General features: G+C 33.9%; 8 protein-coding genes and 1 long non-coding RNA gene across 13 annotated transcripts; 4 read left to right on the forward strand and 5 right to left on the reverse strand.

Annotated features, from left to right (window-relative positions):
- The first annotated feature begins 5,638 nt into the window (after nt 1-5,638).
- LOC103865561 (aquaporin TIP1-1) lies at nt 5,639-7,025 on the forward strand. The gene is made up of 2 exons (XM_009143362.3): nt 5,639-6,100; nt 6,464-7,025. The coding sequence occupies exons 1-2, from the start codon at nt 5,717-5,719 to the stop codon at nt 6,833-6,835; spliced, it is 756 nt and encodes a 251-aa protein (XP_009141610.1). The 5' UTR covers nt 5,639-5,716; the 3' UTR covers nt 6,836-7,025.
- Nucleotides 6,884-15,730, reverse strand: LOC103865562 (ACT domain-containing protein ACR10). The gene is made up of 6 exons (XM_009143363.3): nt 12,790-15,730; nt 12,488-12,706; nt 12,294-12,399; nt 11,668-11,986; nt 11,302-11,586; nt 6,884-11,225 (listed from the first exon to the last, which is right to left on the reverse strand). The coding sequence occupies exons 1-6, from the start codon at nt 12,941-12,943 to the stop codon at nt 11,088-11,090; spliced, it is 1,221 nt and encodes a 406-aa protein (XP_009141611.1). The 5' UTR covers nt 12,944-15,730; the 3' UTR covers nt 6,884-11,087.
- Nucleotides 15,731-16,500: 770 nt separating this feature from the next.
- LOC103865563 (probable xyloglucan endotransglucosylase/hydrolase protein 32) lies at nt 16,501-18,444 on the reverse strand. The gene is made up of 4 exons (XM_009143364.3): nt 18,135-18,444; nt 17,923-18,023; nt 17,631-17,848; nt 16,501-17,053 (listed from the first exon to the last, which is right to left on the reverse strand). Exons 1-4 carry the CDS (start codon nt 18,346-18,348, stop codon nt 16,687-16,689), a joined length of 900 nt encoding a protein of 299 aa, XP_009141612.1. The 5' UTR covers nt 18,349-18,444; the 3' UTR covers nt 16,501-16,686.
- Nucleotides 18,445-20,627: 2,183 nt separating this feature from the next.
- Nucleotides 20,628-23,195, reverse strand: LOC103865564 (S-adenosylmethionine synthase 3). Its single transcript, XM_009143366.3, has 2 exons — nt 22,977-23,195; nt 20,628-22,068 (listed from the first exon to the last, which is right to left on the reverse strand). Exon 2 carries the CDS (start codon nt 22,064-22,066, stop codon nt 20,894-20,896), a length of 1,173 nt encoding a protein of 390 aa, XP_009141614.1. The 5' UTR covers nt 22,067-22,068; nt 22,977-23,195; the 3' UTR covers nt 20,628-20,893.
- Nucleotides 23,196-25,808: 2,613 nt separating this feature from the next.
- On the forward strand, nt 25,809-28,506 carry LOC103865565 (transcription factor RAX2). The gene is made up of 3 exons (XM_009143367.2): nt 25,809-27,058; nt 27,194-27,323; nt 27,730-28,506. The coding sequence occupies exons 1-3, from the start codon at nt 26,923-26,925 to the stop codon at nt 28,334-28,336; spliced, it is 873 nt and encodes a 290-aa protein (XP_009141615.1). The 5' UTR covers nt 25,809-26,922; the 3' UTR covers nt 28,337-28,506.
- A 1,352-nt stretch (nt 28,507-29,858) lies between these two features.
- Nucleotides 29,859-31,214, reverse strand: LOC103865566. Of its 4 annotated transcripts, none has more exons than XM_009143369.3 (5): nt 30,934-31,204; nt 30,734-30,834; nt 30,457-30,561; nt 30,276-30,377; nt 29,859-30,190 (listed from the first exon to the last, which is right to left on the reverse strand). In XM_009143369.3, exons 1-5 carry the CDS (start codon nt 31,127-31,129, stop codon nt 30,020-30,022), a joined length of 675 nt encoding a protein of 224 aa, XP_009141617.1. In that variant the 5' UTR covers nt 31,130-31,204; the 3' UTR covers nt 29,859-30,019. The 4 variants fall into 4 exon arrangements, with proteins under 4 accessions (XP_009141617.1, XP_009141616.1, XP_033146367.1 ...); XM_009143368.3 differs by having other exon boundaries at nt 30,457-30,564; nt 30,934-31,201; XM_033290476.1 differs by having other exon boundaries at nt 29,902-30,190; nt 30,943-31,214.
- A 13,793-nt stretch (nt 31,215-45,007) lies between these two features.
- LOC103865567 (ABC transporter B family member 1) lies at nt 45,008-51,028 on the forward strand. Its single transcript, XM_009143371.3, has 10 exons — nt 45,008-45,585; nt 45,664-45,718; nt 45,782-45,957; nt 46,100-46,300; nt 46,371-46,630; nt 46,703-47,019; nt 47,103-47,326; nt 47,498-47,871; nt 48,375-49,092; nt 49,555-51,028. The coding sequence occupies exons 1-10, from the start codon at nt 45,169-45,171 to the stop codon at nt 50,827-50,829; spliced, it is 4,017 nt and encodes a 1,338-aa protein (XP_009141619.1). The 5' UTR covers nt 45,008-45,168; the 3' UTR covers nt 50,830-51,028.
- A 365-nt stretch (nt 51,029-51,393) lies between these two features.
- Nucleotides 51,394-54,701, reverse strand: LOC117133547. The gene is made up of 2 exons (XR_004457428.1): nt 54,554-54,701; nt 51,394-54,427 (listed from the first exon to the last, which is right to left on the reverse strand). It is a non-coding gene; the product is annotated as an uncharacterized LOC117133547 (long non-coding RNA).
- Nucleotides 54,702-57,026: 2,325 nt separating this feature from the next.
- Nucleotides 57,027-58,997, forward strand: LOC103865568 (heavy metal-associated isoprenylated plant protein 5). 2 transcript variants are annotated; one of them, XM_033290198.1, is made up of 4 exons: nt 57,027-57,673; nt 57,914-57,992; nt 58,109-58,398; nt 58,429-58,997. In XM_033290198.1, the coding sequence occupies exons 1-4, from the start codon at nt 57,209-57,211 to the stop codon at nt 58,729-58,731; spliced, it is 1,137 nt and encodes a 378-aa protein (XP_033146089.1). In that variant the 5' UTR covers nt 57,027-57,208; the 3' UTR covers nt 58,732-58,997. The 2 variants fall into 2 exon arrangements, with proteins under 2 accessions (XP_033146089.1, XP_009141620.1); XM_009143372.3 differs by having other exon boundaries at nt 57,032-57,673; nt 58,109-58,997.
- Nucleotides 58,998-60,228: the final 1,231 nt, after the last annotated feature.

A 60,228-nucleotide genomic window follows, 5' to 3' on the forward strand; every position in this document is an offset into this window, starting at 1 on the left:
ATTTAAATAATACACGCTTCTTATGGGACATATATTTGTATCTTTTATACTTAAACCAAACTGATGTACCATATTAAACCTTTTTACATAAATTAAATTAACCTTCCAAAATATTTAAATTAATCATGAAAAGAGAGTGAGCATGAGGAGGGCCGCTAAGGCTACAAAATATGTAATCGTTTTTTTTTTAAAGGGCTTCAAATTTTGAAGTACAAATTTTTTTTTATCACACCTGATCTGTGCACTCTGATATCTATTCTATCTTTGCGTATATATATTTTTTGTACAACATATTTATATATATGTCATAATTTTTGGTAAAGCTAAATTGTCAAATAATTAGAGAAACTAGACCAAATCAGTTAATTATGAATTTCATATATTGTAATCAATAATATTATAGTCTATCATGCATGTAATTAATAAATTTTTCATCATATGTTATTTCTAATCCAATATAATCAATATATTGTAACTAAAAATAATAATCTCAGCAAAATATGGATAATATTTATATGGTGTGGTTCTCTTTGTTTTTTTCATATTAATGACTAATACAAATAAAACTAATCAAATAAAAATGCTAATAAATCAATCTAGCAGTAGCATATAAAGCTAGAAACCATTTCAAATTCAAGATTTCGAGTAAGAATGTTTAAATTTTGATTTTGACACAAATTTACTAAAACAAATTCATCCTAATACTTATCTAAGAAACAAAAAGATTTACCAATAAGAAGAAACAAATAAATAACCAAACTACAAGCAACGCATTCTAAATCGGGCTCAAATTTAATAAAGTGGTAAACACTTGTAACACTATTTTATAACATAATCCCGCGTTTTAACGCGGATCATAATCTAGTATATAATTAAAAAAAAATCCTCACTTATTGCATCAATTACACTTGCGCGGTAACTACATATATAATTTGTGAATATATGCTTAACTGGTCCTTACAAAAGAAAATATATGCAACAAAAAGAAGAAAAGAAAAAAACTATCATAGCCAATAGTAAGTAGCTTTATATTTTTTACAAGTTAAATATATTTAATACATAAATAAGTGGTATCAACACGTATGTGTTTAACACCAATAGAAATAATTCAACTAAAATCTTATCAATATTTTTAGAGTGTTTTAAGAAAGAAAAAAATGTCTAGAGTGTAAGTTGATAAACATCGTTTCATATGTTGTTATCAACGTATTTTTTCAAAGCTGATGTAGAATAGACATATTGTAAGCTCATCTTGTGAATTGTCTATTTTGGAGATTTCATCTTTTAAACTTTGAACTATCTCATCATAAATCAAACAGCGGTTGATGATAGAGATGTTAAAAATGGGAGCAAGTTGTTATGTTACTATTCAGAAAAAATTGTTCATGTTCGAAGAGTAGGAGATATATGGTATGGTATCCAGTTCTTCTAAATCTTCTTGTTTTATTTCTTCTGTCTTTTTCTATTCTGATTCAATACTATGTCTTCTGCTTTATCTTCAATTTCTATCTATTTATCTGCTTCTTCTTGTTATATTTCCACTTCGTCTACTTCTACTTGTCTTACTTTCATTTCATCTTCAACAAGGTCTGTGGGATCACTAGGATCTTCTTTAAATACTTTAAGATTATGGATACTTTATTTAAAAAGTGAACACTGGACAGTATAAAATTAGGAATTTATGATACATGCAACAAGAATATAAGAGAAAATCAAGAATTAGATTTACCAATATTCAGCTAAGGATATAAAATAGAAACCAAGATTCAAATATTGATAGTATAATGTATTTTACAATGGACGAAAACTATACAAGGAGTGAACCACATATTTATTTCATTAACATCAGGATTGTTCAATGATATGATGAACATTGAAACTCATAATAAATACCTAAAGTTAACAAGAAGCAAAGTATTTTGTGAAACAAAAATATTAAAAATGTAAATAATCTAAATGTAACTGATCATTAGTCTAAGGTATAGTTGTTCCAAATAATGTTGTATAAGTTTTGAATATATTGAAGACACGTTAACTTTTCAGCATGGTGTATTCTTGAGTGATTTCTTCGTGAAACTTGAAAATATTTGTTGATATTTGTTCAACAAATTAATTTTAAGAATGATTTGAATGTTCAGCTAAACAATTTTGTTTTGCAAAAGTTATAATTTATTTCATTTTCCATTGCGATTCATTTTTGGTTCTTTTTTTTGGTGATTTCGATCGCTTATATATGGCTTGAAATTGAATAAAACAGCATGAACCCGATTAAATCTAAAGCAAAAATCAAATTAAACATGTTTTTAACTTAAGACAAACTAAATAATCTAAATTGAAATAAAAGGTTTGGGCTTTGTCATGGCTTACAAAATTGGCTAAAATTTGCCGGTGGGCTTTATACAAAAGCAAATATAGAACAGTGGAAGACATGATATGTTTGTTTACTCTTGGTGGTCATTACATATATAACACCTGAATATATTTTATATAGTTTTATTATAAATATAAGGAAAATATAAGTATCATAAGCAGAATTTGGTAACTAAAAAACCAAAAAATTGTAATTGCGTAGTTAATAAATTATATTTTACGAAAGATTCCACTTTTTATGTTATAATACCTTGATTTTATAACGTCAATTAAATTTTGTCCTCTTTTAAACAATTTAATTAGCATGTCAAAATAATGTCACTGAAACTTATTATTTAGTCAACAATAGTAATGTCGAAGTACTTTTCTTACTATAGTGTTAAAGTGTTTTCTTTGGCCGGCTGGGTGGATAGGTTAGCCGGTGTGGACTGTAGTTCGCCGACGTAGCAATCATATCATTTTTATTTATTTGTTTTTTCCTAATAAACAGTTTTTCTTTATATTTTCTATCTACGAATTTGTGATTTGGTTGTATTTATATATAGGTTGTGTACCAAGTTTAACCTAGAGCAGAAAACACTACAACAAAAATACTATACATCCAATTTTTTCTTCTTTTGTTATTTAGAAGATGACAAGGGTCCCTGACGAAAGGGTTCATATGCGATAAATTGAAGCTTTTGTCTTGATATAAAAATTAGTAATCACCTTGTAACCAGTTAAGAAATGTTGGCTTTTCAATTGAGGAGTCGTTGAAAAGAAAAGGAAAATAAAAATGAATTTAGTGGTTCATATACAATGTATAAATAGTTATGCATATTTTTTTCAACAAATAATTATGCGTATATAATCTGAAATTTTGATGACCTTTCCCACGGAGAAACTGCTTTTCCTTAACGTTTAAAATATTTTTGACATCCTCTTTATGCTTTACTTCAGAGCACTGGAATACAATACTAGTAACTACACCGACCACAACCCTCACAATTCAAAACAGAGAGAGAGTATTATTCTCAAGCTCACCAAACCTAATCATTTTCATAATTAATTAAGTAGAAAATAGTTTAGGTAAAGATGATGAACATATATGATGCTTTTGTTAAGTTCTGATATATTTTTATGAATTTAACAGGACAAAATGGAAAATTACAGATTTATAGACCTATTAAGATAATAATATAAATAATTTTTAAAAATATTAAATTTTGATACATACAAATTGCAAAATCACTTAAATTTATACAAAAAGAAGTAAAATATTAATCAATTTTATTATTAATTTATTTTACGAGGGTCAGTGTTTTGGCTGGCTAGTTAGTAGTATGTCTTGGAAATTTTGTGTGACGTTGATAAAAAGAACTGGAACACTCGTGATAGAACGATCGAGTAAGAATACACAATGCAAGCTGTTTAGTATAATACGTGAGCCATCAATGTTCATTAATTCGATCATCCCAAAAACAATGGATCCACCTAAAAAAGTACCTAACAATCCACCGCGATCTAGGCTATTCTAAATATACAGTAGAACTTCTTTTTTTTTAGTTCTAGATGCAAAACTTTATTCAAAGAAATTTTTAAAAAAAAAAAATTATCAAAGAAAAAGTTTCACATGTTTTATCACATATACACTATAGTTATTCGTTTGAAAGCGACGATATAAATAAATGTTATATGATATGACACGTCCAACTTTTCTATAGCTAGTTTAATTATGGTATTAGAAGTTTCTCCAAACACACCCGACTCAGGTTCCATGTGTGTTAACAATAAGGCAATCGCTTTAAACCCTTTCAGTTTGTATAAACTGGGGCTCTTGTGTATATAAAATATTCGTTAATTGTTTCAACCATTCATAAAACTTAAGAAATGTTCAAAGCAATTTCTTAGTTTCCTTTACAATTTTGTAAGCAAATACATATTACTAAATTTTGAAACACAACAGCATATAGTAATTAAAAATTGTAGTTTTGTAGGCAACATTCAAAACCACAAATTATTATATCTTGCATTTTAGATGTTCTTGTATTAATTTATTTTATTTATCACTTTACCTCAGTAGATTCTTACTTTATTTTCTATTTCTACTGCATTCGAAATTTCATGAATTTCCCTCGTTTTTAGCTTGTTTAGCTCAGCAAAATAGTAACAAAAGCCAAAACCAGTCAAAAGGGACAGATTGCAGTGTAGTGGTAGGACATTCATTCATAAATGACCTTTTCTACTTAGTGGAGGACCGTCATGCAATACATTTTGCCCAGAATATTATTAGTTCACAAACCAAACCGCTATTTAAAACTATATATATGGAGTTTATCTACCTGTATAGTGTAAGTGAAAATCGTGAAATGATCTGAAATGTTAGAAATAGTTCAATAATTATCTGTCTGACTTATCTTATTCAAATAATCAATGAAATTGGCTATTAGCATATACAAAATTCAATCATCTGCATGTCAACAGTTTTTTAAACAGTTTGAATTATGTCCTAACTTATAATACAAAGTTTTCCTTATCACTGTTTATTTTTTAGGACAATGATCGTAGACAAGATAACATCTTATAATTCTCGTGTAGTGGGGGCGAATAACTTTGATTAGAATAAAACGGATGATTTGGCACAGCCATTATTAATGTTATCTAATCATAATTAACAATAACATATAGTTTTTGTCCATAATAGAAGGTTAGCACGTAATATCACTATGGATATTAAATTCATGAAACCAGCCGTGACTTATCGACTCATAATGGCGTAAGGTTTCATTACAAAGAAGGAAATAAAAAAAAAGTTCACTCAAAATGAACTTTTGGAAAATAAAATAAAAACTTTAAGAAACTTTGTATATTTATAAGTTTCTTCTTTTTCATGTAGAAGAAAACAACTATGAATTCAATTATGAAAATCTTGAAAAAGTAATTAGAAAGAAAATTTTTTGCTACCACGAACAAAAAGAAAATTTGTATACTCTTTTCGACCTCTCGATCATTCGAGATAGAGAATATAAAAAGACAAAAGCCTCCATATATGTAGAAACATGACAAGTCATTATCCTCCACGTAGATGGTCGGCTACGCTTCGCTGGATATACAGCGATATCACTTGTTTAGCCTGTTACTAAATTTAGTTAAAACAAATTTTAAATCTCACCAGCTCCAATCAAATAACCTCCAACCAAATTTATTATATATATGTTGTTTTTAAAATAATTTTATCAACCGGTAACCAGTCACAAAAATGGCGCCACCTCAGATATAAGTATGAGCAGAGAGTAGACCAGAAAAACCATCTCACTCTTCTAACATTCACAACATTTAATCTCAGCCGTTCGATCTTTCTCCGACCATGCCGATCAGAAACATCGCCGTTGGAAGTCCCAATGAGGCCACCCGTCCCGACGCCTTAAAGGCGGCGTTGGCTGAGTTTATTTCAACTATGATCTTTGTCTTCGCCGGCTCAGGCTCAGGAATGGCTTTCAACAAGCTCACTGAAAATGGAGCCACCACTCCCGCCGGTCTCGTAGCTGCCTCACTGGCACACGCTTTTGGACTCTTTGTTGCTGTCTCAGTTGGCGCCAACATCTCCGGCGGACACGTTAACCCCGCCGTCACTTTCGGCGCTTTCGTTGGTGGAAACATCACTCTCCTCCGTGGTATACTCTACTGGATTGCTCAGCTACTCGGCTCAGTCGTTGCTTGTCTCCTGCTCAAGTTCGCCACCGGCGGTTTGGTATGAATAATTACCCTTTATCCCTTCTAGTTTCTTTATGTCGCTAGAATGTTTCGCTTTAGACACTAGAGACATTAACTAATGTAATGTTCCCATTGGTTTTGGTTTGAACTCTCTAGGTTTTGTAATTAAAATTGTACTTTTACCTATTTTTGCCCTAACTTATCTGCCAAGTAACTAATGATCTTTCTTTTTTTGAAATTTCACTCGCTAAATGTTTCGCATTAGAAATAAATCATACTATATTAACTAATGTTCCCATTGGTTTTGGTCTGAATTCTCTAGGTTTTGTAATAAATATTGTATTTTCACCTCTTTTTGGCCTAACTTCTCGGCCAAGTAACTATTGAACTTTCTTTCTAGGTTGTGCCGGCTTTTGGCCTCTCCGCCGGAGTTGGAGTGTCGAACGCTTTGGTTTTCGAGATCGTGATGACCTTCGGGCTTGTTTACACAGTCTACGCCACCGCCGTTGATCCCAAGAACGGAAGTCTTGGAACAATAGCTCCCATAGCAATTGGTTTCATTGTTGGTGCCAACATCTTAGCAGGAGGAGCCTTTAGCGGAGCCTCAATGAACCCCGCCGTGGCTTTCGGACCAGCTGTGGTAAGCTGGTCGTGGAACAACCACTGGGTTTACTGGGCCGGACCTCTTGTTGGCGGTGGACTCGCTGGACTCATCTACGAGGTTTTCTTCATCAACACCACTCACGAACAGCTCCCCACCACCGACTACTGAATCAATCTCTCTGTTTCTCTCATGTGTAATTTGATTTGTCGTCTTTGAATTTTAATGCTTTTTTTGTCTTTTGCGTTTGTGTAATTTGGCATCATCATGTGTTTATGACTGTTGGATCTTTCAAATGAATCCTTTTCTGTTGATTTCCAGAGTGATAATTGCAAATATTGTGAATTATGTATCCATATCATCTTAAGCTTGTGTCATTTCCTCTATTTTGAATGTCCTCGTCACTTTATTAGACATTAACTTAAATCCAAGACTTATGCAAATAAGGAGTATAGTATTCTAAAATAGATGTACTAGACATTTATTATTTGATTATGACGGTTTTTTTCAGAAAATAAGAAAACAAACTATGATACAAATTAAATGCCTTAGAAACTTTGATACACGTTTCAGTATATTAATTAACGTCTAATACATACGGTAACAGCTATAGTTGCTACTTGCAACTATTGTTTCTTTCCTTTCATAAACATTTTTTATGTTATAAAGGAAAGACTTCATTCATCATCTTCCCTTAAATGGGCATCATTTTAAGCTATAACTACTAGAGACTTAAATGATAAAACTAGGTGAAAGATTAACGTTGAATGAATCTGAACCATGTATAAACTATGTTTTCACAATCAGTATATTTTCTGGTATAGCCGTATAGTTGATCTTCATCACTTCAAGCTCATTTTATCCCATATTTTCACACTTTATCAAGTCCTTCGTGGCTGTCATATCTATACGGGGTTAGCTGAATTTGCCGTATTTTCTTAGAAACATGTGCATAATATAGAAAATTGTATCATGTATGTAGTAATTTGAAACATGTATAGTTCTTGGCATTTTGCAGTGAGGTAGCAAGAAAATCAAATTGTAGGGTCACTGATTCCCTTTACTGAGTGTAGTAGTCAATACTCAATAGTGACTAAGACTTTGGTGACGCTATATTACTAACCATAATGATATAATCTCAGGACACCTCATTTCAATAATAATCCATACGAGCTTTATATACTTATAAAAAAGTGTAACTAGTTACAAATACATAATATATTTATTAATTGTTAGAGAAATACAACCCAGCGTAATGATATATAGGTTTTACATGAAATTTCTTGTAAGCATGTTGCATGATCGTTTGGTAATATCAGTCGACAACGACCAATATTATGATAATACGTACATCTTGTAAACATTTTCGGTGAAGAGGTTATCGTCCGGATGTACACTGTTTTATCCCTCATTGGCTAATGTTTTCGTTATGTTCCGAAACTGTGGCATATTTGTTCTTTGTGTTTCACATGCTAAGTTCTAAAACCAGAATCTTTTTCGGTTTCGCATTGTATATTCAAAATTTTTGGCTAGATGGACAAGGATGGGCAGAAGCACGTGAACACCAAGCACCGTTTCTAGCCTCTTCCTTAGCATTCGTTCGTTCATGTATTATTAATCATGAAATTTTGAAATTTAGTTCCATAAATGTTTCTGTGTTCGAAATTATAGATTGATGATTCGAAACATCGCAAGTCTTATTGTTTTCATATATATTGTGGACTGTGGTCTGCGGAGACTGTGTCCTTCCAGTGTGATCAATACTTTCTACAATTAGGTTAAAGGATATCCTGAAGATTATATTCGCCATGTAGATTCATTTTCTCATCTACTTTTGTAATAAGCATATAATCATTTTCTCAAAAGAAAGCATGCAATAATTGAAGTTAGAATAGTGGTCGATGACTCTACTGTCTACTACACTATACACGTACATTTTCTTGTCAATTATAATGTAAAAAGTACTCGATTTCCATGTGCAGTCATATGGGATTCTTACCTAACACCATCTCCAACCCACTTCTATTTTTATCTCTATATTTTCCTCTAAAATAGAAAAATTCTATTATAAAAGTGGATTTGCTCCAATGTATGATTCTATAATAGAGTTCCTCTATTTATAGGAGAAAATATAGAAATTTGCTATTTTCATCTCTAAATATAGAGGTAAAAAGTAGGATTCCTCTATATTTTCCTCTAAAATAGAGGAACTCTATTATAGAGTCATACATTGGAGCAAATTCACTTTTATAATAGAGATCTCTATTTTAGAGAAAAATATAGAGATATACATTGGAGATGCTCTAACATTATGTATCTTTCTCTTTCCCTTTTTTCCCTAGAACTCTCATCATCATTTTTTCTGTCTGAATAGAGTATACTCACGAGTCATGGCATATTTTGTCAATCATACGGCTCTTACATGTCAGATTTTATTAGGTAGAAGAGGTCGGCCACATGAACTAAACACAAACTTTGCTTACACGCAAAATCAAAATATAGAATTCTATCTAAACTGAAAGTTCAACCGAATCGAACAAGCTTCTAATTTTTACCATCGTTCTAACAATAGACATTACTAGGTGATATATATAATTGAGTTAACCGGAAATAGATTGATTAAAAGAAGATGATCACACAAGTGATAGTTTTCTGTCTAGTAGTTCATTTTCTTGGAATTTTGAGTATTACGTGTCATAATGTTCTAGCAGTTACTGATACTTCAAATATTTTACAGATACAGAATAAATACGACCATCAAGGCATTGATTAACTAAGGACACACGATGTCACAATCGCTAAATTTTTCATAGCTAAACAATATGGTAAAAAGATTCGCACGAGGGACAATTCCAAAAAAACTATCAAAAGTGATGGAAAAATGGACCGTAGAAAAGGACAGCTCTGGCTATCTGCTAAAATGTAAATTGGCCGAGAAGTGACCTTTCATGAAATTGCTACAACATGATTATTGGGAATTTTTAGAGTGAGGTTATTAGCGGAATATAAAAATTCGTCTCTTAACTTTTAACTAAAAAATTAAGAATCAGTTCTTAAATATTTTATTTAACAGCCGGTTTTTAATTTTTTTAGTTAAAAGTTAAGAGACAGATTCTCATATTCTGCTAAGAACCCCACCGTAAAAACTCCCAATAATCATGCTATTAGTGTTTGGTTCTACTTCTGTTTTTGTTTTTGTTATTTCTTCCAATTATACAGAATATGGATTTTTACATCTATAAATTAATTTTGTTGAACTATGATTATAAGTGAAACTTCGAATAGTTACATCTAATATATAAATTAAGTTGTAGCAAAAAAAACAAACATTTTTAATTATTCCAAACCTGTGGAAAATTTTAATTAATTTCTTATAGAGGTGCAATCCACAGATGAACTTTTTTAGATATTCAAAAGAAATTTAAAATGTGACCTCATATCCGTATGACAACACATGTTGAATATCGTAGGGTTACTTCGGATTCGGATCGATTAATTTCCTAAAATCCGGTGATTATTAAACCACTATCTTCTTTCCTTTTTATACAACGAAAAGAGAACACACTTTGAAAAAAGTGGATTGAACTGCGACTATCATTTACGCCGACTAGTAAACAAGCGTAATATTGCGTATAGACGTCATTGGGTTTGTGGAGAGAAATTGTTTACTAATCGAATTCATATGGGCCGGTGCCTAACATTCTCTCCCTCATTATCTCAAGTCTTCGGAGCCTTTCTCCCACGACGTCACTTCTCAAGAATATTTTTTTGTTACCATACCAATGTTTTTTACATATCATAAACCATGTTTATTAGGTAGATCATCTTTCTTTACATTATAGGCCATCTACATGGTTAAAAACATCAAAACATTCAAATGCTAGTGTCCGCACTCCGCAGTTATAGTGGTCGTTTAACATAATAATATGCACAAGTGGAATCGTACTCTAAATTCTTAGAAGCCTGTCATAACCATTGCCACTCTCACTATTGGGCTTAAACTCTTTCCCTCATCATGCGTTTTAACTACGGAAGAATTGCCACTCTCACTATTGGGCTTAGACACAGCCCATTTAACAGTAACAAAAAGTTTCCTCAAAGACCATTTTCCTTTATATATATGACAAAGATCTCAGCACAATACAAGTGCAAAGACTTAGCTTAGCTTCATTCTACAGAACCACACTCTCATTTACAAAACTTACACAGATCTATCTCTCATTAACATATAAAAGGCACACTTCCAACCATATTTACACATTGCAAACGTTATACAAAATCCGGTTTTATCAGATTAATTACCTCGTAGCAGCTTTAATCTACATAGACTCACTCATTGCCATCATAAAGTCACAATCTTACAGTCATATACTCTTTTGCTATGTGTCTGAGGTCAGCTAATGGTCCTGAGTTTCTTGAAACCTCACTCCCAACCCATCAAAGTACTCCACACTTGTTCCTCTATCTTGCTTCTCGAGACCGGTAAGCTGTCTTCTTCGTTGATCAACACTTTGTACACCTCCCATTCTCTGTCTCCCGTCAAGTGCCTTCCAATCTCAGCCTATTAAAACACATTTATTCATGGAAATTAGATGATTTATTAGGTCTGTTGTTGGTATGAGATAGTGATTATATACCGAGAAGATGCAGGTGTTGATCTTCTTGAGGGCAAGTGCAATGTCATAGAAGACTTGTGGCCGTCCTTTTCCTGATAACTCAACAGGGTTTGTCACCAAAAGTTCGGTATCAGGACCTTTGTTCATCATCACCACTCTCAGAGGTTGCTGCAGCTCTGCTCTCAAACGAGAAACCAATGCGTCTTGCTTGCTTGAGTCAAGAATCTTCCTCCCATCAGATTGCACGATGAACAAGTCAATCTCACAGTTCTTTCCTCGTTTGATTGTAAAACGCCCATATGAGATCTGCTCATAAAACCAAGATTCAAGAAAGTGAGTCTCATATGAATATCATAGACCCCGAGGAGTATTGACTCTGCAACAAACCTGAATGTTAAAGTCCTTGAAGGTCCTCATGATATCATAGAGAAGGCCTTTGTGATCTTGACAAGTGATTTGAATGAGCGTGTGAGCTCGGCTTAACGAGTTGTCAACTGCAATTGACACACTGCTTGAAGTCTGTAGCCCACTTGGATGCTCTTCCAACGAGGAGAACAATGTTTCCGCAAAGGAGGAAGAAGCTGGCGAACGCGCTGTAACTTCTGAGCTAACAAGTTTAATGTCATAGCTCATCATTGCATCTCCAATGGCATCTCTCAGGTACTCATAGACTTCGTCCCTCCTCTTCTCCGTACCTAAAAGCTCTCTGACAAGAACAAGAGCACAACACACCTTAACATAAACAAACCAAAAACTCCATTTCAGAGTTACATTTTAAATAATACTCTCTCTCTGTTTAGTTAAGATTGTTTTAGCAAAAAATTGTTTCAAAAAGATTTTTTTTTGTATTTTCAATGCATTATTTATGAATTAATAGTGATTAATTGTAAAATTCAAAAAAGTTAATTGTATTTATTGAATTCTTATTAGTTAAAAATTATAGAAAATAGATAATCACAAAAAATTATTCATTTATAGCTAAAATTCAATATGTTTTATTAAGTGATTGATACCTAGTGTCTGTGACAAAGAACAAGTCCATCACTTTGCCATCAGGAGTAGTTGATATCTTCACTTTCTCAATGTTAATCTCAAGCTTGTAAAGAACCTCTGTGACATCTACCAACACAAAACAACAAAGAGTCTCATATCAAATCTTGAATCCACAAGAATCAATCAAGACCCTAAAACAGATGGAGAAGCTAACCATATAGAAGCCCTGTGCGGTCAGAACACGCTAGCTTCAACAAGAAAAGATCAGGAGGCTGAGACTCAGAGTCAGAAAGGTAACATCTCGAGATACCAAAGGCCCAAGCAAAAGCAGGACTCGCTTCCACAAGCCTCGTCTTCAACAGATTCCATCTCGTGTTCGGTTTCCCAATCACCCAGAACACCAAGTAACACCATCTTCCGTCGGTGGATACATCTTTGCATTTCATCGAACACATTCAGTTCACAAAAATAAAGAATAATAACCAATAGATTACATAAAGTTGGTTCCTTTTTTACCTCCTCTGACAATGTTGAGACCGAAGAAGAGGAGGATACGACAGAGATCGCAACCCAGACCAGTTTTGTCGGGACAGTTGATTGTAATAACACTCGGGTCGCCTTCTTTCTCAGACTGTCTGATTATCACAACGTCATCAGACAAAATACCCATCTCTCTCTCTCTCTCTGTCTTCTTCTTCTTCTTCAAAGAGTTTTCAATTTTTTTTTTTTCTGAAGGTTTGGGCTTTGGCTTTTATTGAGAGAGAGTCAAAGGAGCTTTAACTTCGTCGTTAGCCATGTTTTGTTGTGAATCTTCTCGTTTTAGAAATTAACCCCACTAAATCCTGATTATATTTATGATATTAATTAAAAATATTGACTATTCAAAGTGTTAGATTTCACGTTGTTATTTTCTGCAATTTATTATTTTATGTGTATTTAGTTGTAATTAAATAAGCAAGTCCTACGGAATTGCATATACGTGGGCACACTGTTTAGTTACCAGAGCGATCTGAGCTGTGTGCTGACCTGTGAGGTGTTTCTTATTTTACAATTTCTTTTTCAGTTCTTTTTGGTAAAATTATTTTATTGTTTCAGTTATTTATTTTTTTTGTCACAGTTTCAGTTATTTTCTAAATCCATGAAATAGTTACAAGAGACTTGAGACATCAGGTCTAGCAGCAAAAGTTTTTGTTGTTGACAGGCTAATAATATGTTGCATGCATCATGTATTATTAATAAAACCTTAGAGGAATGTTTTTTTCTTAAATCTGGTTAAATTATTAGAGAATGATTAAAAGCAAAAGGGAAGGAAATTATGGGAGGATATAGTATTTAGAACTTGATGAGTGGGGGAGGCTGACAATTTTTTGAACCAGGTTTGTGAGGACGGACTTAGGCGCTGGAGATTAACCGGTTGCATGAAAATGCCATGCTCAGCCAAAGAATAATATCCACAAAACTAAAATGGTGCTGAGGAATGAAATGAATTAGATGCTCATAATCTTAATCTCTCAGTTTATGCGTGGTAAGAGGAACTTCATAACACTTTACAGTCACAGTGATCCTTACGAAAGACCAAAACGTTGAACAAGACAACACGCTAAGTATTCATTCTAAGTCTAGAGACTTGATACAATTATTAACAAATTCTTTACAATTCAACAAGAATATTTACAAATTCTGTCTCTTTCCAGTAAAGAGACGAGAACATCATTAGCAACACTCAAACCCAGTGACAGACGACCCACTACATAAGATGGGGTGTCACATGACACCCTTGAAATTTTTATAAGAAAATTCGAATGTGTTTAGAATATATAGAAAGATACTGATGATTTTTGTAAAACTTGATTAATTAACCCTCCATACCAGCATTCAAGCCTTGCCATGACCCTTTTTATTTATTGTTCTTTTATAACTAGTATTTTGATATTTCTTAAAAACATTTTTTATTGTTCTTAGTTCGTAGCCTTTCTATTCTTGCATAAGTAAAAATTCCATATGAATGTAACTTTGTAGTATTAATAGTTGCTAAATAAAGTTTGATATGACAAATCATGTATAAAGTTGGTGTTGTTTTTAGTGAACGGCTTAACACTACATTTGATTTCTTTCTTGATTTCTACAAGTTAATATGAAATAATAGGAAGATATTTATAGAAATGAGCAAGTAGGACTAGGAGGAGTAAAAAGTCTTGCCTGCTTATCCAAATCGTCCAAAATGCAACTTGTAAAGGTAAAACTTGCAATATTAAACTCTAATAGTAGCATCATGCTGTTGCTACTAGCATGTTACTTTTAAAAATAACTCGTTCCTTAGACTTTCTTTTTCAATGTTCTCTTTTGAATTGTCTTTGTTCAACTATTTAATATCAGTGGGATATTTGAGCCAAAAGAGTAAAGAGTACCTATCACTTGATTACAATTATGTTGGTTCAAGTCAGTTTATTTGAAGAAACAAAGTGGCATGAAGATTCAGAAAAGAAGAAAGAAGTATAACGTAAATATGCAAAACAACAATCACTGAACCCGCACGAAACCTCTTATGATACTGAAACCGACATAACTAAAGTTTGGAACTTCTTATAAACTTTAAAAATAAAAATAAATCAATTATGATAAATCCACACCAAAAGCCTAAACCTAAAATTTGACGGAAACAGTTAAGAAAACTATGCACACTTTCAAATCATGTGTATGCATAATTTATAAGTCTAATGCCACTACCAATAGGCGAAAATTACTTTGTCCAATCCACACAGCACTGAATTCTACATGAAATTATAATTTTAATGAGACAATGATGTTTATCTGTCATTTTTGTGTACGTCTTAGAAGCGATTGGATCTTTCCCTGTGAAAATATCAGTGAAGACTGTTACCTAGAAAATTATAATATACCTGGTTTTGGTTAATGGTAGATTACATAATCCTTAGGCCAAGTAAAACAAATCCATTGGCACAAATGAAGAAAGTACATCACAAGCATTATACATCACTGGCAATTATATATATATATATATATATATATATATATATATAATTCCAGTTTGATAGTTAAAAAAACAGGAAATCTGAACTCTAGTTTGATAGTTTTAAGCAATATTTTTAAGCTTGGAAAAAGAGTAGCTAAAATTAAATATTCTAAGCTATATGCATTACCCATGGACTTGAAGATACCAAAAGCCCAAAAAAAAAAGGAAAGACTTGCCTCTACAAGTCTAGTCTTCAGATGGGTGATGCATATACAGCTTACTATATTATTTACTTTTAACTACTATGGGATAGGACTATTCTAGTTCTTATTCATGTTTGCGTGAAAAAAATCCATACTAAACAAAAATACTTGGATTTTATCTATTTATAATCTTTTTTCTAAGCTTAAAAATATTGTTTATAACTATCGAATTGGAGTTCAGAGTTCAGATGCACTTAAAAGCTACTCTTGGTTGAAACTTTTTTTTTTTTTTTTTTTGGTTGAAACTTGAGAGCCTTAGATTTATCTGCAATATATACAGGCATGGCTATACAATGAATTCCCGCGATTTATACGATTAACAAAGGTCCAAGTCTAGTAGGATTCCTTAGATTTATCTCAGGCAGGGATATACATTGAGTTCCCATGATTTATAAGGTTGATAAAGGCCCAAGATATTAACAAAAACTAAAAATAGAAACTAAAAACGTTTAGAAAGTCCTACCTGCCGGATTCGAACGACTTATCTGCAATACAATATATTCAAACATGAAGAGGAGGCAATTCAAAAGATTGACTGAAGAGAACTTAGGGCCTTAGATACCAGAAGAGAACATGATAAGTACTCGTCAAAAACACTAACGAAAGGACTTAAGATCAATATCTAGATCTGAAGATTGAAAACCAAAGCTAACCGAACAAATGACTATACATGCAAAATATAGAATAACTAGAAAGCAAAAAGCAAGAGACCGACCGATGTCGTGACTGAGAAAACCCACGGACGTAGGTGGTTGGAATCACAAAAAGAAGCTTGACGAGGAAATGAACAGAGGGGAGAAAAATATTTTTAATGGAAAGAATCTATTATCCAAAAAATTGAATTGATAAAGTATATTTTTTCATCTTGATCAGTTGCAATCATACTTGTCATTATGGTCCTGACATTTACTTCTTTGAAATGCATTTATAACTATGTCGTTTGTTTCCATTGTTATTGTGTTTATGAGACATAGTTGGCCAACCGTACGGTATTGTAAACATATACGCATATAAGACAAGATGATAAGCAAAAAAGAAAGGAAAATTTATTTTTCGTGAAAAAGAAAACCACATTATCATATATAATTTAAAACTCCCAAAAATTTCCCAAGATTGTTGTGGTGTTTTCTTGATGAAATTAAAATTTTCAAACGTTGGACTTTCAGATTATTTTTCCTAACGCAAACATTCAGGCGTTAGAGAATGGTCACGCTTATAATCTTTACAATAATTGTATATCATATTATGTGTTTGCACCCATCTCATTGCTTGGTATTGGTTTCGGGTTAAGCCGCCAGAACGGTATGGCGAAGCGGACACTGGATGGCATCGTGCTGGTGAGTAAGCGGTGCAACCGATGGCTTTGAAATTAGTGTATTTGGCAGCAAAAGGTTGGTATTTATAGTCAGCTTTGTATTTACCATCTTCAGTTGCCCAAGAAGAAGCATCCCATATGGAACCATAAAGCCACATTGGTCTCAAAGGAAATGTAGCTGCACTCTTTTTTGGGTATCTTCTTATGGGAATATCATCCACCAAAAATCTGAAATTGCAAATGAAGAAAATAACAGCTTTAGTTTGAATATTCAACATTAGTTGGAATCTTCCACTGATGTAAAAAATGTGAGATCTATTTATAAAATATGTAAAATGCTTAAAATGGTTGGTAGATTATGTATGTCCCATTGATGTGGTCGCACCTCATAGGCGAAACCGCGTAAAGGACTCATACTTGGTTAGAGAAACTAAAAAGTTTGTATGGCTGACACTTTGGTTATGCTTATGCCTAGAAATGAATAACATGTGAAATCATTAATTATTTATACACAACAAAAAGAAAATCAAGTTTAATTGTCCACCGTCGAAGTGTCGTTGTCTTTTCTTGTTTGTCTCTAATTATATCTCTCATTGCACGAATAATGCAACCCTACGGAAGATCTTTTTAAAATTCCCTTTTTTGTTTACTATATAGCTATAGATATCCACCTAGATCCGCCGGACAGAAAATAATTATAGACCACGAAGCCTATTCATAACGACGCTAGTTGTTAAGATTTAGATTGAACAAAACAATCTTAAATCTAATTGTGTATAAGACAATAAAGCAGAAGAAAGCTTACATGATTTCTCTAGGGTTCCAAAGAATAGCATAGTGGTGAAACCCCGAAGTTGGATCAAACCACAAGCGAAACTTCATCTCACGACCAATGATTTTGCCATCACCACTTCCTCTAATGTACACATTTGTCTGAAGTGTGTATGGTTTCCCAAATGTTGTCCCCAAAAATTCAATGTCCACTTCATCATGGAATCCTGGATGTGCCTCTTGATTTGACAGCTGCAATATGTAATTTAATTAAGCTCACTAAATGTTACTAAAAGTACTTAGCTAAGAGAGTTTCTAGCTCTCACATAGAGAGATGTGATGACTCCAGCAGTGTAGCCAGGTTGGAGCTTTATGGAAGCTCCAAAATAGCCTGATCTGAATGGCTTCACTGACTTAAATCCACTTCCTATAGTTACAACCCCCAAATCCAGTTTTAATAGATAAAAAACATATAAGGTGCAAATCAATTTTCAGATACGCACTTGAGAAAATGAGAAGCAGAGTGTTGAATAAGTACCTGAGGTTCTATCGAGCCAGATGGTGAGGCCATTTTGGTCCGTTCTCTGATGCTGAGGACCCCAAAGATTCTTAAAACCTTTGTAGAAGCTCAAGGAGCCAACCTTGGAGCTTGGCCAGTAACCAGGTGATGGTGGCCAATAGGCATTTACTGAGGATCCTAATAACACCAAAAATTGGAAGACTGGGAGAAGAGAGATCAGAGAGTTACCCATTTTTTCGGTTTCTCTTCTTTTGTGTGAAGTGGAGAGAAGAAGAGTGGAGTATATAAATGCAGAGTGAACGAGAGAAAGATGCTGTGGGGGGGGGGGGGGGGGGGGGGGGGTAGATGGACATGATTTTTCAAATATTATAAGCGTTTATGAGGGGAAATGGAAATGGAATGGGTCCTCACTATTTGGACCCATTCACAAAAATACATAATGAAAATGGGTGGTCCACTCACCAAAAACTCTTAAACGGTCTAAAATATATAACATCACTAGCAGTCTAGCATCCATTATAACGTTGCTCTCGTGAGATACACTTACATGCTATAAATTTAGGGAAAATCGTAGGTTAAGATAACATTCACAAAAAAATGACCGATGCGAGGACAAGTGGTTTCAACACCGACTGAGATGGCTTACTACAAACATGCGTAGATACCTCTCCGTCTCATAATCTTCGAAATCGACCATTAACTTCATCTCTTTTTGTTTCTTTTTCTATTACTCTTTGGATATGATAGCAATATATATTACAAGATAAAGTGATGTTATTTTGTTAAAGAGGATGAAGTGATGTTGCGGAAAGCTATTAGGACTTAGGGTTAATGCCTAAGGAGAAGAAAAGTTGATTGAATCCCCAATATTCGTAAATAGAAAGGATTTGTGGAACAAGTTGTGGGCATAGTGCGATAGTAATTAAAAAAAACAATTGTTATGATAGAGCCACGGAAAACGTAGATGCGTGCATGTGTATAATTAAGTGCATTCATTGGATATGCTCTATAAGCAAAGTTACATTATTGTACTTGCCAAAAATATAAATAAGGATCCTACTGGTAATAAAAAACGGTACAAATTTGTTAACGGCACAAAATCACTGTAAAAGATGGATATACAAGGAAAAGCAGTGGTAAAATTAGTGGTATGAAAGAGAAAAAAGGGAGTTAAATTTACCCTCTAGAGTGTCAGTATTCTTCATTTCTCTATTCTTTCCACTTACTTTGCCTCAATGGGTTTTTTACTCTATAAAGTTGAATCTATTGTCGACACAAAATGTACGGGGACTGTTGGTAAATAACTATTTTGTTTTTGAATGTCGTGAAACTTTTTAGAGTTTTTTGAATTTGTTATAAATATATTTTTTGTTCAAAGTTATAAATATATTTATATTTATTTATGTCTCTTTTCATTTGTTTACTAATCATAAATATTTGAAAACTAACTGCACAAGGGTGGTCTAGTGGTAGTGGTATAGTGATTAGAGGGTTTTGAAAAATTAAATTATCCGAGTTCAGAGCAAACTCAAAACAATAAATATACGTGTCTATGCGGATATAATATCATCACTTAAATATTCAAAAAATAATTCATGTCGACCGTAATTCTCTTTGGAAATTAGTATGAAAAACATGTAAAATGATTTAACCAAAAAAGGGAAATAAATTTTCACTATTTTGTCGGTAACGGTGATATGAGTCTTTATAATCGACCGTTGCAGGACCCATATAACCGACAAAATTTTCATTAATTAGTTAGCCATTTTAATTTTTGTGAACAAAAATAACTTCATTATAATGCGCATAATTTGATTATACTAATGTCGTTATGATGAAGGAATGAAGGACGGGAAGTAAATCTCAAAAGATCTTCATTTGGCTTTTAGATTAACGGTGACTCATGAAGATGATCAAGAAGGTGACTCATGAGTTGCAGTTTCTTGTTATCCTCAACATCAAGTTCTCAGCATCACTTGAAGTAACTGCATTTTGGGCTACAAAAGCAGTCCACTTGTCTAAATTCTCTGCTATGTCCTTTAAACACATAAATCTAAAGCACCTTAACTTCATTTATCAATGCATACACCCTTATTTCCTACATATTGCAAGCCTTGGAGCAAGAATATATCACAAATAAAGAGAGTTAGCATTGTAAGTTAATGCTCTGCTTATTAGATGATACACGCACTATCTGGAGCAAAGTAGATGACATGTATGAAGCTGGAGAAGAGACGTTCTGATACTATATTCTTTCTTTTTTTTAATGATTAGGAAGGCCCCATACATCTTCATGTGGTGAAGTTCAAACCATGTTAAATTAACTCTCTTTAGAAGAGCAGATCCCTCCCAACTGGAATCGAACATGTGATGCGACCTCTTACACTTTTACTAGGTGGTCCAAGAGTTTTGATCAAAAAAAAAAAAGTCACTAACTATACCAAACTCTTCATTGGGCTTCTCTTCATTTCAGGTTCTCTGTTTTTTTTTTTAAGTTTAAAGATTGTTCAGTTTGAATATAACGATAATATTTAAGACCACAACGATGTGTTTCTTGACAATCAAAATTACAATACAAGAGGTTAAGAAGAAGAAAAAAAGCCAGAAAATAAAAACATGAAACTCCAGTGGCAGCAAAAACAAAATGTGAAAGTATGGGATTATTCAAATCTTTTGCAATAATAATAGTTTAATGATAAGTTCCCAGTAGTAGTAGTGGGAGAGAGAGAGTCTCCCACCACCTCAGTTCTTGCAACTGCCAACTCTTTTGTTTTGTCTTAGGCCTTTGGCTTGAGTGGCTTCACCACCTCCCAAGTGAAGTCAGGATCTTCACGCCCAAAATGACCATACGCCGCCGTTTTTTGGAACCTGAAGTTACCTCCTCTCTTCAAATCAAGGTTAATAGCCATCATCCCAGGCCTAAAGTCAAAGGCCTCCTTAATCAACACAAGGATATCCTTATCCGGGATAGTCCCTGTCTTGTACGTGTCAACAAACACCGAGAGCGGCTCAGGCACACCGATAGCGTACGACACCTGGACAATGCAGCGGCGGGCCAGCCCCGCCGCAACCACGCTCTTCGCAGCCTGCCTAACGATGTAAGCACCGCTTCTATCAACCTTGGTCGGATCTTTCCCCGAGAAAGCACCACCACCGTGAGCACCCCAACCACCGTAAGTGTCGATGATGATCTTCCTCCCGGTGAGTCCAGCGTCACCGTGAGGCCCACCGATGACAAACCGACCAGACGGGTTGAGATGGAAGATGGTCTTGTCGTCAAGGTACTTAGCGGGAATCACCGGCTTGATCACATGCTGCTTCAAGTCCTTAGCGATCTCGTCGTTGGTAACGGTCTCATCATGCTGAGTCGAGATGAGAACCGTGTGGACACGGATAGGAATCATGGCACCACCATCGTTTTTGTACTCGACAGTGACCTGCGTCTTACCATCAGGTCTCAACCAGGGACAAGTCTTGTTCTTCCTCACTTCGGTAAGCTTCGCGCCGAGCTTGGTGGCAAGCACATGAGTCAACGGCATAAGCTCAGGAGTCTCATCCGTAGCGTAACCGAACATGTGTCCCTGATCACCGGCCCCGATGTCCTCAGGCTTCTTGGTCAAATGACCGTGAACTCCCTGAGCGATGTCGGGGCTCTGCTGCTCGATGTTGACCAGGACGTTGCACTTGTCTGCGTCCAGGCCAACGTCGGCCGAGACGAAACCGATCTCCCTGCAGGTGGCTCTGACGATTTTTTCGTAGTCTACTTTAGCGGAGGTCGTGATCTCGCCGAAGACCATGACCATGTTGGTCTTGGTGCACGTCTCGCATGCTACTTTGCTTTCGGGGTCTTGTTCGAGGCATGCGTCGAGGATGGCGTCGGAGACTTGGTCGCAGAGCTTGTCGGGGTGTCCCTCGTTGACTGATTCGGAGGTGAATAGGAACGTTTCCATTTCTGTAGATTGGAAAACAGAAAATATATTTATTGGTTTCAAATGTAAACGAAGAGGACGCATAATTTTTTTTAAACAAATCGAGATTTTAAAGTTTCTGATGTTTTTTAACTAATGTTCAATAATATTTATATATTTCATACTTATATTAGATATTATAATTTTTGGTGTCCCATTATAAAACTATTTTGATGAATTACAAAAATTAAACATACAAAAATAATAAATTAGATAAATTGATAAATTTGCACTAACATTATTGTTTGTTAAACAGATTTGGACCAATTTTACTCGATTTAGAACAATATTAAACCGATTTGAACTGATAAATCAGATTTTTTAAAAATCATTTCTTCTAGAACATTGTTGTTAACTGTTTTAAGTGAAGTTTAACGACTAGATATTTTGGATATCAGATATTATCCTATCTAAATCGAAATTCAAACTAGAATCCAAAAATATCTGAATTAATTAAATAATTTATATATATTAGAGCCTTTTTAGAGATGCTAATAGTTTTTACACCAGATTTTTTCCGGATAACTTGGTTAATTCTTTTATCAACTTTTTAAATAATTTATATAGTTTAATTTTCGACATATAATTTTAGATTTTTGGATGATTTTAGATATTAGATATAACTAGATACGAACAAAACTAGAAAAAGAACTAAACTGAACTCGATCCGAAAACTAATGAAACTATGATCAGTGTATTAAAAATCCGAAACATCCAATCCAAACTCGAACAGAACGCTCCTGCCTAATCAGATTTATCAATACAAAACCCAATGATTCCAAATCGTGAACGAGTGATTATCACAGAACATACAAAGCTACCAACACAGTGAACAGATCTAATAGAACAAAGAGCAACAATAGATTACAGAACTGAGTCGAAGAAAACAAACCTGTTAAACGAAGAAGTAGATGGGTTCGAGATTTAGAGAAGAACAAAGAGAAACGAGAGAGAGTAATGAGAGAAAGATATGAGATTTATTTATTGAGATAATAAAGAGTGAGTGAGAGGAGGAGATAAACTCGCCGCGTGAGGAGGAGTTCGACTCGCTCTGTATGTGTTTTGCCCGCTCTTATCGTGCTACCTTCACCTTCGGTTTATATTGTTGGCGAAGCTGCGATCACGTGTTTATTGGTGTACAGTAGTGAAATGATTTAGGGACGTTGATCTTGTGTTAAGAGAAATGGACGGTAAGATGTAGGTAACTACAGTGTCTCACCGACCCCCGTCGTTGGTGGTATGGGTGTGGTTGGTGAGATGAGCTACTCGATATCGACATCTACATCGCAATTGGATCCAGTGTAACTGCAAACCCGGATCCTTTAGATTTTTTTTTTTTAAATAACATGTTTTTTTTTGTCAACAAATAACATGTTAGTGATGTTTTTTTAAAACGTGTTAGTTGGTGATGGTGCTTATTCAAAAAAAAAAAAAAAAAGCTTACTACACATGCATGTTTCACGTTCTTTCCAAGCTTTGCCTCTCTCTATATATTAAAATATTATGGGTTTTTATACGAATAAAAGTAAAATGAAAACGAAAGAAAAATGATTGTGCTAGCAGCTGAAGAATAGATATGAGAAGAGATCTATAAATTGAGACCAAGCTGAAGTCCAAGAAGATCATGAACGAGGAAAACGGGACATGTTTGAAACAATATGAGTTTCTTGTTCCTGAAACTACATACAAATATTTATTGTTTTAAGATCTGCATAAGTGCTTTTTACCTCGAACAAAATTGGTAAGATTGCTTGAATCGTCAAGAGGGCAAGAGACCGATTGGATCCTGTGACAGCGTGCGGTCTACATTGCACAGACAAAGAAAAAATCATTAAACAGTGAGAGTTTAGAATGTACGGGAAATATACATTTCGAAACAATTGAAACTAAACGCTCTTTGAATAACAAAAAAAACAATGGTTATTATAGCCAGACGGACTAATAAGTTTAAAAAATGTCTAACAATGTCATCTGAATAACGTATCCGGAAGCCTTAGTATGTTCCATAGCAACCCATAGCAAAAAGAACCACTGCCTTGCCTGAGAGAAAACAAGTGGCAAGTCCACGACCATCACATACAAAGTATAGATGAATGTTCATAAGCAAAACAAGAATATAAGACTATCCGCAGCACCAGGAGTACAGGACATATATATATGTCTAAAGGAACACATTGTTTGCACATGAGGCAACCAATTTTTAAAAAGCATGAACATTGGTATGGATGACGAAGGTACCATGTTCCCTAGATTGCCCCAATGAACAGGCTAATCAGGTAATTCAAGGACTTTACAATCTCCACAAAGGGTTCAATAATAGATCTTACAGTTGCAGCTGCCACAAAAGAGATGAATATTAGCATAACCATGTTTCTTGTGGTCCAAGTGTTAACTAGGTAAATATCGGAGACTAACGATTTGGAATGACATAAACATTTATCATAAAGCCACAATCGCAAAAACTTTCACTAATGGTCACTTAAGCTCATACGTTGGACCTGAGAAGTTGTAATTGTGTAGGGAGAGAAGCAATGTGGAGGAGAGGGCAGAGACTGATAACATTCTAGTAATGTATATAAAGTTGCTTTTATAATATACCTTTGTATTGTTCTTTAGTCAATAAAAAGTAATAGGACTAGTATTTTAAGTACATTGTTTATCCTCTATGTATAATATACGGATTGAATGCTAGTATTTACCAGATAGTTACATTACATGTAAATAATTCATAATTGTAAGGGTTAACACTTAACATCTTAAAGAGATTTTCCATTACAAGTCTGCATTCACAAGATTGGTAGGCACTTATTTGAGTGGAACATTATGATAGAGGCCTATTATATGTTACTAAAAGACCTCTTTATCAATTATTGATCCATTTAATAAAATCTTAATATAGATAGATTTCGACCTTTCGATATAACCATGAAGTCACTGAGAAATGTCTTCGGGTAGAGACTCCATCGCAACAATTAGGTTAGTAATTTTAGTGTGTATATTATATATAAAAGAATTCGTTGCAATGCTTTTAATTTAAATTAGTTAATTACAACTGGATCAGTCTACTGTTATAATATATTCATATAAGTTATAACCGTGTTATAGAGCTAAAAAACATACAATTCACAAGTTGAAAACTAATATCACACATCCATTTCGTGGCTAGCAATGAAGGCTAGCTAAGTAGACAGCAAGCAACTGCTATTAGGTATATGAACTGTGTTACTATTAAGTTAGTGGTTGTGATCAGTCCTAAGCGAGTTTACTGGCTTGAGAAGTAAAGTGAGTGTGTAGCTATGTAAAATAAGAAATGAGTGTAGACTGATCCACTTGTAATTAACTAATCTAAAACCCTTAAATATTGTTTTGAAAATTAAAGTGGCACACCAACTTAACAACTTAAACCGCTGGCCCATCAAAATTAAGAAAAAATGTCGCCACTGAATCTGTGTAATTACAGAACACACAAGCATGCCTACTAACAGAAATACACGTGTCTTTATGTGAAATTAATACTCCCTCCGTTTTTTAATATAAGTCGTTTTAAAGCTATGCACGTAGATTAAGAAAACCATTAATTTCTTATATTTTCTAAACAAAAACATCATTAATTATTTACCTAATCACAATTCAACCAATAGAAAAATATAAGATATATTATCATTGGTCATACAACATTAATTATTAATAAATTTTACATAGAAAACCGAAAACGACATATAATTTGGAACAAAAAAGTTTCTCTAAAACGACTTATAATAAAAAACGGAGGGAGTAAATGCTTAATGTATTATACATATATTCCTCCCATAAGAATAATATGTCATTGTGGTGCCTCGCGTTCAATCACTTTGACAAAGTCTTATGGGAAATGACTTAGTCAAACATTTCACTTGTCTTTTGGAAATTAAGTACAGGGTCACAGTCATGCTTTCTCTACTTTTTGGTTTAATGTCAACTTCTCTTTTATTTTATCTTGTTATTTTCTTATCACTAGTCTTTGAACAATTATTTCCTGCTTATTGGTGTACAGTGTGCCAAGAAAATTAATACATGAAAATGGTTGACTATAAAATCTGCATACACGCACCATTTTCATATATAATAGTATATCTTACCAGACTTTCAGATACCATATATATATTTGATTACTGTTTGAATATGTAATACTTTATATCAAACAAAGCCATCCTGTATCTATTAGTTATTTAGTTCATATATCCATTAATTATTACTAATCTTAAATTTGCAAAAGCAAAGCTGAAAATCATGTTGTTTCTGGTTGGTTTGATTCGGTTTAATTCAATGCTGACCAATTTTAAAAGGTTGATTGGTATCTTCCAAAGACAAACACGTACATTCAATCGAAATGGGGACGTCAAAGGAAACTTTAAACCATTGTCCAATTGTTTTCTTCTACGAACCATTTTTCCAACTTCTTAAAATAAATACAGAATTATTAATTTCGTTTTCAAGAATCGTTTTTTATTTCTCCACTTTCACAACTTAGACCAGCTGTTATTGTTTTGCTTTGGTGATCAAAATGCATGCATATAAGTACATTGTTTATTTCTCTGCCTATGTATATATTATAGTAATGAAGGTACTCCACATGGGAAGAGGAGGAAAAGGCATAATGGGAAGAAAATAGAAATTAGGTTTTTCATTGACTTGGGCGTTTCCAATACTTTTAGCAATAAATATATGTCTCACTCTTTGATAATTATAGAACCAGAAAACACTTTTCTTTCTCTTCTTCCCTCTTCAAAATACAAAACAAAGATCCCTCAAGAATAAAACATAGATTAGCTAAGGACCAGTTGAGAGATCAGGGAGAGATGGGGAGGGCTCCATGTTGTGACAAAGCAAATGTGAAGAGAGGTCCATGGTCTCCTGATGAAGATGCAACGCTTAAAGATTACATAGAGAAACAAGGCACTGGTGGCAATTGGATTGCTCTCCCTCAGAAAGCAGGTATTTTTATATCTCATGATTCGAAAGGGTTAATTTCTTGTTTTTTCTATTCTTTTTTTGGTGTGTTTCTTTGGATATTTTATTTACCTTTTTGATGGGTCTTGGTTCATTTTCTTAATTTATTGATGAATAAAGGTTTAAGGAGATGTGGGAAGAGTTGCAGACTGAGATGGTTGAACTATTTGAGACCCAACTTAAGACATGGAGATTTCACTGAGGAAGAAGACAAGATCATCTGCAGCCTCTTTGCCTCCATTGGAAGCAGGTTAAGAGTCTAGCTTCAATTCTAATACTAAAACTGATATTATTCCGATATCTATTTTTTTTTCTTGGTGTATATACCTGATTTTAAAGATGTTAAAAGTTAACTCTTGTTTAAATCATGGAAAAAATGTAGAAAGTGGGTATCAAAAAATAAGAGACTTTGCATGTTTCAAGGACGTTTCGATCTCTCTTCTTTTTTTTAATAAAAAGTTATTGATTTTAGCTTTTGCATATCCACCTTTTGTGCAGTATAATTGCCTTCTTTTGAGGGTATATTCTTTAGCTCATAGTTTAGGAAAATAAATGGAGCAAATTTACTTTGACAACTACTGAAGAATTAAGCTTAAAAGTTTATTTATTTATTTTACTATTGTGGTTAAATAGAGTAAATCATTTTGAAAATGCAGGTGGTCAGTGATAGCAGCTCACTTGCATGGTAGAACTGATAATGACATCAAGAACTATTGGAACACTAAGCTCAAGAAGAAGATCATTGCCACTATGGCTCTTCCACCACCTCATCACCTCCTAGCCATTGCTTCATCATCATCATCACCATCATCTTCGTCACAATACAACATGATCAATAGTTTTCCTTATTATAACCCTTCAGCATGTACAAACGAGCTGATCACACCTAATCAGGGGATGATGACAATGATGGACCAACAACAACACCTATTATATCAAGAAGACATGGGCAATTTGGGGAACTCTCCAAGTAGCAACAAACTCATAATGAGCCATCAAGAAGACAGCCCGAAGCAAAGTGCAAGCAAGGGAATAATGTTGTTGAGTGATGTAAGAAGTGGGTCATCAAGTACAACAAGTACAGTAGCAAGAGTAAAGAGTAAACATCATGATTATCATCATGAAGAGGAGGTCAGATCAATGGAAGATTATGGAATGGATGAGATCAAGCAATTGATAAGTAGTAATTGTACGAGTAGTAGTAGCAATAGCTTGTGGTTTGATGAAAACAAGACAGAGGATAAGTTCATGATGTACTATTGATATCTCTCACCAACTTTGTTTCAGTCTTCTTATCCTCTCTTTTTTCTCCACTACAAAATAGTTATTACCAACTTACTTTTTAAGAGGAGTTTAAACATTTTATTCATTATCTCAATGTAACATATTTTCTGTTGATCACATCAATTTCTAAATGTTTCATGTTAAATATTTTTCTCGTTGTCCTACTTATTCTTCAAAAATATTTAAAGTATAGCAGCTTTAAATTTTCTTATAAAACTGAACTCCTAATGAGCCAAATTAAAAATTGATTTAAAACAGAAGTTTGACAGAAACAAGAATGAACAACAATTGGGAAAATAGGATTCTTTGTCAGTCGTACTTGGTTCATCACCACCAAAGTACTATTATCATCATCGTTAACTCAAGGGATGTCAGTGTCAGACTCAAGGTTGGTTCCAGAAAGATGAATTAACAGTAACTCTACATAAGTCAAATTGTTTGCTTACCAAATAGCTACCTTTACAGAATCAATAAAACAAATTTATTAAAATCACTTTTTCAAACATTGTAGCAAATAAGGCTGCTGCCCTTTACAAATAAATATCCACAACAAATCAAATATTAAGACCCTACAAATATAAACCTGTCTAATAATTTCCAATTTTCTTTAGCATACTAATTGACCAGAGAATGGTTGGAGCTACAATTAAATTACTAAGATCAGTTTTTGAACAAGTGCTATATATGACTATTGCCATGAACGTCTAATATGGCCAAATTTTGGGGAATTTGCTGACAAACAGCTAGCTTAACTCAACTAGTTGCATAAGACTATTTCTGCAAGTTAAAGTAAAAATCCTAGTAAATGCAAGAACTAGCTTTGTTACGGATATTTTTAACCTGTGATTTTTTGCAGTGATCATGTGTATTTTAGAATGTATAATAAGAGAGTTCAGGAAGAATGATCATTTTGACAATTTAAACAGAAATGCAATAACACTTTTTTTCTACAGCTTAATCTTGTTCAATATGTTCAAAGGTTTGGGCAAATTATCTGATATTCATTAGACCATCTCCAATGTATTTTGCTATTTTCACCTCTAAAATAGAGGAACTCTATAATAGAGGTGAGATATGGTCCAATGTATTCTCCTAAAATAGCAATCTCTAAAATATAGAGTAAAAAATAGAGGAATACTATTTCTTCCTCTATAAATAGAGGAAAAAATAGAGATATTTATTATAGAAGAAGAAATAGAGGTGGGTTGGAGCAATTTCACCTCTAAATGCTATTATAGAGGTGAAAATAGCAATATAGAGGAAAAAATAGAGATCTCTATTATAGAAGAAGAAATAGAGGTGGGTTGGAGCAATTTCACCTCTAAATACTATTATAGAGGTGAAAATAGCAATGAGTTGGAGATGTTCTAATGGATATATTTGGCGTTCAAAGTTCAAAATCATATTTGGAAAAACACTAAACCTGTTTTTAAAGCATTATCTAGTCTCTAGTTGGTGTCTAATTTATAATCATTTATAGTATAAGCTACCTTTTATTCAATTGATGAAAATAAAGATCTAAACCAGATTATCCCCATCAAATCTGTAGCTGAATACAATTAGGGAATTTATACCAAATGTAAAGGGTTCTGTACATTGAATGACTTATAAACACTTGAGACTTGTGAAGTTAGAGCACCATTATTCCAGAAATTTCATAATTCACAAGAAATCCCATTGCCAATAAACTTTGTCAACGATGCCTCCACCGGTTTTAACAGCAAGGTGAAGCCTCTCTGCAGTGGGAGGAACTCCCCAGAGATATGGAACCGCCACTGACATTTTTAACTTCTCTTGTAAACCCCCTTTGCTCTCTTTCTCTGCAGCAACAACCTTCAACGCAAAAGTAAAAGAGTTACTTAACACTTGAGTGAGAAAGAAAATGTTCAGAGAAAGAGAGAGGTTTCAACACACAAACCTCTCCACCATATTCTAAGACGGTGTCTTCAACAACATCACTAAGCATCTCAACGGAGCGACAGAATCCATAGATGCAGAGTCTTCTTCCCATATCAAGTCCCTGACATTTAAAAACAGTAGGATAAATAAATGCAAGTGTCTATAGTGTTTAACTAAAGAAGAAAGAATGTATTGCATACGTTTGTAGCTGCGATGTCGAAAAGAGCTCCAAGGCATAGTTCTTGAGCAGGATCCATGTAGGAACTTTCCTGGAACTTTGGATGTTTCTTGGACCTCCCATGTTTCTTCTGTCACAAAGCATATTTCTCAATTTCCACCAGAGAGGATTACATTATGAGAGAAAAAGAACATTTAAGAAAAAGTGCAGCACTGTAACTACTTCATCAATCAGTCATAGTCTCTACCTTTTGATTATCAAAGAAGCCAAAAGTTAACCAGGAAATGAAAAATGCATACATTAGATGATTTGATGCGACGAGGAACCATGTTGCCACCGATCTGAATTAGCCCATCAGAGGTGAAAAGTGTGATCCTTTCTTCATGAACCCATTCAATGGCTGTAAAAATATAAAAAACGCAACCGTTTTGAATCTACAGTGGTTTTGATTACAACAAGATCAAGAATAATCAAATAAGAAACAATGGATCAGCAGTACCGTTATTACCATCGGACCATGGGAAGAAAGCATCGTCATCGGAGAAGCTACCGTAATGCGATGCCTTAGCGGCGACTCTAGCCGAACGAGACGGACGAGCGGGAGAAAAAAGAGGTAATCTAGATGAAGACGCGGTGGTGTCAAAGACGCGAGAGATGGTGAGGTGGGAGAAGAGAAGCGCAGATGTCTCCGCCATAACCAGATAGAAGAATCAATCCACAGAAACAGAGCAGATGCGTGGTGAAACAGTAGAATAGAAAAGGAAGACCGAACATGTCTACGCCACATGTTTTTTTTTTTCTTACGACAATGCTGTCACGTGTCCATGTCTGAATCTTCTTCGGAAAAGTTTCATATAAACCCTCCTACTTTTAGTTATTTGTAAATTTACCCTTGACTTACAAAAAATTCTAGAATTACCCATTCAACTCATGAGATTATTTGTCTTGACAGTTTTTTCTTCTTTTATAAGATTGCAATTTGCAAATAAACGTATTTGTAGTCATTTACGACAAACTCACAACTTGTTAAACTATATCAGATGCTGGAAATGTCTTGTAAGAGTCATTAATCAATTCATACACCTATCTTTCTACATACAATCTTTGTAACTAACTCGTTGCGATTGTCCTTGCAAATGTTTTAACGTGTCCATTTTATGCACAGATACAATATAACAATCGTTGCGATCATACCGACGTATTTAATCCATGTGTCAACGCGATTACGCCTCTCAATAAGCCTGAGTACAGAGTTTGAGAGCCCCACGGTGTTCAGAACATCCAAAGCCTTACGCTGTGCCCTCTATGAATTCCAAAAAGACAATGTTAATGACATTGTTTCAGGTAAACCGCAGATCTTCTCCGCGCCGAAAGTAATCGAAAACATTACTCTCAAAATATGCTTTGTTAGGCCCATCTAGTGTTTATTGGGCCTGTAACTAACTTTTTGTTGCTGAATTCTAAAGATAAGCCCACCAAAATGATGATGAAAGTTTGTGTAGTTTAATTTCAAATCCAAAGCATATTATAAAAGGAAGTCGATATGATATTTAAGTGGTGATGATGGAAGTGGAATCCACACCACAATTTTCTATTTTTCACTTAAAACTTTTCGTTTTGTTGTCAAGATATATGTTTTACTTAGTGGAAGGTGTAGAATCCTATAAAAATGTGTACCGAAGAGGGGACAAAGTGGAAGAACTATTCTATAAGCTGCTCATGAATCATTTTTAGATAGACTAATACTTTTACCAAAAATTATCTCAACTCAAATTATTAGATATTTAACTGTACATCCTTTTAAATATTTCAATGATTAATATACACTTGTTTACATGAAAGAGAAACGATGAACTTTTTGAAGTTTCAATGATTCTGTTTGTGTGATCAAGGAAGCTCAATATTTACAAGTTGGGTACAAAGTTGTTTCACAAGAATAGTGAGATGGAAATTTAGAGGTCCGATTATGTTTCATGTTATTGAGTGGACTTCTCCGTTACTTTGTTCTTATCTGAAAATGAAGTAATGAAATTATCGCCAAAGAAAATATAATGTTTTTTCAAAGGAGTTTCCACACTATTTCATATTTACATTTCCAATAATCAAATGCAATAAACCGCTCTTCCAAATGTTTACAAAACGTTTATTAATAAATAAAATATACTTGAATAAGCATAATTAAGTATATAACTTAAAAAAAAGATTTAACCAAATATATAAAGATTATAAAATGTAAGTATATAGTTGAATAATTTTCAAAAACTAAAATTAACAAATAAATTTTAAAATATTTTACATTTTTAAATATCATATATTATAAAACGAAAAAAATAGTGTAATATGTAACTTTGGTAAAAGGTTGCGATTAGATCATTTTAGGCCATAAACATTTCGAGGTCTGATTAATTGTGTTTTCAACAATCAATCATTTCGATGTCCAACTAATTGTTTTTTTTCAGCAAAGTTACAACAGCTTCAAAATGAATAAAAGTGAAATAATTTCTTTTATAGGCTGTATACTTAAATTGAAACCTAGGCTGTCTTTGATTTTTTGTTCATTGTTACCTTTCCTATGACTTATATCACAAAACTCCCAGCCCTACCACATTTCACAATCACAAAAGTCATGTTCACATGCATGTGCGGGTCGATATCCCACATACAGATACCGTCAATCACAATTGTTACCCTACCTTTCCTCGGATGCACGGTCTCATACATCCATACTAATTTGTTAAACCCTCTACTTTGGAATAAATGATAGTAATACTTAAGTGGTGATTTCGTATATCAATCGTGTGAGTTATAAATGCATAGCTATTAAATCAGATAGCTTTTCACCTGTTTAAATTTTATGTTGGTTTATTAGCACTAATTCAAAACTCTTCATTGCGGGGATTATTAGTACTTGTCACTAATATGGGAGGATGAATAATGAATCCAACAAATCCGAACTACCTCTAACATTAATAAAATTGTGAATGAGTCATCATGACTCATGAGGATAATTAATGACATTAAGTAAATCTCATATCAAGTGTATATTAAAGTGTTGGGTGTAATAGATACTTTTCCGTAAATTAGTTGAGTGGTCTAATAAATTGATAAAACCCATCAGCAAGCAAACAAAAAAATGCCATCTAATGACCGTACAATCATACATACAATTAGGGATTTATCATGCACATAGAAACTTTCACGAAAGAGGAAAAAGATATAATCATTGACTGGAAATACAATTCACTCAAATAAAGTATCATTATACATATAGAAGAAATGAAAACATTCATCAAGCAAGCTAACCGTAGAAAACAAAAGATTAACAAAAAGAATTAACTACAAAATAAATTATATGTGTAATGTTGATTAGAGGATCTTTTCAATTGAAGAACCACATGATTGTATCATACTATATCATTGCTTGATAATTTTCATATTTACATTTGGATGATAACTTCTTTACATTTACAATATATATACTCCCATACATTTTTCATAAGAAAAAGATTCCAGATTTTTTACCAAAAAAAGTATTCCAGGTTTGTTTACAGATACATTATCATGATTAGGTAATTAACGGCTCGTTTAATTGAAGAGGTAGTTGATTGTAATAAAATATCATAACAGATTAACAAATGACATATGCAACTGTTACATTTTTAGCATTTTTTATCTGTGGTTTAAAATATAATGCCATATTTTCAAAGTATATCACATACTAAACTAATTTGAACCTAGGATAGAAAGTGGAGAAATAGGAACAAATTATTTTGCATAAAAAAAATAGAAACAAATGAAAAGAAAAGGTATTGACCATAAAAGCAAGTGGGTGACACATATATGATCAAACAAAACACAAATAAATTAGAAGTAACATGCTCACACATGCATCCCCACCCGAGTATGTAAGTTCTATATATTTAATGAAAAATGTATTCTACTATTAGTTTCAATGGAAATGAATTATATTATTTTACTTGAAATCATTTGCACAAGTTTAACGCCTAAGTATATACACTGTGTTTTTAATTTAGTAGTTAGTCTTTTTATTGGATGAAAATGTGCCAAATAATCCACTCTGGTCAGAAATTTAGTATTAACCGACCGTGAAGCAATTTAAGAGAATGGCTAAAAGCGTTGCTCAAAAAAAAAGAAAGAGAATGGCTAAAAGCCTAAAACGTTATTTCCGTGTAGTATTTTAAAAACTGATATTAAGTTTTTCTTGTCACCAAGTTTTTATTTTATTATTATAATATTTTTTTATATTGAAACTTTACTTACAAAGAAGGTCGTAATACAGCTAGTAAAAGAACTTCATAATTTTTTTAAAACATGTACAAACCTGACAATGAAGTTGGAGATTCGCAAAACCAAGATTCCTTAACCTTTACAATAATCGAAACAATCGTGCAGGCACTTACGAAAGTTCCAGCCCACTTAGCAGATAACGAATTAAGGATAAAAGCAAATTAAACTATAAAAATAGTGAGCCAAATATTAAGGGCAAATGCATATTATTGAATTAAAGTAAAAACGTATTATTGAAGTTTAAAAAGGCACGTGCGAAGTTGTGATGTGATTTGCGCTTTCGATTTTTGTGGAAAGCACAAATTAAACAAAAAACGCCTTCTTCTTTTCTGAAACTGAAAAACGTCTGAAAGGTTTGTAAATAAACCATTGTAACAAAAAAAAAAATCGATAAAAAAAAACCTTTGTAACAAATTTTTTTTTGATATACCTATAATTATGAAAATTTCCTTAGTTAGTTCCATATATATTAATTTATTTTTACTTAAAGATAGATTATACATTATATGGACTTTCCAGTTTTGCTTTCATGAAATTCTGTCGATTTATGTTTTCGTTTGTCGTCATATTGCTTTATATTTCCATCATAACTAATTTAATTTTATCATATGGGATTAATCCACTATCGAGATCTCACTAGAAGGATTCGCCACTTGTGAATATCTCTTACACCCTGTAGTCTTATGGGTTGATGCCACGGCGAAGCTGTCTCGATTGTACCATCTCGAAAGCAAATAATGCAATGTCTCAACTCTACCATCTACAAAGTCAACAATGCAATCTAGGGAATTTTTTTTTTTTTGCAGGGAAGAATCATATAAATCTACGGAAGAATTTCATAGTTAAGTTACTAACCACTTAGCTACATTTAAAATTTATACGAATTTTATTGTTTAGAAAATACCACAATTTTATATGATTCAGTTAAATACATTGATAATTTTACCGCGGTACGAAATACATGATCGATCACCTCCTGTCATTAGTCGGAAGGAATCCAAAACTCGAGTCAGGCAGTGTGGTAGCTAATCTACTCGGTAGCACTAATTATCTTTCTCCCGAGGCTGACCGAATTAGCCGATAGAGTTTATCAAAAAAAAAAATACACGATCATTTAACTACATGCAGAAAGTAGTTTTCCGTTTGTTAGGAAAAATACAGTTAAAAAAGTAGAGACATTTAGGTTTTTATAAAAGATTATCTTACTACATAATTAAAGACACGTTAAAATTTTTTTTTATCTTATATCTTTTCACATGATACCTGTCAAAGTTGAAGTACCCGCATTTGATAATGAACCAACATATCTGGAAACATAGATGAACCTTGCCTAATTAGTAAAAGATCAGTATGATCTTCCTAACACAGATGAAACTGACCTAATTACTAAAAGTGAAAGATGTCTTAGCGAATCATTACTTTTCCGCAGCTGTCTTCGTTATTGGTTCGACAATGCAATGTGAGATCTCTCATCTCATTATTTAGATTTAGCTAATTGTCAAAATAATTTTTTTACTTTTTCTAAGGTCTTACTTGCTCGATTTAGCTATTTATATTCAAAGTAGCTAACTTTTAGAAAATTTCTGCGATATTAAATATGTTTTCAAATACAGTACTTCCAGTTTATCAAACTTTTAGGTTAAGTACTTTTTGCGCTTTCTCCACATTTTTACAAATTAAATGGGATCTGAGTGTTTGTTAAATTTGAATTTTGAGAATTTCTTACACACTCTTGAATATATTACCAAACGCATTCATTACCTCTCTAAATTATTATATTCATTTTGCCTAAACATTATTGACTTTTAAATATTGATGAATAATACTACTTGGAATCATTTGACGAATGAAGAATATGTTGACTTCATGAATTTAAGGTTTTTCCCTCGAATACTGGTGTTTTAATCATCCTAACAAATTATGGAAGATAAACAATTGCGTGATCAAACATTTAATTAGTGTCACCATGTCCACCACTTTTAGTGAATGTACTCGAGCATCCGAGTATTTTTGTTTGTCTCTTATTCAATTCCACTATATAATACCATATGCAATGAATGCGTTTTATATTCAATCAAGAGTGTGTGATGATGTGCCGCCACTATTTTCTTTTAGTCACGCTGTGCGTTTTCCTTAAAAAATACAACAAAGATACGAAACTAGAAATTTATAATCCCTTTGTTTGGGGAGCGTACTGGACCACATAACATTATGTTATCATATAGATTTTTACTTTAACTATTGTTTACGAACTAAGCAAGAGCACATGATCTTCAGTTACTTATGCAGAATTAAAAGAAAAATGGCGAATGACCTTTTAGTCTTTCACTAGTAGAAGTGATATGATATATTCTCAAAATAAAATCTCTCCGTTTCAAAATATAAAATATTTTTAAGTAATGCATGATGTTTCATTTTAAATGTATTTTAATTTTATTGAAAGTTGTGCAATCAGTTAAAATTTACAAATTATTTATAATTAGTTGATTTACTTTAAATTTGTATTTGTAATGATATTTTAGATAAAATAACTTCATCGATCTTTGTGTTTTTGACTAAAACATTTTATATTTCGAAAGAGCGAGATAATTATGGCTAAATTATGTGTGTTGAAAAAATGGATCTTCAATCTAGTAGTAAAAAAAAGAAGACTATTCTTGCTTACATAGAACGTAGGTGTCAAATTTTCATAGGATTTCATATTCTATGTTCTTTGACATTTTCATAAACGGTCATCGCCTCGTTTGCTCCGTATTCATATTCATTATTTTAATTTTCATAGGATTTCATATCCTATGTAGAGTAAATCAACATTTTAAGTAAATATTTACTTTAAAAATACTCATAGGGATTAACATTTTAGGATGTTAGAGTTAATATGTTAGAGTAAATATTAATTTTAGGATGTCATAGGGAGTAAATATGTTAGAGTAAATTAAAATGTTAGAGTAAATTAACATGTTAGAGTAGATTAACATTTTAGGGATTAACATTTTAGGGATTAATATTTTAGGATGTCATAGGGAGTAAATATGTTAGAGTAAATTAACATGTTAGAGTAAATTAACATTTTAAGTAAATATTAAAATGTTAGGATTTCATATCCTCGTTTTCATAGGATTTATAGTGGAATGTAGAGTAAATTAACATTATAAGTAAATATTTACTTTAAGAATACTATTCAGTCACATTTTTATACATTTAAATTTTGTTCTTTTATAGCCCAGCCAAAATTTTAATTATTTTATCGATATATAAATTTTTGCTTTTTCAATCAGTAAAACTCATACTCCATCCATTATATGAAGATAACAAAATTTAAATTTTAAAACTCTTTAAAAATAAATTTACAACATCAAAAATAATATTTGTAATACTCTATTTTTTTATAAAAAAAGTTCAATAATAATTATTATGGGTGAAAACAATAAAAATGTCAAAAATTTTATCTTCGTAAAACATAAAGAGTATGCATTAAAGTTCTAGTATATATAATTAGTTATATTAATTAATTATTATGTATCAACTGGTCCATTTGAGATATATTATATAGAGCCTATGGAAAAAGTTCAGCATATAACCTTTTCATTTGCATGAGCATCCACATAAAAACTGCCGTGTCTCCATATAGGTCTTTTGAAAATTTAGGGTTTTGAAATGAGTGGTTGTTGCATTAAATAATGATCAAGTACATGTGGTGAAATCAATCTGAACAGGTAAGATAAGTCAATGCTTACATGCCAGTGTGTCCATAATAGTCACAAGAACACGATCTCGATTTTTTTGAGAAATAAATATATTCGTTCAGTGTTTCTGATGTTAAATACTAAGAAATTACTTTCTATAGTAATTTTCTTAAGAAACTGTTTGGTTTTACAATTTATTACCACTTTCTATTTACGTGAGTGTCCTATGTACCAATTTGAGTCTCCATGAGGTTAATTTTGGTGTATAAGCTGAGACAAAGCCATGCATCAGAAGGCATGTTTTGATCTCGTGGATAAAACCACTGAAGTAGAACTCTTTCTTTCAAATCAGAGTATCATTTAATACTGTACACAAATATTTTCTACTCCATTTTCAAAGTCAAATGTGTTTTTCTTGTAAAGCGGACAAAGTTAGCCAAATGTCAGGATTACAGTAACTTCATGCAGTCTGCACATATTGTCTCCATTCGCTGTTAAGGAAGAAAATCAAATGGGTCGATGACTGTAGTAAGTTTTTTAAACAAAGTACTTTCATTAATACAAACAAATCCATATCGGTTATTTGTGCATATATAATTAATTAGGTTCGGTAAAAAAAAACATTATCTAGGAGAACAGAAGGGTAGGTTTTGTTTCAACTTTCAACAAATGAGGAATCACCGACGTGACTTTCAGTTAACAACAGATTCGATGAAAGTAACTAGTTAGCTGGAAATCATTTTCTAAAGTATAATTTTACAGGTTATGAAAGAAAAGTCTATGCAACATGTCAGAGTCAGGAAATGAGAGGGGGCTGTGAGTCCACCTTCATTGTCACTGGAAAGAAGTTGAAGAATGGGAAACTGTTTCCATAGGTTTTTATTTTCGAATTACGTAAAGATAAAAAGTCTTTTTCTGGCAAAAACAAGCTTTTTAATTGTAAATGTGTATTTTGTGTGATAGTGAAATGATAAAACAGGGTTTGAGACTGAAGGTATCAAACCTCTTCAATATATTATAAATAAAATAGTTTTTTTTTAATTAATATTATATTTATATTAAAAATCTCTCTTATCAAGAGCATCAGAGGAGTACAGTGATTCCGGCACACCGGAGAAACAGAAAGCACTAGATTACAATCAAAACTAAAATAGTTTAAATCAATACTTATTTACACTTTATAGTAAGCAAGATATAAAATTTGAAACAAATATAAAAAGGGAATTGTTGATCATACTTCTTTCCTATAAAATTTGGTTTTCATTTACCTTATTATTTTTTCATACCAGTTACCACAGTGTCTGACTCTGATTTTCTTCTTCTAATTCTTTTTATTAAATAATAAATCTCAAAGTAATTTACTATCACGACTTTCTTTTCTCCATATACATTGAACTAAAATCATTTCCAACAAAACACGAAAATATTAAATTTGGTGTAATTTCATCTCCAACAAAACACCAAAATTGACAATATCCCACCAAATTTGGTGTAACATTGTTCATCACACTAAATCTTAAAAATATATACTTTATTATGTTTCATTTAGTAATATAGTTCAATTATTATCAAATTTGTAATTAATCATAAGTATATTTTATTTTTTGCATTTTAAATTTATTTTCATATAATTAATTTTTTTTTTCCAAAATAAATCACTAAATGACTACTATCATTTATTGCTTACAAATAATAAAAATATAAATAATAATCTATATGTGATAAAATAATCATTAATCATTTACAAATAATAAAAGTTTGAAAATTTTTAAACAGAAAACATCAAATAATATATAATATTACCTTTGGTTTAAAATTTGGTGTTATTGTTGGAGATGAAAAAAAAATATGATATTAAAATATCAAATTTAGTATAATTTCAACGCTAAATTTGGTGACATTGTTGGAGATGCTCTAAACCGGTAGATTCGTTTGGTCACCAGGTGTCTGTTAATGTGAACCCCATTATCTTTTTCTTTGTATAAAAGTGTGATAGGTTGGGTTCGAACATGGTATTCCTTGGCATTCCCATTATCTTCTTATTTAGTTAATGCTAATAATTGTGATTTAACTATTAGAACAAATATATAATATTATTTAAAATCGAAAGCCATAATTCAGGGAAAAACACAAGAAAAATGGAGGATGTGTGAATATATACATTTTCTTAGGCATTCCCAATCTTTTTCCAAGAGCATTTCTAACATCTTTTTATATTTTCTACTTTAAAATAGAATTTAAAATAGTTTCAATAATACTCTATTTTCTATTTTATTATCAAATAAAAATTTCTATTTTCCATTTTCAAATAGAATTTAAAATAGTTTCAATAATACTCTATTTTATATTTTATTATCAAATAAAAATGGGTTTACTAAACTCGACCACCAAAAGTTCTTATAATCCCAAAAGACCGTCTTACAATATTTGAATATATTTGATTTTATTATGAAAATACTTCTTTTGAAATTAGTTTCCGAGCCTCTAAGATTATCGCTGTGACTTTAATGTATGCATTGTAGCATTTCTCTACTAACTGCAACAAAAGTTGCACCATAAATCTTTAAAATAACATACAGTATAACAGTGTGTGCTAGTGTTAGTTCTCTTGTCGATGCATGCATCAGTATATGAGTTTGACTCATCTAATGAAACAACAAAAAAAAAAGATAATAAAAATGATTGTATTATGTAAATCCCTCCGCAGCTTTTAAAAGTGAACAGTTCAGCTTTTTGAATGTAAAATACATATATTCTGGAATAACATTCTCAGTAGTCAGTACTAAATAATCACACATCTCTTATAGGCTCATCTGGTTATTTTCTATTTAGTTTAGTTGGTGATATGGATTATGGCTAGTGGCTACTACTGTGCGCATCAATATTTTCAAGATCTAACAACAATCATGATCGATAATAGTTGCACCTACCCTCTTTGGTCACTATAATAACAAGTTAATATTTTCTTTACGAATTTCAGTACATTTTTCCTTAACTGTAAAAGTCTCCTTTTACACTTCGAAAATTATAAGCAGAAACTGGAGTGAATCAAAACTTTCTCCGTTTTTAGAACAGTGTTCTTGTCGGATTCCATCACTCTCCATCTCTCTTCCATCATCTGTCACTTTCCATGTTTTCTACGCAACAAGAAACCATAAAAAAACAATTAACTAAAACCACAGTTGAATTTTCATTGTGCGACAAAATAATAAAATCCCACTTAGTAAATGGATCCAAGAACATGGAAACAAATGTGAAAAAGGAAATAAAAACATCATGCGTGGGCTGAAAATCACCACACGAGAACCAAATTTTGGCAATCTATAACATTTACTTTACAAAATTGGTCTAAAAGATAATAAATACACAAACTGACTGACCAATCATATAGTTTTATGTATATGTATTTTAAGAAACTTAAACCGTGAAAAGAGCATAGATACACAAACTTCTTGACCAATCAAATAGTATTAAAACATTACAAGGTGAAATCATAATAAAGACACATATTGACTGACCAATCAGATAGTACTATTTTAAAAAATATTAAACGGTAAAAAAGGTAATAAATAGAGAAATAAATAACTAAACGGAACTGGGATCTATACTATACTAAAAGGGGGATATAAGCCATGGAGAGGGTGTCCACATAGGATAGAAAAATCAACCAATCAGAGAACCCGAAATTGCCATGTCATCTCATTTTTTTCGTAAAAAATAAAAAAACAATGCGAAGGTGAGAATCGAACCCGGGTTAGTATGATATATATATAGGACAGTTACCACTAAGCCATTGAAACTTTCTTGGACACATATACAAGAACCACTAAGTATATAATCACAAACTCTTATGTACATTTACAATAATATGAATTCAACTTTCAAGACTCCGATACTTTGTTTTGTAAAAAAAAATAAGTAAGTGACTAAGCTAATATATTCTTAGAAAGTGTGAGAACGTTGACAAATATGAAAAAGCATAGATTTTTGTTTTCGTGACAAAGTTAAGAATTTTGTAAAAGTAAGTTTAACATATAAATTTTCGTGACAAATATGTAAAAACATAGATTTTTGTAAAATTTTGACAAAAGAACTCATAACATACTTCTCTAATGTCTTAATAAAATATTATTTAAGGGTGTAATAATTAAATATATTAATTCAATAAATTTTGTAATTTATAGACAAAACAATAACACAACAAATTTTGAAACATTTATTTAACCTATCGATTTTTTTTTTATGAGAATCCAACTAAACAAGATAAAAAAATAATTAGATTTACAAATATTTAATTACCATTTTATTCAATTTTGATTAATTTCAAATTATCATAATGTATCTTTTTGAAGTTACAAATATGAAAAAGCATATATTTTTGTACAATTTGACAAAACAACTCAAAACATATTTTTCTAATGTCTTAATAAAATATTATTTAAGGATGCAATAATTAAATATATTAATTCAATAAATTTTATAATTTATAGACAAAACAATACCACAACAAATTTTGAAACATTTGTTTAACCAATCGATTTTTTTTCATGAGAATCCAACTAAACAATTAGATTTACAAATATTTAATTACCATTTTATTCAATTTTGATTCATTTTAAATTGTAATAATGTATCTTTTTGAAGTTACAAAAAAATAATGTTCTTTCTTTATTACACTAGCATTATATATAGATTCTATATACACAAAATAAATATAATATAACAACATAAATTTACTTTCCCCGATTCATATGAAAACTTTTTAAGTTATCCACCAAAGCAAATTAATTAAATCAATGAAATTGTTAAAATATAGCAAATTAATATATAATTTTATTTTAAATTAAATTATTTAAAAAGTGTATTTTCGTTAAAACAAAATAATAAATAAGTAAAACTGATTTGATGGTAATTTTTATGATATATATATATATATATCAATTCTGTGAAAGAAATATAAGCTTAATATGGAAAAAATCTTAAATACAAAAACCTCTAAAAATTAACAAAAAAAATAATAAATTAAACTATGATATCACTTAAAAGCTTCTTAGACCATATTAATAAAATATTTAAGCGATAATTAGACAAATTTGATTTTTTTTCCAGCAAAAAGTTTATTATTAATTAGCATCAGTTATTTTAAGATAAATAAGAAATGGTGGACAAAAAAATAGGATGGACATTAATGATATATGAACTATGAATAGTACTTTGTGAAGCAGACTTAGATAACATATATGCACATACATTTTCAGTCCTTTTTGATGCCTAAATTCAATTTCTTCAGAGTAATTATTCCACAAATAGATCGTATGAGATATTGTTTTGATATGTAGATTTGTTTTTTCAATGTTAAGAAGATTGATAACTGTAAAAATGTCTCATTCGTATATGATATGTCTATAACCGAGTCCCCAACATGAGACAAGTTTGTTTAAAAAGTAAATAATTTTATTTTTCTTATATTATATAATAAATATATATTATTTACTGATAATAAAAATATAGTTATTCATCTATCACAAATATCTATGCAAATATGTGAATCAAGTACAACAATCAAACAACATAATGATTTCCACAAAGAAAATTTAAAAAATATATTTATGTTATGTAGTCATATTTTATATTTTTAAATAATATAATACAATATTATACATTATTTTTTAGAATTGAGAAATACATATAATATCTTATCCGCGCGTAGCGCGGTTAAAAAATTTAGTTATTATAAAAATAAGTATTGTGAGGAAGAAAGCTCAGTGACAAAGAGATTCTCTCTCTCTCTTATCTCTTTAAAATCTTTTAGAGAGAGAGAGGCGATCCGTTTATCGCCGGCTCCGTCCGGCTGTTTATCTCCGGTTTCGGTGTTCTCCGACCGGATCAGACTCTGGCGACGCTCGTTTCCTTTTGAGGTCGTCCGGCTTTTGTCTTCGGTGTCCTCGCTTGATCTCTCGGTGTTGGACATCCGACTTTTGTCTCCGCATCGCGATCTTCTCGATTGGTGATGGCGGCTCCTCACCGGGTTTATCCCGGTTCGTTGATTTACGCTTCCTGTCTCTTCACCGCTCAATCATCTCTCTTCTCTCTGCTTTGATTTCTTCTCTCTCCTTTTGGTTAAGGTCGTTTCATCTTCAGGCTTATTCTCATCTTTAAAGATGACCGATGTTCATGCTGGATGAGCGAAGTTGTGGAGTTGATTGTAGATGATTGTTTTTTGAAGCGTCAATCCGGTGTGCGGCTTGGATCTTGAGAAGATCGCTCCGTCTGAGCTTTCTTCACTAATCTGTCTCCGCCGACGGTGGAGATCCGTCGTAGCTCCTCTCTGCCTCCGGGAGAAGCAAGCTGGCTTTCGGTCTGACGCGTGTCCACTGAGCGCTGGGCGTTCGAACACGTGGTACTGCTTGTCGGGTTTCTTCTTCGACGGTTTTCTTTTTGGGCTGACGGCCCAAGAAGTTTGATGTATAGTTGGCCGTTGTTTAGGCCTTTCGTTTCTTTTGTTGTTGGGCTTTGGTTCGATTTGGGCTTTAGTCCTTTAATAAAATTCCCAGTTGACAAAAAAAAAAAAGAAAGCTCAGTGACAAAAAAAAAAAAAAAGTGAGGAAGAAAGCTATGGTGTTTTACTGTAGTTTTATAACAAAATAAAAAGATTATAGTTTTTTTTTTAATTCTTTTCTCAGAGCAGGTGTGGATTTTGAGGTTCTCTATAAAGTAAAGTAAGAAAACATCTAATCAAAATGTCCCAAGAATCTGTTCAGACACAAGAAGAAGAAGAAATAAAGTCAGTGGAGGAACAATGGCGTTTGTCCGAAATGCAAGCACTTGAGTTTCTCCCTGAAGCTTCCTCCGACAACAACAACTCAAGAAACTCAGAAACAGAGCTCCGGGAACATCCACCGGAAATGGAAAATAACGGTGCTCCTCCTCCTCCTCCTCCTCCGGAGCCCAAGAAACCTGAAATTCATGGAGTTGCATTCAAAGAGCTTTTCAGATTCGCAGACGGGTTAGATTACGCGCTGATGGCAATTGGCTCCGTTGGCGCTTTCGTCCACGGCTGCTCTTTACCTCTGTTCCTCAGATTCTTCGCCGATCTCGTTAACTCCTTTGGCTCTAACGCTAACGACGTCGACAAGATGATGCAAGAAGTCCTCAAGGTACTAACTTTAAAACATCTCCTCTGTTTCTTCAATCTCTGAAAACACTAATTCAAAAACTTCGGTTTCTTTCTACAGTATGCTCTTTACTTCCTCGTCGTTGGTGCTGCGATCTGGGCTTCCTCCTGGGCAGGTGAAAGACCTAAACTTTATGTTTCTTGATTTATGGTTTTTAAATCCTCTGTTTTTGAAACAGAGATTTCGTGCTGGATGTGGACTGGAGAGAGACAAACGACGAAGATGAGGATTAAGTACTTAGAAGCAGCTTTAAACCAAGACATTCAGTTCTTCGACACTGAGGTTCGAACTTCCGATGTTGTCTCCGCCATCAACACCGACGCAGTTATGGTCCAAGACGCAATTAGCGAGAAGGTAAACAAAGAAAAAACAGAGTGTACTCTGTTTTTACTCTGTTTTTACTCTGTTTTTTACTCTGTTTTAACTCTGTTTTTACTCTGTTTTACTCTGTTTTTATTCTGTTTTTTACTCATTTGATATGATTTTTCGATCTCAGTTAGGGAACTTCATCCATTACATGGCGACTTTTGCGTCCGGATTCATCGTGGGATTCACGGCGGTGTGGCAGCTAGCTTTAGTGACACTCGCGGTGGTTCCGTTGATAGCTGTGATCGGAGGAATCCACACCACAACTCTCTCTAAGCTCTCTAACAAGAGCCAAGAGTCTCTTTCTCAAGCTGGTAACATCGTCGAACAAGTAAGCACGCAAATCAAGAATCAAAAATCATTTCTTTAATCTCTGTCTGATTGGATTTTTAAAATTTCAGACAGTGGTGCAAATCAGAGTAGTTATGGCGTTTGTCGGAGAGACAAGAGCCTCTCAAGCTTACTCATCAGCTTTGAAGACAGCTCAGAGACTTGGTTACAAAACAGGTTTAGCCAAAGGAATGGGACTTGGCGCTACTTACTTCGTCGTCTTCTGTTGCTACGCTCTCTTGCTATGGTACGGTGGCTATCTCGTTCGCCATCGTTTGACCAACGGTGGTCTCGCTATATCCACCATGTTCGCCGTCATGATCGGTGGCTTGTAAGCACCCTTCTCTCTCTCTCTCTGTTCATTCATCATTTGTTTATTGAGTTCTTGATTGTTGTTTAAAAGGGCATTGGGACAATCAGCACCGAGCATGGCTGCGTTTGCGAAAGCTAAAGTTGCTGCTGCGAAGATCTTTAGAATCATTGATCACAGGCCTACGATAGAGCGTAACAGCGAGTCCGGCGTGGAGCTAGACTCTGTCACGGGCCTAGTCGAGCTTAGAAACGTTGACTTTTCGTACCCGTCGAGGCCAGATGTTAAGATCCTTAACGACTTTACCCTCTCTGTCCCCGCCGGGAAGACTATAGCTTTGGTTGGGAGCAGCGGTTCGGGCAAAAGCACGGTCGTTTCGCTTATCGAGAGGTTTTACGACCCGGCATCAGGTGAAAACAGAACGTCCAAGGCCTTGTGTTCTGTTTTGCTGGAGGATTTTTTTGTGTTAACACTGTTTTTATCTTCCTTGCAGGGCAAGTTTTACTAGATGGGCATGACTTGAAGACTCTGAAACTTAAATGGTTAAGGCAACAGATAGGGCTTGTGAGCCAAGAACCAGCATTATTCGCCACTTCTATCAGAGAGAATATACTCTTAGGGCGTCCCGACGCAGATCAAGTTGAGATAGAGGAGGCAGCTCGCGTGGCCAACGCTCATTCCTTTATTATCAAACTACCTGATGGCTTCGACACACAGGTCTGTATGTTCTTTAACATGTGTGTAAATGTTTTGTGTTATGCCGGACTAGGACCAGGCGCTCAACTAGAACCAGATGTCCGTCATAAAGTAGATGTCCAATTCTCTTATTAGTACGATATTGTCCGCTTATCCTAATATTTTATTTGGTAATTTGAAATAATGTGTCAGGTAGGGGAGAGAGGACTACAGCTATCAGGTGGGCAGAAACAAAGAATAGCCATAGCAAGAGCCATGTTAAAGAACCCTGCGATACTTCTACTAGATGAGGCGACGAGTGCGTTAGATTCTGAGTCAGAGAAGCTAGTGCAAGAAGCTTTGGATCGTTTCATGATCGGAAGGACGACTCTCATCATTGCTCATCGTCTTTCCACCATACGCAAAGCCGACCTTGTTGCTGTCCTTCAGCAAGGAAGTGTCTCTGAGATTGGAACGCACGACGAGCTTTTTGCCAAGGGGGAGAATGGTGTCTACTCTAAGCTTATCAAAATGCAAGAGGCAGCTCACGAGACCGCTATGAACAATGCAAGAAAGAGTAGTGCAAGGTATATTCAGACTCCATTTTTCTTGCTTTGATATTGATTGTTGAATGGTGATGCTTTCTTTCTTTGTGGTTAGGCATGCGGTTTCGGTTAATTCGGTTATATCGGTTCATTAATTTGGTTTTTGGTTAATTCGGTTTGTTCAAAATCTTGCTGTTTCGATTCTCGGTTGGTTTGGTTTTGAAAATTCTGCCAAATTAAACCAATATTTATAGCTTCGGCTAGATTTCAGTTTAAATTTTTTTTTAAACCTTGGTTATTTTCGTTTATTTTTGTTAGGTCGGTTTGTCTTTTGGTCAATCCGGTTAGTTTAGTTCGGGATTTGGTTAAAATTTTGAAAAACCCGAGCTATCTGACTACCAAACCGATAACTGAAACTTTTTAAAAAGTTTGCCGAACTGAACCGAACTAATAACCGAATCTGAACTGAAAATATTAAATATTGATTCGGTTCGGGTATTAATGACAAGCCTAGTGGTTAGTAATGTTTATTCTACATGTTGCAGACAGTCGAGTGCAAGAAACTCTGTGAGCTCACCAATAATGACCCGGAACTCTTCATATGGAAGATCACCGTACTCGCGGAGACTCTCAGACTTCTCAACTACTGACTTCACCCTCTCCATTGACGCCTCTTCATACCCTAACTATCGACACGATAAGCTACCCTTCAAGGACCAAGCCAACTCCTTCGTGCGCCTAGCTAAAATGAACTCACCAGAGTGGAAATACGCTCTCCTAGGCTCTATAGGCTCTGTCGTCTGCGGCTCGCTCAGCGCGTTTTTCGCATACGTCCTAAGCGCGGTCCTTAGCATCTACTACAACCCGAACCACGAGTACATGATCAAGCAGATTGGTAAGTACTGTTACCTCTTGATCGGTCTATCCTCAACAGCGCTTATCTTCAACACGCTCCAGCATTCTTTCTGGGACATTGTCGGTGAGAACCTGACCAAGAGGGTCCGTGAGAAGATGTTTACGGCGGTGCTTAAGAACGAGATGGCTTGGTTTGATCAAGAGGAGAATGAGAGTGCAAGAATCTCAGCGAGGTTGGCTCTTGATGCTAATAACGTGAGGTCAGCTATAGGAGATAGAATCTCGGTGATTGTGCAGAACACAGCTTTGATGCTTGTTGCTTGTACTGCTGGTTTTGTTCTGCAATGGAGGCTCGCGTTGGTCTTGGTCGCTGTCTTCCCTGTAGTTGTTGCTGCAACTGTCTTACAGGTTTGTGTTCTTGCATCTCTTATTGTTCTTCTTAGAGAAGTCAACAGTGCTGGCTTAAATGGGACAAACGGTATGACCGTCGCCCAATATATAGATAAATTATTTGAAATATTATAAGTTAACTAACATGCAATTATATTTAGAGCTTAATATTTAAACAGTGGATTTAGGTTTATAAAAATTTATAAATGATTTAAAAGTTAGTTTAGTCTTTTTTACACAAATTTGGGGTGTATGGTCATAATTTAAAAATAAATTTGAAAAGTGGTATCACAAAATTAGAACTCTCCCAAAAATATATGTATTTTTATTCAAAAATATTAATTAAAAGATCGAACATATTTTATATAAATAAATATTTTGTTTTCAACATAAATTTATATCATAATATTATTTTGAAAAGGAACATTTAATAAGAAAGAGTAAATATTAGTTTTAACGTCTGTTTTGTCTTTTGTATAGAAAATGTTCATGACTGGCTTCTCCGGAGACTTGGAAGCAGCGCATGCCAAGGGGACACAGCTCGCTGGTGAAGCCATAGCTAACGTCAGGACAGTCGCTGCCTTCAACTCAGAGGCAAAGATTGTTCGTCTCTACACCGCAAACCTCGAGCCACCTTTGAAACGCTGCTTCTGGAAAGGACAGATCGCTGGAATTGGCTACGGTATTGCACAGTTCTGTCTCTACGCATCTTACGCTCTAGGGCTATGGTACGCATCGTGGCTTGTGAAACACGGCATCTCTGACTTCTCCAAAACCATAAGAGTCTTCATGGTCCTTATGGTCTCAGCCAACGGTGCAGCAGAGACACTCACTTTAGCTCCTGATTTCATCAAAGGTGGTCAGGCTATGCGGTCGGTTTTCGAGCTTCTTGACCGAAAAACCGAAATCGAACCGGATGATCCTGATACCACCCCGGTTCCAGACCGGTTACGCGGCGAGGTGGAGCTCAAACACATTGACTTCTCTTACCCTTCGAGACCAGACATTCAAGTCTTCCGTGACCTAACCCTCCGTGCTAGAGCCGGCAAGACTCTAGCTCTTGTCGGCCCTAGCGGGTGCGGTAAAAGCTCGGTCATCTCCCTTGTACAAAGATTCTACGAGCCGTCCTCAGGGCGGGTCATGATCGACGGCAAAGACATAAGAAAGTACAATCTCAAAGCCCTAAGGAAACACATAGCCATAGTCCCTCAAGAGCCGTGCTTATTCGGAACAACTATTCAAGAAAACATAGCGTACGGACACGAGTGCGCCACCGAGGCAGAGATCATACAAGCCGCAACGTTAGCCAGCGCGCACAAGTTCATATCCGCGTTGCCCGATGGATACAAGACGTACGTAGGCGAGAGAGGCGTTCAGCTCTCGGGAGGGCAGAAGCAGAGGATTGCTATCGCGCGTGCCTTGGTGAGGAAGGCAGAGATCATGCTGCTTGATGAGGCTACTAGTGCTCTTGATGCTGAGTCCGAGAGGTCGGTGCAAGAGGCGTTGGACCAGGCTTGCTCTGGTAGAACGTCGATTGTTGTGGCTCATAGGTTGTCTACGATAAGGAATGCTCACACGATAGCTGTGATCGATGATGGGAAAGTAGCGGAGCAAGGGTCGCATTCTCAGCTGCTTAAGAACTATTCTGATGGAATCTACGCGAGGATGATTCAGTTGCAGAGGTTTACGCATGGTCAGGTCATTGGTATGACGTCAGGGGGGAGTTCTAGGGTTAAGGAAGGTGATGATGCTTAGTACTTTGGTCGTATAGAAGAAGAAAGAACAGAGAAAAAAAGACAACAAATACTAGACTATGTTCTGAAAGAAAACTCCACGTGCTCATTTTTTTTCTTTGTAATAAGTAATTTTGGGGTTTACCTATTTTTGGAACAACATTTCAGATTTGATGGTATAGTATTATTATGATGAATCTAATTTTCACCTCTTTAATATCCATTTACCTCTTATCAAATAACAAGCTTTTGAAGTGAAGTGAAGATGGAGATAATTTCGCCAATGCATAGCTCTTACGAAAAAGGTAGTAGATATTTCAAGTTTGCTTTAGTATACCTTTATTGAGATCATTATTGTCACTGAGTGCACTCATTACTATAAATAAATATACATATTCTTTTCTTTTTTGATAATCATGTTAAATTGTATACCTTTTAAAGTTTTACAATAACATATTCGTTTGGTTGTTCTAGATTTCAGGAAAAGCCTAACTTTATAATAGTGAAATCCGTTCAAGAGACAAAGAAGTTCCTTTATGGTTCGTTCGAACAACCTTTTTTTTTTACTTCTGCAATTTTATTCTTTTACGTTTTTTTCCTATTTGTTTTTTCGGAATAGTCACCGGTCGGATCCGTTGTATGATGAAATGCGACCTAATCGTATTGGTTATATGGGTTTTGAGTGTCGTGGGTCTACGCACTATCTAAATCATGGTTTTTGAAGTAGATATTATCTATACTAGTCTTATGATTCATTTGCATAGAAAGTCCATTTATAGCAGTTGATACGAGAATCTGTACATAGTACCAACACCTGTACATTGAAAGTTAATGAATGAGAATGAGTTTAATTTACTCGTATTAGATCATGATTAACAATATAAATAATAACTATAAGAATTTTGATAACATTATCAAAAAGAGATGTGTTTTAATGTATACGCACACGAACATATGTGGGAAACAGAATCATGAAGATGAGAAAACAGAAAATGAGAAAATAAGATAGGTCCAAAAAGGACATTAATATGAAATGATGAGAGACAAAGAGCAAAGAACAAAAAGAAAAGAAAAATACAACATTTTTGTTTTGTGTCTATATGAACATTTTATGAAACAATTCTTTATTTCGTTTCTTTGTAGAGCACACGCGTGTGCATATGGAACACACGCCATGATGATGACGACTAGCTTGAATTAGTTGTTGAATGCAATAAATTTTTGTTTACGAACAAACTTTGCAATTATAGTGGAGGGTAAGAAGCACGTAGCTCTTTTGGGCATATGTCATTCATTCATTAAGAAATTCAAAGAAGGCCATAATAATTTTAGACATGTGCTACCCACAATCTTGTTCAACATAACTTAGTATAATATTATGCATGTGCATTTTGGATATAATAACGGATAAGAATCAATTTCGGTCATCTTTTTGAAAAGATAAAGTTTGTATGATCGTTGCAAAATTTTAGACCCGTTGTTTCGCCAAAGCTTCAAGATCAGCTCTACTAGAATTCACAAAGCACTATTCTCTCTATGGCCTCCATAGCAACACTTTGATTCCCTCCCAAAATATTGCAAGAACAAAACACAATGGGAATGGCTTGGGAGAGATACATAAAACACAAATGTATCCTCACCACGATTAGGAGGAAGAGGAGGAGGTGGAGACAACGACGACAAAGAGGAAGAGAAACTTTAAAGAAAACTCACTCAGTATAATTAGCCTACTTTGGCGGTTTCGACGACTGAAGTGAGGCCCATCTTAAAAGCAAGGGCTTACATAGGCCCATCCTTTATCAACTTGGCCTCATCGCATGTTACAACGCATATTATTTTCTTTTTAACGCGTCGCGCCTTTAGCCCAAATAAACTGTAGCAAAAAATAGAGACTCAGTTTGCTTCTGCCTGAAAATGAGAGAGACGATTTTTAGCTTTGCCAATCCTGGCACTATAATACGAGTACCTGCTGTCTGCTGAGTCTCTTACTACCAATCCTGATATTATAAAAATGTACTATTATGCAAGAAAAAGGAATAATTACTAATCTATTAATGACCAAATCAAAATTTTTAAAAATTGCTGGAATCGTATCAAGATATAAATAATATTTTTTTTAAACTACGACAAGTATGTCATCACATTTATATATTTTTAACCTTGAACTCCAAATTTCAGAATACAAACACAAATTAATTCAGTCTGACTTTTGTTGTATTGTTAATAGTTAACTTTGTGAAAAAAAAATTGTAAAAAATTATGAAGTAGACAAGTTTAGATACTAGAGAAGAATGTTACTAATCAAAATTTATATCTCATGTTAAAATAATATGTGTCTACCTCAGACATTACGTCATTTATAGGATCACATGAAAAAAATTTCAACAAAATAGTAAATATGATGTTGACAAAATGGACCGGTAAAGGAGGAACGGAGCGCAATTACGCAACTCTTTGAGACATTTTTCACGTTCTTATCTTTTTACTGTTGATTCAATTAAAAAAAAAAGAGTCTTTTACTGTTATTCAGTTGAAAGAAAACCATATTAACTTACTTTTACTCACGGAACTGAATAAATCAATGTGACACTTCCGCATGTTTCTGCCTCTATCACGCAGCCCATGTTTTTTATTAGATAGGCAGTTACTTCCATCATTCCATGGAGGTGAGTTACAAATCCAAATGGTTTAATCTAACTCAATAATTGCTCTGCGAAGAACCAAACTTATTTTGTTTTCCTAAAAAAAATATGTAGATATTGAAACATGAACTATATATGTTATATTAGTGCTGTACGAATTGAGTGAAGTAATATATACGCATTTGTTAGGTGAAACGAATAGTATATTAAAATAGAACATGGAGATTACATTCTTAATGGAAAATATATACATTTTCTTTGAAATGTGCACATAAATAGATTATGCACATTCTTTTGGGTAATTTACTAATATATGGCACCACGTTACACACACATCTAAAATTATTTTATGTACTATAGTACCAAATATATAAATAGATCAAACTACTTGACAAATTACAGGTTTACAACCATGTGCGATTGTTTCTTCTTGTACTTTTGAAATATAGATTTGATCGTCTTGTTATTAAAATGAACTAGCATCCAAAATACCAGTCATATAATTTAAAGATAGTGAACAAATTTACACTGAATACCCCATATAATTTATATAAAACTATTTAATTTCTTTTACAGAGTTTATAAAGATATGAATCTCAAGAAATATATATCCCTAAAACCATATAGTTTATTCTTAAACAACTGTAAAATATTTTTGGAAAATTTGGTTCGTTTGACAATATTAAAATACCTCAAAAATAATATATGGCTGTTGATATCTTGCATATTTACATTGTTTTATCCATTTATTCATAAACATTTTCATCATATAGATTAGGATTTAGATATGTTTAGGTTGCATTTTGCATACATATGTCTCTATCAGGTATTTGAGTACCACATGGAGTTTCTGGAGACATTTGGGTGCATTTGGAGCTCAAAAAGGAGTGTTCAGAGTGGTCATTGGGCGAGCAAGGCATGGAGCGACCAGTCCGGAGCGACACCACCAAGTCGCTCTGACTTCCCTATTGGAGCGACCTTACCAGAGCGACAGGGAGAAGTCGCTCGCGGTTTCATCACTCGGAGACGCGAGAACAAGCCCAGAGCGACCTCCCGGAGCGACACCACGAAGTCGCTCGCATCTCACACCCCTCTCGGAGCGACCTCCCAAAGCGACACCCCGAGGTCGCTCGCGTCTTTATGGAGAGACGACACGAAGCGAAGCCTGGAGCGACCTCTCAGAGCGACCTACTAAGGTCGCTCCCGATCCAGAGCGACCCGTTGGAGCGACACACCAAAGTCGCTCGCGACCCCTCGCCCGGAGACACCAAAAATCGGCCCTGGAGCGACTTCCCGGAGCGACACCTGCAAGTCGCTCCGCGTTATTTTGCTGCCGAAAATCATGATTTCTTAAGGACCTTTTTGCAATTTATTTTGGACGTTTTGCACTTGGAAAAACCTATGTTTTAAACATCTTTTGTAGCCACCAGTGGCAAATTATCTTTTATCTTTGATCTATTGAGAAAGACACAAGAACTCGGTTGAGAAGTTCATCTCTTGGATTTTGATTGTTATGTTCTTGTGTTATTGTTGATTTCTTATCTATTTCTCTACATGGTTAATCTGAAATCCAATATGGGTTTAAGAGGAATCATGGAGATTAGTGAGTAATCACCTTTTGAATTCATAGGTTAGGGAGATTATGGGTGATTAGGTTAGTTCTAGGATGTTTTAGTGTAGATCATTCTTGTTCCTTGCTAGTAGAGTATTCATAATGCATCTTCTGAGTTGGCCACTCAAAAGTTGATCAATAGACATTTCCCACCCAAAAGGTGTTTGATGAAATGCCTGAGACAACTCTCCTAGGCTTTTAGTATACTTTGCCAAAGATATTTGTTGTTAAAGATGCTAAGATAGCTAATAGACTTGTTAGTAATGATTGCTTTCATATTATTCAACCAAAGACATTTGATGTTTGAGATATGTTAGCAAATGAGCATTCATCTAGACATAGAGCTTGCTTAGAATTGTGTCTAAGCTTAAGGTTGATAGTTTGATTGATCATTTGCCATCCTTAGTTCGATACTTGATCACCCAAGGTCTAATCCCTATGCCCATGAGTTCTCTTTTCCCTTAGTCAAGAAAGTATCATTCTGTTATTGCTTTCTAGTATTAGTAGTAGTTTAAAACTCATCTAAATCATTGGTTGCACTTAGATTAAGTGAGTACTTGCATTCTCAGTGCTTTGATATCCCTCAGAACTGGTTCGACAATCATTTATACTACAACATTTGTCTTAGGAGTCTTGAAAACTCCTAACATCAGCTGTTTAAAATTTCTAAATAATAGAAAACATAAAAGAGGAGAGCAGAGGATGATCCATCAGCTTCAGTGGTGGCTTCAGGTAGAATAAGACAAGACAATGCAATGTGAAGAATCAATAACTTTATCCAATACCATTTATCATAATATAATAGATCATCTTTCTCTTTATTTTCTTTAGAACTTCTACCGGAAATAGAATACTCAAAAATGATGTGATCAAAAAGTTTGGTTCAATCAATACGTCATAGTTGACAGTATTATCATGGCACATAATTTTTAATTCAGCAAATTCGAGTTTTTAATTGTGGGCTTCATGAAATATCGCTGAAAGGTTTCAGTTTACAGAAAGAGTTTGAGATTTATTGCCTCAACCCTTTAAATTTTCGTGTGAAAGATGTCCCAAACATAAAGTTCACATTTATTTGAAAAGGAAAGAGTTGTAAGTTCAATTTTACTTCTATTTTCTTTTGTTTTAAACATGTCAGAATTGTACTTCCGTATTTCGTAAATTAGTTAATACATACTTTCATACCATGTTTTATATATGCGAATTATGAAAAAATAAAACAAATTCAAATTGCTGCATCAACGTCTATTATTTTAGTTATTACTTAGACCATCTCCAATGGCTTACTCTATTTTTTACACTAAAATAGAGTAACTTTATAATAGAGTTTGAATTTGCTCCAATGGTACTCCATTTTAGAGTAGAAAATAGAGTAATGAACAAAGAAAAAACAAATTACTCTATATTTGGAGTAAACCTATTTTTTACTCTATTATAGAGTAAGAAATATAGTACCATTGGAGCATTTTTTACTCTAAACTCTATTTTAGAGTGAAAAATAGAGTAGGGTTGGAGATGTTCTTAGTGTGTGAATTGTGTAACGATCTAATGTATAGTTGTATATTATATTTTGGTTAAATCATTTCTCTTCATTTACGTGCTTTCTTGTCTAACCATCTGGTTAATTTCGAATCTCTCAATCATTATCGCATCAGCAGTTAATGGCTCTTTTTTTTTTTTACCTTAAACTGAATAAGATTCGGCTAATCTAGACTAGTCATCAAGTAGTCAAAGCTGAGAAATGACATGCTTTTGTTTTCAAAAGCAACATAGTACATGATGAATTAATTAAACGTTATCTGTAAAAATATGTTTTATTCAGAAACTAGGTGCCTTCGTGTCTCGTACCATCACTTGTGTCAAGCCGGCGTCAAACGCCCACTGTCCCTGACCTCAGCCCATAACAAATACACAATAGTATATCATATATGCGTTAGCACATGAATAATCATGTAACATCAAACCATACAATATTCAATAAAATTATGTATCAAATATAATAACAATAACCTCCACGCCCAAACCGACTCCTCTCTTCTCTATAAATACACATATTTGCTTCTACTTCCTCTCGTTCAAACATTTCTTCAGCCTTGAATTACAATATTATAAAAAATAAAAATTATCCTTATTATCTTCAACCAAGAATGGGAGAGAAACAAGAAGGTGCCAAAGTTGAACAAGAGAAGAAGGCAGCCGCCGTAGTAGCCTCTACTGAGACGACGGACAACAAGCCAAAGAGTGGCGGCGGCGGAGATTCAGCTGCAGCCCCGGTTGCAGCCGCTCCCTCCCCCTTTGTTTACAAAGTGGATATGCACTGCGAAGGCTGCGCCAAGAAAATCAAGCGAATGGTGAAGCACTTTGAGGGAGTCAAAGATGTGACGGCGGATATGGGTGGGAACAAGCTCACGGTGGTCGGGAAGATCGATCCGGTGAAACTCCGGGAGAAGTTAGAGGAGAGAATGAAGAGAAAGGTGGTACTCACCAACCCACCACCACTACCGTCCAAAGTAGACGCACCGGCAGCCCCCGCCGCCGCTGGAGAGAAGAAATCCGACGGTGTTGATAAGGCGGCGGCTCCTAGTCCTCCTACTCCGGCCGCTCCCAAAGAGGTATAGACTTTAAATTCAATAAGGACAAGAGACAACTATGCTTTTGTATTTTACCAAATAAAAAACTATTAAGTTGAAAAAAAAACTATATGGTTTTGCTAACTTAAAATGGTTTATTTTTTTACAGTAACTATTACAAAAAAAAAAAGATTAGCAAAAAAATAAATTATAACCAAGTTTAGCTGTCTAACAAAGTTGGAGTATGAATAACTGATTTGGCTTTAAATTGTTTTTGTTCAGAGCTCAGTGGCTTTAAAGATCAGACTACATTGTGAGGGATGTATTCAGAAAATCAAGAAAATAATATTGAAAATCAAAGGTATGGAGGTTAAAAAACAAACGAAGTTAGAAGTTAACTTTTTTCTTTCCCTCAGGTTAAAACCCAAAAGCCATTTTAATTATGCTAATTAGTTAATGTTTATTAATATGAAATAGGGGTCGAGACAGTGGCTATAGATGCAGCCAGAGACATGGTAACAGTGAAGGGAACTATGGACGTCAAAGAACTAGTGCCTCTCCTCACTAAAAAACTCAAAAGAACCGTCGAGCCTATTCTTCCGGCAAAAAAAGACGACGGAGCCGCCGAGAAAAATAAGTCAGAAGCCGCTCCTCCCGCCGCAAAGAAAGAAGATCCGGCTGGTGGTGTTACTGAGGCAAAGAAAGAAGGAAGTGAAGCCGGAGAGAAAAAGAAAGAAGGTGGAGACGGCGGAGAGAAGAAAAAAGAGGCCGGAGACGGCGGAGAGAAGAAAAAAGAGGCCGGAGACGGCGAGAAGAAGGAAGGTGCCGGCGGCGGAGGAGGCGCGCCGGTGGCTACGGTGAATAAGATGGATTATTATGGATACTCGCATCCTACGGTTCCAATGTATTGGCAAGAAGGACACGTGTACGGCCAGAGTTATTCGACAGAGGGTCAGACTTATCCGATAGGGGGTCAGAGTTATCCAGGTTCAGGATATAACTACGCAAGCGGAAGCTACGTGCCTTACTCGCATCCAAACATGGACGTGGCTCCTGGAATATTCAGCGACGAGAACCCCAACGGTTGCTCCGTCATGTAACCATGGGATTAAATTGTAAATATATAAAACTTTAAGGGTCGGAACTTAAAATGTGAAACATTCACGAATGGTAACTTTAGATAAAGTTTAGAAACTGAGATGGAGCCACCGGGTTACGTGTAACATTGTTCCTTTGTTAGTTTAGTTCTTTCAAATATTTAAATAATTAGTTGTTTCACTTATTTTAATTGTAGTGTCAGCAGACAATAAACAAAAATGTAAAATGATGAAAATAACATAATAAGTAAACTTTCAAGAATGGATTATTTTGGTAGATTTATCATTGTTCTTCACGTTTGGCTACGAATCTTTTTGTTTTCCATTAGGAAATCATTTTGGTTGATTGACTTATGTAGAAAGATGATTCAAATTCAAATGATTATATTTGTACGAAATCTTGGAAAAAATGAACAACAATGGATGATATTTTGCTGGAAAGCTAATTAAAGCTATTTTCTCGATCAACAATGATATTATTATCTCCATGGTAATTATTGTTATCCTTTGCAAACTAAAGTGTTATCTTTATTGCAATGAATGAATCATTAGTCTTCCCTGCAATAATTCACTAATGAATTACAGAATTGTATAGCTCAGTTAGTAACTAAACAAGCCTGTATATAAATATATATAATTTTGATAACATCTTTAAAATATAAGTATGATAACATCAGTTGTCGTATTTAGCAAACCGGATTAAAATCTAGATAATATATAGAAGGATCTTCTGTTATATATCTGCATCACTTTTGTCATCTTATCATCTATATGCTCGAACTGTAAACTCAAAATGATCCCTCTTTTAACATATGGTAAAAAAATGATGTCTCTTATGAGGAAGAAATATGAATAGCATTCAAGTTAAAAGTAAAAGAAGAAGATAATGGTAGATGTTGTATGCATCTAGATTTTCTTATTGTAAGATAACTATCTATCTATAGTTGAAAAGATATTTGAAGTGATGTAATTCGAATATTTTGACTTGAGAAATCCATTAATAGATATCGTGAAAGCACCTTTTCTGGTGAGACCGAATCATTTCATTATTTGAACCACATTGTTGAGTATATATAGTAATTTGCACGAAATTAAATACTATGAATTAACTGAGTTGACGGAAAAGAGTAAATAACTGGAGAGACGCATCTCATCAACCATTTATAGGGGTCTGTCTACATATGATTGTCATCATCATGTTAGTATTCATAGCTGGTCGTGTTCAGTTCAAGTAATTTCTAGACTGTAAGCAGTTCTCAAAAGTCTCCATCTTCTTATGTAAGATTTTAACATGTTCTTGAGCTAGCCGTACTGGCGTACTCTACATACCAACCGAAAACGTAGAGACGGACAACACACATGAATCATGATATACTAAGATTTCAACCATTGTTTCGTACTGATGCATGTATCCTCTTTAGTTAAATTAAATCATAAGACGGAATTACTTATATTAACTTCTTTATTAGCTTTAAACAGAGAGTATGAGTTTGCCAGGAA

Source organism: Brassica rapa, chromosome A04, assembly GCF_000309985.2.
Source record: "Brassica rapa cultivar Chiifu-401-42 chromosome A04, CAAS_Brap_v3.01, whole genome shotgun sequence".
Taxonomy (NCBI): Eukaryota; Viridiplantae; Streptophyta; class Magnoliopsida; order Brassicales; family Brassicaceae; genus Brassica; species Brassica rapa.

Coding starts and splice junctions, on each gene's coding strand:
- LOC103865563 (XM_009143364.3), bottom strand. CDS start 18,348: ATGGGTAACTCTCTGATCTCTCTTCTCCCAGTCTTCCAATTTTTGGTG. Junction 18,024..18,134: donor CTGGCTCGATAGAACCTCAG/GTACTTATTCAA, acceptor TTGTAACTATAG/GAAGTGGATTTAAGTCAGTG. Junction 17,849..17,922: donor GAGTCATCACATCTCTCTAT/GTGAGAGCTAGA, acceptor TACATATTGCAG/CTGTCAAATCAAGAGGCACA.
- LOC103865568 (XM_009143372.3), top strand. CDS start 57,209: ATGGGAGAGAAACAAGAAGGTGCCAAAGTTGAACAAGAGAAGAAGGCA. Junction 57,674..57,913: donor CTCCGGCCGCTCCCAAAGAG/GTATAGACTTTA, acceptor GTTTTTGTTCAG/AGCTCAGTGGCTTTAAAGAT. Junction 57,993..58,108: donor AATAATATTGAAAATCAAAG/GTATGGAGGTTA, acceptor AATATGAAATAG/GGGTCGAGACAGTGGCTATA.
- LOC103865567 (XM_009143371.3), top strand. CDS start 45,169: ATGTCCCAAGAATCTGTTCAGACACAAGAAGAAGAAGAAATAAAGTCA. Junction 45,719..45,781: donor CTGGGCTTCCTCCTGGGCAG/GTGAAAGACCTA, acceptor TTTTTGAAACAG/AGATTTCGTGCTGGATGTGG. Junction 46,631..46,702: donor GCCGTCATGATCGGTGGCTT/GTAAGCACCCTT, acceptor GTTGTTTAAAAG/GGCATTGGGACAATCAGCAC.
- LOC103865561 (XM_009143362.3), top strand. CDS start 5,717: ATGCCGATCAGAAACATCGCCGTTGGAAGTCCCAATGAGGCCACCCGT. Junction 6,101..6,463: donor AGTTCGCCACCGGCGGTTTG/GTATGAATAATT, acceptor CTTTCTTTCTAG/GTTGTGCCGGCTTTTGGCCT.
- LOC103865564 (XM_009143366.3), bottom strand. CDS start 22,066: ATGGAAACGTTCCTATTCACCTCCGAATCAGTCAACGAGGGACACCCC.
- LOC103865566 (XM_009143368.3), bottom strand. CDS start 31,129: ATGGCGGAGACATCTGCGCTTCTCTTCTCCCACCTCACCATCTCTCGC. Junction 30,835..30,933: donor ATGGTCCGATGGTAATAACG/GTACTGCTGATC, acceptor ATATTTTTACAG/CCATTGAATGGGTTCATGAA. Junction 30,191..30,275: donor TCTTAGAATATGGTGGAGAG/GTTTGTGTGTTG, acceptor TTTGCGTTGAAG/GTTGTTGCTGCAGAGAAAGA.
- LOC103865562 (XM_009143363.3), bottom strand. CDS start 12,943: ATGGGTATTTTGTCTGATGACGTTGTGATAATCAGACAGTCTGAGAAA. Junction 11,587..11,667: donor TCAAGGACTTTAACATTCAG/GTTTGTTGCAGA, acceptor TTTTATGAGCAG/ATCTCATATGGGCGTTTTAC. Junction 11,226..11,301: donor TCAACACCTGCATCTTCTCG/GTATATAATCAC, acceptor GTGTTTTAATAG/GCTGAGATTGGAAGGCACTT.
- LOC103865565 (XM_009143367.2), top strand. CDS start 26,923: ATGGGGAGGGCTCCATGTTGTGACAAAGCAAATGTGAAGAGAGGTCCA. Junction 27,059..27,193: donor TGCTCTCCCTCAGAAAGCAG/GTATTTTTATAT, acceptor TGATGAATAAAG/GTTTAAGGAGATGTGGGAAG. Junction 27,324..27,729: donor TTTGCCTCCATTGGAAGCAG/GTTAAGAGTCTA, acceptor TTGAAAATGCAG/GTGGTCAGTGATAGCAGCTC.